Below are 72,089 nucleotides of genomic sequence, written 5' to 3'. Positions count from 1 at the left end.
GACTGTGATTTTAAGTTGGATTTATGGGTACAGTAGCTGCCCAGAAAGTGTAAAAAATAGATTGATAGACAATTTACTTTTAAACTCACAAGGATGGTTCTGGATACACATTAGTATTTTCAGAAGTAGATTTATAAAAGATTATTGTACATGTACTTGACAGAGAGCTGTTGTATCTAGAGAATGTATCTTTAATCATGATTAATTATGGGTAACATGCTCATCTTTTTTATTTGTACTGGAAACAGCCCCATGTTTCAAGGCAACTGAATAACTGCTTTGATCCATTCCAAGCTGAATTGCCATAAAAACAAAATACTCTAATATTGTCTTGCTTGCAGATTTGCTCAGTATGTATAAGATAGAACAAAAAGATGGTTCCTGTGCCAAAGATCTTTCAGTCTAAATACTCCTATCCCTTTCCTGATCCCTCAAATAATCTCTGTACGAGGGCAGAAAATCAAGACTTCTGTGTCTACTTCTAGGGGGAAGGTCAGGGTGTGTTAGGGTGGCACTTAGCTTGATGTCTGTCTGTCTTGGTAGTTACACCTCCTTCTTCACCATGCTTTATGAACACTTTTTATAACATGAGTTTTAATCACTAGGATTTTTTTCCCTCTCTTTCCCTTTTTACTTGTGGCTTCATTACTATTTTAATAGTCTCTTTTATACATGAACTCAAGGTCATAAAGTGAGGTTTATGTTTTCTTTGAAGGCAGTGAGGTTTGTGGTCCCTTCTTGGGAGTAAATTTTATAGACTTGGAGTAATAAAATCATTTACTGCTGACAGCAAGACACTGTTACTAGACAAATTGGCCTACAATCCACCCAATACCCTTGTGAACCAGGACAAAACTAGAACTTTAAGCCTTTATGCCCTAAATAGAGACACATTTTGTCAAATCTGGTTTGTTACAGTGGGCTAGATGTCAAACCTGCTCTGTCTCATCTCTTTATGAATGTTTGAGAATTCCATTGTTTTGGAGAAACATAGCTTTCATGGGAAGTTATGACCATGGAGTGTAAAATATTAGAGGCAGTAACTTGATATTATTTCATTGAAAATTAGTAATGAAAATGCGAATTTTACTAAAGTGCAATAATAAGTAACAGAAAGGAACGGAAGCAATGGGGAGATGCGCTTCAGGCCAGTGTTTCTCAACTTTTGTTAACACCAGAGACTAGCTTGCAGCATTCCTAAACTGTGCCTGGGAGATCTCCGGGATCAGCACTGGTCCACAGACCGGTCATTTAGAAATACTGCTCTAGGCTTTCTGTAGGTGGCTTCATTTTTAATTGACTGGAACTTTTAAAAAATGTCAGTATTTTTGTTCAAAGAAAGATGTAACAAGTTGTATGATGATCTCAAGTTCATGACTCAGCAAGGCCAAGTTAGAAACTGATAGGCTAGGCTATGGTCTTCTGGTCAGCAATGAGTGGAAGAGGACATTTTTCACAGCTGTGACTTATTTGAGTAATCAGGGCTAATGCAGAGCAAAAGAGAATCTCAACATCCTAGGTCAACTGGAGCAGAAGTTCTTGGTGGCTGATGATAATTTAGTATTGGCAAGTTCCTTGAAATGCCGCCTCTTACTTCAAACATCTTCTGTGTCTGGTTCATTCAGATGCTGATGTGCCCCAAGTGACATCAGTGGGATAGTTCAGAGATGGAGTTGGTTCAACTGTGGTAAAGAGACTATAGAGTTGGATGTCCTTCATACATTGTTGCATAGGCACCAAATTCTTCTGTGCCTGGGGAGTGCTCAACCACCCCCACTTTCAGTCCCAGGCCTCCCACTCCACCCCTTCTACCCTGCCCCTACACACTGCCTCTTCCCACCCTCAGCCCTGCCCCCACTTTACCCTTTTCCCCCATGTCCCACCTCAACTCTCTTGGCTGCTCTCATTCTTCCTTGCCTCTTTCCACCTCCTCTCCAGAATACATTCCTCCCTCCTCTACTCTCTCCCTCTTAGGTGAACCATGGCTGCTGGGAGGGGTGGGGGAATTAATCAGTAGGTCTATCAGTGCGCAGCAGTGGGCAGGAGGGGAAGAAAGCTTGGCTGCCAGTGGGTGCTAAGCACACACTAATTTTTTCGATGGGTGTTCCAGCCCTGGAAATCACATAGTTAGTATGCATGCATTGTTGACATTTGAGTCCATATTGCTTCTGAATGACCTAAGGGGCTGCATATATGTGTTGTAAAAGATAATGGTGATAACAGATCTGTGGTAGTTTGCAAGTGAAGGCTCCAGGGGTAAAGAACAATTAACTATCATGCTCATTTGAGTTCAAGCTGATAAGAGGTGGTGGAACCATGTCAGCACATTTACATTAGCCCCAGCTTTAGTTATGGAAAATCAGCAGCATCCCATGGTAAATTTGCTTTACAAACTTCCAAAAGACCCAGACACAGGAGGATGAATATGTGCCATTTATCCATTTCCCCCAACCTCCCACTCAAACCTGCTGGAAAACTTTTCACAGTAAGACAAAATGCTAACCACTCTTGTATAACTTTCCTTTTTCCCACAGTTGGGATAGCTGTCCTCTTTTCAGTTTACCAAAATAGCTCTGCTGAAATGGTGTGATGCTGAAAGCTCACCCAGTACACCCAGGATACAGACCTGTCCCTTATTTATAGGGTGACCATATTGCCCAAACAGAAAATTGGACACCACATGGGGCTAGATCTTCCACCTTGCCCCCTGTGGGACTAGGTCAAGACATCCAACTCCTCTCCCTTATCACATGGCCCAAGCTCCCCTCCCCTTGGGAGGCTGGTACTGGTGTCACTGCTCCTCTGTGCAGAACTGGCATCACCGCCTGCCTCTTCCATGGACTTTCTCACATCACTTTTTTGAGAAGAGTGGGCATTTGTCCCATTTGCTCCTGGCAATTGTTCAGTTGGCAAGAGCAAATAAAATAAATGCCCATTTTTGCCAAAAAAGTTGGGACAGCCAGAACAGGGCTAAGAAAAGGGACTGCCCCAACTGAAACAGAACATATGGTCAACTACTGACTTATCTTCTGTGAAGTGATAGTCTTTTGTACAAATTATGTGCAAGAGTTATTTTTGTATGTGTGTGTGTGTGTGAGAGAGAACAGATTTTCTATCAGATGTTCTATATGATGGTGCTTAATTTCATCCAGATCTTAGATGCCATGTAGGAAGAGATGTTTGAAGTATTTTAACCAGGAAGTACAGAGATGGAAAGTGGAAGAAAGAAGAAGGAAGAGTTACTCATCTTTTCCAGTCTTTATAAGTTCATTTCTAGTTTTGAACTGAGCTTTGGATCAATTCTTATTATAAGCTTCCTGATTCACCGACCCCAAGTTGTTTATTTACTGTGATCTCTGCAGTGACTTTGCCTTTATCCATTAGTTACATAATCCAGGCTTTTTCCATCTCCTCTTTCAGATAGATTAAAGCAGAAATTCTCACTAATTCATAGTATAGATATGTAACAAAATTTTAAGGACTGTATATATATTCAGTTTTAAAGGCATTTATTCTGTTCAAGAGAAAAATATACTTGAAATTAAAATACTAAAGCCCCTGGACTGATTTATAAAGAACATCCACAAATCCAGCTGATTGTCATTCAAAATTGTGGGCTTTTAGCATTACTAAAAATCTGGCTTTTCTCTAGATGCCTAAAATGGATTTGAATGCCTAACTTGGAAATGTTTGACCCATGACCATCACCCCCAAAAGAAGAAGATGGGTGGTGGTGGTTGGGGACTCCCTCCTAAGAGGGACTGAGTTATCCATCTGCCATCCAGACCTGCAATCTTAAGAAGTGTACTGCTTACTGGGAGCTCTCATTCAGGATGTGTTTGAGAGTCTTCCAAAAGTGATTAAACCTTCCAATCGCTATTCCTTCCTGTTTCGCCATGTAGGAACCAACGATAAGGCCAAACATTACCTTGAGCGGGTCACAGCAGATTATGTAGTGCTGGGAAGAAGGAACAAGGAATTTAAAGCGCAAGTGGTATTCTCGTCCATCCTTCCAGTTGAAGAAAAAGGTCCGGGTAGGGTTCCATCGAATTGAGGAAGTAAATGCGTGGCTGCACAGGTGGTGTCGCAGAGAGGGCTTTGGTTTCTTCAATCATGGGACTAGGTTCCGGGCACAAGGATTGTTAGGAAGAGATAGGATCCATCTAACCAAGAGAGGAAAGAGCATCTTCGTGGACAGGCTTGAAAACCTTGTGAGGAGGGCTTTATATTAGGTTCATTGGGGGATGGTGACCAAATCCCTGAGGTAAGTGAGGAAGTTGGATACAGGGAAGAAACACAAGGAAGAATGAGCAATAAAGAAGGATCCCTGACTCGAATGGAGAAGGTAGGGCAATCAACTGGCTATCTAAGGTGTTTGTACACAAATGCAAGAAGCCTGGGAAACAAACAGGAAGAATTAGAAGCCCTGGCCCATTCAAAGAACTATGATTTGATTGGAATAACAGAGACTTGGTGGGATGATTCGCATGACTGGAGCATTGTCATGGAAGGGTATAAATTGTTCAGGAAGAACGGGTGGGAGAGAAAAAGAGGAGCAGTTGCATTGTATGTAGGAGAGCAATATGACTGCTCAGAGCACCAGTATTTAGAGGGAGAAAAGACTGTTGAGTCTACGGGTTAAGTTTAGAGGTGGAAGCAACAGGGGTGATGATGTGGTTGGTGTCTGCTATAGACTACCAGATCAGGTGGATGAGGTAGACAAGGTTTTCTTTGGACAACTGAGAGAAGCTTTCAGATTACAGGCCCTGGTTCTCATGGGGGCCTTAATCACCCTGATATCTGTTGGGAGACCAATACAGCAGTACACAGACAATCCAGGAAGTTTTTGGAGAATGTTGGGGATAACTTCTTGGTACAAGTACTGAAGGAACCGACCAGGGGCCATGCACAGTTTGACCTGCTGCTCACAAACAGGGAGGAACTAGTAGGGGAAGTAGAGGTGGTTGACAATCTGGGAAGCAGTGATCATGAGATGGTAGATTTCAGGATCCTGATGAAAGGAAGAAAGGAAAGTAGCAAAATACACTCTCTGGACTTCAGAAAAGCTCCATCAGAGAACTGATGGGCAGGATTCCCTGGGATGCTTACCTGAAGGGAAAAGGAGTCCAAGAAAGCTAGCAGTATTTTAAAGAAGCTTTATTAAAGGCACAGGAAGAAACCATCCCAATGCGCAGCAAGAAAAGAAAATATGGTAGGTGATCGGATTGGCTTACCGGGGACATCCTTGGTGAGCTTAAACACAAAAAGGAAGCTTAAAAGAAATAGAAACTTGGATGGATGACTAGGGAGGAGTATAAATATATTGATCGAGAATGCAGGGGTTATCAGGAAGACGAAAGCGCAATTGGAATTGCAGCTGGCAAGGGATGTGAAGGATACAAGAAAGGTTTCTAGAGGCATGTTAGCAGAAAGAGGGTGATTAGAGAGCATGTGGGGCCCTTATTGTATGAGGGAGGTAACCTAGTGATGGATGATGTGGGAAAAGCTGAAGTACTCAGTGCTTTCTTTGCCTCTGTCTTCATGGACAAGGTCAGCTCCCAGACTAATGCACTAGGCAACGAAGTATGGAAAGGAGGTGGACAGTCCTTGGAGGGAAAAGAACAATTTAGGAACTATTTAGAAAAGCTAAACATACACGAATCCATAGGCCTGGATTTAATGCATCTGAGGGTACTGAGGGAGTTAGTAAATGTCATTGTGGAGCCTTTGACCATTATTTTTGAAAACTCGTGGAGAAAAAGGGAAGAAGGACAATCCAGGGAACTACAGACCAGTCAGCCTTATCTCAGTCCCCAGAAAAATCATGGAGGGGATCCTCAAGGAATCCATTTTGAAGCACTTGGAAGAGGGGAAAGTGATCAGGAATAGTCAACATGTATTCACGAAGGGCAAGTTGTGTCTTACCAATCTGATTATCTTCTATGATGAGGTAACTGGCTCTGTGGATATGGGAAAGTCAGTGGATGTGATACGTCTTGACTTTAGCAAAGCTTTTGATACGGTCTCCCACAATATTCTTGCCAGCAAGTTAAGGGAATATGGATTGGATACATGGACTGTAAGATGGACAGAAAGCTGGCTAGTAAGATACATGGACTGTAAGATGGACAGAAAGGGGTAGTGATCAGCAGCTTGATGTCAGGTTGGTGGTCGGTTTCTAGTGGAATGGCCCAAGGATCTGTTCTAGGACCGGTTTTGTTCAACATCTTTATTAATGACCTGGATGAGGGGATAGATTGCACCCTCAGCAAGTTCGCAGATGACTCTAAACTAGGTGGAGAGGTAGATACGCTGGAGGGCAGGGATAGGGTCCAGAGTTACCTGGACAGATTGGAGGATTGGGCTAAAAGAAATCTGATGCGGTTCAACAAGGCAAAGTGTAGAGTCCTGCACTTGGGACGGAAGAATCCCAAGCATTGTTACAGGCTGGGGACTGAATGGCTAAGTAGCAGTTCTGCGGAAAAGCACTTGGGGATTATAGTGGATGAGAAACTGGATATGAGTCAACAGTGTGCCCTTGTAGTCAAGAGGGCTAATGGTATATTAGGAGGAGCATTGCCAGCAGATCCAGAGAAGTGATTATTCCCCTTTATGTGGCTTTGGTAAAGCCACACCTGGAGTATTGTGTTCAGTTCTGGGCCCCCCACTACAGAAAGGATGTGGACACATTGGAGAGGGTGCAGCAGAGGGTGATCAAAATAATTAGGGGGCTTGACTGCATGACCTATGAGGAGAGACTGAGGGATTTGGGTTTGTTTAGTCTGCAGAAGAGAAGAGTGAGGGGATTGATAGCAGCCTTCAACTTCTTGAAGGGAGGTTCCAAAGAGGATGGGGAAAGGCTGTTCTCAGTAGTGATGGATGGCAGAACAAGGAGAAATGGTCTCACGTTACAGTGGGGGAAGTCTAGATTGGATATTAGGAAAAAGTATTTCGCTAGGAGGGTGGTGAAACACTGGAATGGGTTACCTGGGGAGGTGGTGGAATCTCCATCCCTAGAGGTTTTAAAGTCTTGGCTTGACAAAGCCCTGGCTGGGTTGATTTAGTTGGGATTGGTCTTGCCTTGGGCAGGGGGCTGGACTCGATAACCTGCCAAGGTCTCTTCCAGCTCCATGATTCTATGATACATAACCATTTTATTTGGTACTGTCCTTTTTAAAAAGAATCTGAGCAGGAGGGAATAAATTTACAATAAACTAATAAAGGAAGACTAAATTGGGTAACTGGTGCCATGAAGAAAATGTATATAAATCTTGGGAATAACAGATAATTGATTACTGTATGTCTTTAGCAAGATCTCACACTGAGCCTTGTTATCACAAGACAGTTTTCATAACTCTGTTCCAGAATTAACTCATGGTGAGATGTTGTGATACTATTGTTGGATTAGCTGCTGATATTTGCATCATTAGCACATTTCATGAGTGCGTTTCACTTTCTGAGTCAGCAGTAATATTTTTAAAAGGGCTTGGCCAACTTGTTTAGACAGTTGATTTATCTGGAAAGCTACTGATTTTGAGCAACCACTATGGAGAACTCAAGTAGCTACAATGGTAACCCAGTAAGGAAAAGCATTCTGTGTAGTCCTGATAGAGTTTTTGCCTAGAGCAGTGTTTCCCAAATTGTGTTCCACGGAACCCTGGGGTTCCGCAAAAAAATTCTACTCCCCCGCCCCCTGCACAACCCGTAGGCAGCTCCCATTGAGGCTTTGCTGGCAGAGGTGGGCTTCTGGGGGCATGCAGCTTTGGCCACTCCACCACCCACAGCATGGCCTCCTCCCCACCCCACAGGATGGTCTCTGTCCCACAGGACCTCTGGTGCCATGCAGCCTCCTTCTCCTCCTTCATGTGTGTAGGTGGCAGCTTTTACAGTGGCCTCTGCTGCTGGTTGGGGGAGAGGTGACTGGAACCGAGGAGCTGCTCCCAGACCTTGGCATTTTTAAACTGCCACCTGTGTGAAACCTGGGTCAGGCTCTACTTCCGTCCCTCCCCCCCCTCCCGAGGCGTGCTCTGGCTCACTTCCCCCCCTCGGCACGTGATCAGGCTCGCTGCCCCCCATGCACTGCTGCTGTCTCTCCCCTGCGCCCCTCCCCAGCTTGCTGGGGAAATGGAAGTGTTTGATCTGGCGGGGAAGGTCAGGGTTTCTACACCCTCTCCGCCCCACCCCCGCTGCCCTGCCAGCGAGAAGCCTGACCTGGTGCTGCAGCTGCACTGGGTTCCCTGCTGTATGGGCAGGCGGGGGAGGGACTGAGCTCCTTTCCTCCCTTCCCCCCAAGGAACTAGAGCATGCTGCTTGGAGGCTTCCCCTGCTGCAGCAAGGTGCCAAGCCAGGTAAATGTCCTCCCTCATGCTCGGACCCTGCACCCATATACCCCTCACTCCTCTCCCCCTACCTAGACTTTACAGCCTCAGTTTGCTCTGACACCCTGCCCCAAGATCCTCCTCTACCCTCCCTCCTGGCCAGACATCCTGCCCCAAGACCCTCCTGTACCCTCCCTCCTGGCCTGACACCCTGACCTAAGTCTTTCTCCTGGCCAGACATCCTTCCCCAAAACCCCTCCTCTACCCTTCCTCCTGGCCAGACACTCTGCCCCAAGCTTTCTCCTGTATTCTTCCTCCTGGCCAGGACATTGCAGATCATCTTTGTGATTTATACACAAATATCATGAAGTATTTTCCAATCATAAATGACAACAGTAAATGGATTTGAAATCCATTAAGTATAACAGAAATGCCAATCAGTTTTTCTATGCAAGATTATGAAAACCTAATCGAAATCACTTAAGGTGGCAGGGCAAATTAATACAAAAATGTAAAGAAGTTTCCCTGATTACATTTTGGGGTGGCTTATGTCAAGAATATTCAGTTTTATAAAGATGTGCAATTGCCAGTTGTTACCCTTCACCAGCACATACTTGTGTGAAACTGGGTTCTCGAATTATGCACCAACAAAAACGAAGTACAGAAATTGACTGAATACAGCACCAGATATGCAAATCCAAATTTTTAATATTAAACCAAATGTAAAAAGAATTTGCCAAGAAAAGAAGAAAAACTGCTCTTCTCATTGAAAACTGCCAGTATAATTCATATTAGTTTTTTAGCTTTATTTTTTTGTACACATTAAATGTGATTTTTGTTTTTAAATATGTATAATTAAACTAAATGTTGATCTCATGACCTTATTTAGCATTTGTTCATTATTATTATCCTTACTTACTTGTGGTCTACTTTTTCATCTCCATATATCAGACTGTCATCTGGGCAGGAGAGAGGGGTTGTGGCACCCAGGTCTGGCGGCTTTTTTTTTTCCTTGACAAATTTTCCCCTGGGTATCCTAGGCCCAGCTGTAGGGGTTCCTTGACATTCTTCCGAGTTTAAAAGGGTTCCATGGCCAAATAAAATAGGGAAACACTGAACCTGTTGTGGTTATGGAGACTGGGATAGAAAGTCAATGGATAGAGCAATGTAGGGATTGCCTAAGCCATGTCATTATAGCTGCAAGAGGCTGGTGGCTTTGTTTTAAGAAATGTTGGACAAAAGCTCACAGGGAAAGGGGACAGGGGAAACTCAAAATGTGCTGAACTCTGATTTTGTGTGGGAGGAAAGAACATAGAATAGACAGATGGGGAATGACAACATTTTGAGTGTTGGAAGCAGAGATATGAAGAGAGAGATAGGAATCGTAGAGACAGGGGAAGAAGTGAAGGAAACTTATATCAAATTCCATCTCCCTTTTAATAATTTTCATATGTTGGTGCTTATAAAACAACCAAAAAGTTTTTTGTCAGAAAGAACAAAATTAAAAGGAAAAGGTCATTAAGAAACAAATCACATACGGTCCACTAATAAAAATAAAACTATCAATAGCTTATTCACATCAAAATACATGTGGTTTGCTTAGAAACTTGCAACTCTTGCTGGGATAGACATAATGCTACTTTTTGGTGTGATCTTTAGTTACAGCCATTCCTTTCCTTTCTTTGAAAATAATTGAAAAGTAAATAGGGAATGTGAAACATGTATTCTATATAGAAAGGTAATTTTAAAATGTCTCCTAATTGATCTTGGATGTGGTATTTTCAATTTTTGGTTTTAGCCCCAATTATTTCAGATAATGTATACTTATTTGCATGGAAAACTGTCTTTTAACTAGTTTGAAAGGAGAATAAAAATGCAACGACACATCTTTTTTTTTTTTTTTTTTTTAAAAGCAGCCAAGACACTTGTAACTTGAAGGTGCCTTAGTAAGTAATAAAGACAAAGGTTCTTTTGAATATTCTAGATGAAAGAGATGCTGTTTCTTATGTTTAGGATTTGTGACCTTACAACAAAGAACTAATTTAAATATCTAAAGTCTAAATTAATAGCATGAAATAACTAATGAATTAAATTAATTTTCACTCACCATTTATTATATTCCAATTTCTAAATTTACTTTCTTTAATTGAAATTACATTAGAGTGCAATCAAGAGAAAAAAATGGCACTTCTAGTTCATTGATGTTACTTGGAACTTTTTGGCTGTGCTTTGGTGGTGTGAATATATAATTTAAGCATTCATGGTTTAGTGTAAATTCTTTTCTTCTTATCCTGTAATTTGGCTAGATTGCTGGTGTCCCAGTGCTATTTAGTTGCCTTCCAGTAAGGATAAAATTCTATTAGTATTAAAAATATTTTTCTCATTTAGCTTAGTTCATACAGGTCTACATGTTTTGGAGGTTTATATATATTTTGGACCCAGAGATCTTACAGTGAAAACATGGCCCACTTAAATCAATGGATGTTTTATCAATAACTTCAAAAGAGTCAAGATATCTACCCTAAGGATAAGAAGTCCTGTTTTTAGTCAGATTGTGTACCCTTCGGTAAGCTATTGCAGACCTGCTCCATGCAGGAAGAGCCCCATGAACCTCAGTGGGGATGCACATACAGAGGAACCTGTTGGATAGAGTCTCTCTTCATTCTTGTCAGATGACAGGATGAGATACCATCTTTCTGTCATTACTGAAAAATTTGGCATATTGTTATTGACATGAAGGAAGAAAAGCTTCATTCTGAGCCACACAATGTTAAGCATTTAATTGTATTTCTTAACAAACTGGATGTCCAAGTTTCAAAGGCTCTTGTCCTTGTTGAGGGCTTGGTCAAAGGTAAGACTGAAAATTAAGCCATGTTGAAATTACCTAATTGTAAAAATATTCTCTGTTTATTGATGATATTTTTGTATATAAATTAAGGCTAGATTTACCCAGCTTTCTTTTATTTTTATTTCACAATTTTTGTTGTAGGCATAGATTTGTAGTTATTTCAGTGATAGGATTTGTGCTCAGAACAAATGATCCTTCTTCTAAGGTGCTTGTTAATTTTTTGTTTACTTTCAAGAAAGGCAGCGCTAACCCTAACCCTGACCCTAAATCCATTCATTCAAACACAAATAAATACATCAAGGTTCCATTTAAGTTGTTAAACTCATTCAGCTTTCCTTTTAAGGCTGGATTCAGATATTTTACTCAGGTGGAGTTGTAACTTGCTTAGCCTGTAGTCCTCTTGGTTTCAGTACTGTGAGAAGTAAGGTTCAGAGAGGTATCAGTATTAGTCTGTATCTGCAAAAAGTGAGAAGTCCTAAACCCACTTCATCGGATGAATTGGAGTGCAAATTACAGAAGCAGGAGTATATATAACAAAGAAGTTGCTTGTGTTAAAGAAGCTAATGAAGTAAGGTTGGAAGTGTGTCATTCACAACATTGGTGTGAAGATGTGAATATTCAGAGAGGGGAAATTGCCTTTGTAATGTGTTATCAATTGAGATCCTTACTCAATCCTAAATTGATAGTTTTGAATTTGCAAATGAAAGTTAAGTTGTCTCCCTTTGTAACTGGTTTTTGAAATTCTTTTGTGAGAAGTAAGGTTCTCCTCAACATGAGCATGGCTATAAGAATCTGGCCCTTGAATATTTTCTGAAGATTTAGGCAAACAAAAACATCCAATTCTTCAGCGTAGATGTCCACATCACAATAAAACACTTTCAGATAACTGATTCTAACATTGATTATAGCAATTTCAGTAGAGAAGCCAAAGATTGAACTGATTTTCAGATCAAATGACCCTCTTGCCTTTAGTGCCTCCAAGTCCAGCATAAGTACTCTTGTGAAGTGTTGTCAGGGAGAAGCCTGTATTATAATGGAAATGCACATGCTGTACTTTGAGAACACATTAATAGTCAGACCTGTTCATTAGGAACTGGAGGACAGATTGTTAGCTAGTATAAATTGACCTTGATTCAATGACTCATATTAGTTTAAAAATGACAACATATTATATCGGAAGTTATTAACTGAAGCATCTTTGGATGGTTTGGGGGAAAATAAATGGAATGAAGCTGCTTCTTAGCACTTTCTTTAAGCATAAACTGAATATACAATATGATGTAGCTGGGCACAAAGCCTTTAACACATAAGAAACTCCAACTAGTGTATAATGCTGCAGCATGTCTCCTCTGTAGCATTGGCTACTGCAAGCACATCAAATCTGTCCTACAACTTACTTCACTGTCCTCCCATAGACTGTTGAATCAAGGTCTTGGTCCTTATCTTCAAGGTGCTTCGTGGAACGGACCCAGGATATTATACCACCTACAGCTCCAGGATGATCATTGAAGTAGAAAAACTCTCCACAATAAAGGATCAAGATCATCTGTGTGCAAGATAAAACTTTCTACAAGACCAAGACTGGTGTGAATTCCAACAGGCACAAACAATCAAGACAAAACTTTGCTCCAAATATAAGACACATTTCTTTAGCTTAAACATAACTTAACTTAATGCTCTAACTTAAATATGAGCATCTTATATATTAAAAGCAAAAATCAAAGCAAAACAATTTCTCCCTAAACAAGACTCTCTACTGTTTATCTTCCCCATGGGAGGTATATAAGTGATCAAACAGTTTGGGACAGATGTTAGTCACATTACATAACATCACATTGTTAGTCACATAACACTCTGCCATACCATGATAAGCTTAGTATAAGAACCTACATAGAGTAGAACAAAATAACAAAATTTTATTTTTAAGAACTGATCCATGTAAGAGTAATAGGAATTGCTTCATTTAAGATTGGTGATGACTCTGTTTTTTATAGAGAGAGACAGCTGTCCACATTGACTTCAATAGCATTTCGGGTCACCAAACACCTCTGAAAACCAAATCCTATCTGATTAAGCAGCAAAAACTTTTGAAAGATTTTGAAGGCTATTTTTATAATCAACTGGCCATTTCTTCCAAAAATACAGAATCAACTTATTTTTTTATTCTTGCCCTTGTCCAGCTCTGTATAAAGAACATAGATAAGAGATCTTGACACACAGCATAACAAGAATATAAAAGTGAAAAAAGGAAAACACAGCAGGCATCTTCATTATTCAGAGACTGGTCATATTTTATTGGCCTCATAACTGAGACAATGTGAAAATTTTATATATACGCTTGTTCACACACCAAATCTGAGGTGAAATTTGTATTAGAAAAGAAAAGTAGATCCCCGAGGAACATTCTGAGGTTCAAAGAAGAATGACAAAAGATCTAAGTATAATTGTAATGTGTATATAGTGCCCAGAAATAACATATGTCATGCTCTAGTGTGTCCAGCAGTAATAAAAACAATGTGATAATCATTTCTAAAACAAGATAAATAAATACCTGAGGCATTCTGTGCTACCAGAATGCAAGAACTATAAAACTAAAATGAAGTGCAAATTATAGGATGAGAATAAATCTTCTTTTGAAATGCACCCTTTTAAATAAAATTGTTTCTATTGCTGACAAGGTTTTCTGCAGTAATTTATTTTCCTGTCCTCTATGATTATGTCTACATTTTTCTTTTCTTTTAAAAATTTCCATTCTTGCCAATACAAACACAGCCAAAACAGTAGCAGCTATGGAGTGAGTGTTAATGTAGATCAGTTGCTGGCATTTCATCCACCTTGTTGTCTAAGCCTTATCAAGGCAGATTGGAAGGCATGATTAGAAACACTGTATTTAGTCTATCTACAGGTTGGACCTCCCTGGTTCAGCATCCTCGGGAACTGACCACTCCTGGATGAGGGATTTGCCAGACCTGGGGAGGTCATTTCTGGCCCCCAGACCACTGGCCTCTCTTGCTGGCAAGAGTAAGTCTCAGGTTCAACGATGGGTTCTTAAAGTATAAAAACATGCTACACAGATTTTGAATTAAAAGTGTTCTCATTCTGAATTGGGATGAAAAGTCAAAGTCTCAAATTTCATAAACAGAACATGCAAAATATATTTTGGATTGCATCAAAACAAATACTTGAGTAGTGGCACAAGAGCCACAAAACAGAGATGAAAACAGGGGAGTATGAGAGGGAGTTTATAGGGGGAGTTTGAGGAGAGTGCATGTAGTATTTGTATGAATATGGGAACCTTTATTTCCCAGATATAGATTGGAGGAAAAGAGCTACTAATAATGGTAGACTGCAAATATTCCTGGAAATCCATCCATAGCTGATGAATTTCTTCACCAAATGGTCCCTGAACCAAGAAGTAGTGATGTCATTTTACATTTAGTTTTGGTAAGTAGTGAGGACCTCATAGAAGAACTGATTGTAAAAGACAATCTTGGTTGGAATGATCGTCAGCTAATTGAATAGAAGAATAAACAAAAGTAAGACTGCAACTAGGATCTTTGATTTCTGAAAGGAAAGCTTTACAAAAAATCGAAGGGAATTAGTTTGGGAAGTAGACTGGATGGAAGACCTTGAGGATCTGCATGTGGAAGAAGTTTAGAGTTAATTTCTGAAATTTTGACTTCAAGTGTCAGAAGTCCAAAGCAAGTAGAAAAATATATCGGAACAGGTTGTACCCTAAACTGGTTGAACAAGCATCTCAGACAGATTAAGAGAAACCAGAATGTCTACAAGGAATGGAAGATGGGATGGATCAGCAAGGAACATTGTGGCCTGCAATACACAGGGAGTCAGACTAGTTGATTATGATAGTTCTTTCTGGCATTAAAGTCTATGATGATTTTGAAACATTTGATTATGACCTCTCTAAATCTTTTGGGTTTGTTTAGTATAGACACTTTGAGGGCTAACTTCACAAAGGCAGTTGGGTGTTATGATGCTCAGAACTGTCATGCTAAATGTTTAGGCACCTAGAAAATCATTGGGCTTCACAAAACCTGAGGCCCTTCTACAATGAGAAGAGCTAAGTATCTCAGGGGGAATTCCCAAAAGTCAGACTACTAAATAGTAGCTTCCTATCCAAAATAGGCAGCGGAAGAGAATCCAGCAAGGGGCATGTCTAAGCCTGCCTCCTTTCATGGAATTTTGTGCCTAAATCCAGGCATCAGGGGGATGCCACTCTCTGCTTGGGGTTCTCAGCTGAAAACTCTTGGTATTAGGTGCCTATGTTATTTTGCAAAAGGAGAGTGACCTCCCGCTTACCTTCTTCATTATGGCTACGTCTAGACTACATCCCTCTGTTGGCAGAGGGATATAAATTAAGCATTTAGAAAGTGCAAATGAAGCCGGGATTTAAATATCCCGTGCTTCATTTGCATAATCATGTAATGGCGCTCTTTTGAAAAGGTGCTATTTTGAAATTGAAACCACAGTCTAGACGCAGTTCTTTCGAAAATGGGGTGCTTTTTTCAAAAATGAAGTTTACAGGATCTTTTGAAAAAGCGCCCCATTTTTGAAAACTGCATCTAGACTGCAGTTTCAATTTCGAAATAGTGCCTTTTTGAAAGAGCGCCATTACGTGATTATGCAAATGAAGTGCAGGATATTTAAATCCTGGCTTCATTTGCACTTTCAAAGTGCTTCATTTATATCCCTCTGCCAACAGAGGGATGTAGTCTAGATACACCATATTTGTCCACAGTAGAAAGGCTTTAACAGAAGAGACCAAGGGAGACCACATCTGAATATTCTATAACTCAATGACTAAGGCATGTACCTGAAAGGCAGGTGCTGTGATGATTCCTTAAGTAGTAGGTGGGAGGGATCATTTCTGGAGCATTTTTAATCAAAAGCAAACCAATACTCAAGAAGCTGGAGTCTGCTAGCAATATATGTCCCATACTCAATCAAAAGAGTATCTACCTAGTTCTTTACAATATGCAGCTGAATCAATAAAATATTCAATTGGATCAGCAAACTGAGAAAAGTGTGCAGCTCAATCAGTAAAATATTTAAGTCCTCCAGTATGAAAAGAGGCACCTCAATCAAGAAAGCTATACTAGCTGATTAGTAAAATATGCAGCCTGTTCAGTAAATCATATAAAATAACTCAATGACTGAAATATGTAAAAAAAAAAAATTGAGAGAAAAGCCAGCAACGTCATTTGTAAACTTTACTTGATCTTTTATAAACTGAGCACAAAGGTACCAAACCTGAAAAAACTTGAGATTTGTAGCTCTCCATAATAAAAATAAAGGTGATATGTCCTGCAGTGTGGTGCTAGGAATGTATGGGCTGTAAAGGATTTCTATTATATTAACAAATGAAAAATAGTAGCCATAATGAACATAATTTTCCCCAAAATTGCTGCAATTGCATAAGGGAAGATGTGGAAGCTCCTTCACTGGAGATTTTCAAATGGAGGCTGGGTAGCTATCTGTCTTGGATGGCTTAAACTCTATATTTTCATCAGAGTCACAAGTCCTTAAAGGTGATACAGTAAATTAGTGATACATTGCTGACTAACATTACATTTTAGAGGGCCTAAGCACTGGCAATTGGTGCCCTGCTTACAATGACCCGTCAGTCAGCAAAAGCTGCAGGGTTCTGATGGTCTGCAGGTGTATAACTTGGAAATTTACAATCAGAAAAACAAGGAGCAGGATATCCAAAGGGCATTCACTGAACCAGATTTATTTTCACTGTTGGAACCTAGACCCTGCTTCCTATTATTAGAAAGTCCATTCAAGTAGGGTCAAAGGTGCATAATCAGTCTACACTATAGATAAAAGAAGTAGAAAGCCCATGTTTGTCTAAGCCTGTATTAGTTTTAATCATTTGTATTACAATTGCAGTGTCAATAATTACTTAGGGTAGGTCAAGACTACAGGCTTTTGTTGACAGAAGTTTTGTCGACAGATACTGTTGACAAAGCTTCTGTCGACAAAGAGCGTCTAGACTATATCCAGTTCTGTCGACAAAGCAAGCCTCTTTGTCGACATGACTCTGTAGACACAAAGGACAGTGTAGATGCAATAACGCCTTCTGTTAACAGAACTCTGTCAACAAAAGGCGTTATTCCTCACAGAATGAGGTTTACAGCTGTCGACCAATCTGCAGAGTTCTGTCGACATTATGTCAACAGAACTCAGCAGCAGTGTAGACGCAGATATAGTTTTGTCGACAAAAGTCCACTTTTGTTGACAAAACCCTGTAATCTGGACACACCCCAAATGCTGAAGGCGCTTGCAAGATATCTAATTTATTGTACATCTAATTCCAGCTGGTTGTGCTTAACAACAAAAACAAGAACTTCACTAAGTCCCTCACAGACACTATCTAGTAAGCTCAGCCCTTCAAGGCAAAGTGTTCAAGATCAGGTCTTTCTTCTAAGCCAAGACCTAACAATAACTTAAAATGTTGTTATAGCTCACAACTACAAATACTTACAACCAGCTTAATAATTAAATGTACTAAATGTTACATTAGTTTTTCAGGTTCCCTACACTCACTTGGACCTGCTGGGCTCCCTAAGAACATCAGAAATCTTGCTATCAGGAAGCAACAAATCCATTTGTTCTAGTTCCATTTTCTGGGAAGAGGCCACTTTAATTGTAGGGAAATTAGATAGCTTACCTGGGGTGGCAAATGTATGGGCAGCTGACTTGGGCCACTCCTCCATCATGATAAAAGCCAAATGCGAGTGGCATTGTAATTCCACATGTCTGGTCAGAACACTTCTTGCTCAACTTTGGCCCAGCTCTCTTGGTCATGATTCAACTTACACCTGTATAGAAAATATTAAACCAGATAGGTGATTTTAAAATATGTTAGATATTGGAATGGGAGGACATGGAAAATTTCAGAAGGGGTGTAGGAGCAATAAGAGGATCATAAAACTGAACTGGGGCATATTTAGTCTTGAGAAAAGAAGGCAGGGGTGATAAGTTCAGGGTTGGTCAGGGTTGTTTTAAAGAGTATGGTGGCCAGTTGTTGACTGTGTCCATTGAAAGGACGACAAGCAGTAAAGGACTTAATCTTTAGGGAGGGTTATTTAGGTTGGATATGAGGAAAAGCTTTCTAAGAATAAGAGTAGTTAAGAACTGGAATAGACTTCAATGATGGGGATTTCACAACCTCCTTGGAAGACCTTTTTAAGAATAGATCTGGGATGGTCTAGGTTTATGTGGTTCTGCTTCAGCTTAGGGAACTGACTAAGGGTATGTCTACACTAGCCACCCTAGTTCGAACTAGGGTGGTTAATATAGGCAACCGGAGTTGCAAATGAAGCCCGGGATTTGAATTTCCTGGGCTTCATTTGCATATTGCTGGGCGCCGCCATTTTTAAATGTCCGCTAGTTCGGACTCCGTGCCCGTGGCTACACGTGGCACGAACTAGGTAGTTCGGATTAGGCTTCCTATTCTGAACTACCGTTACTCCTTGTGGATTGACACACTAGACCATTTTCAGGTCACATTTTAACGATCTTCTGTTTTCCCAGGCCACCTCCTAAGGGATAGAGTAAATGGAGAAATTATAACAAAACTTAAATGTTAGTTGAATAAAAAATCCATGGAGATAAATGTTATAATTCATCTTTGTGTTCTATTCCTTTCTCTCCCAACAATATTCACTACAGGTGTAAGGCTTTAGTTCTGCACTCTTTTCTCGCACTTATACGGATTATTCCCAGTGCATTTTCTAGACAGCAGAGATCCTGTCCTTCCTCAAAGATCACTAACATATGGAAACCTGAATATTTTACAAACCATCTAGAAAACATTTGAAGTAGACTATGTTTCACAACAATTTTAAAAGAACTAGCTTTCCAGACTGTTACTGTGTATTGTACACAACATATAAATATTTCATGCTTCTCTTTGAAATTATGAATCAGGCAACTTTTTTCTAATAACATGAATCTGTTTATGGCTTTGTAATGGCACATGTATTTCTTACTAAGGGAGAGATTGATTTAGCAGTTGTCAAATTTGCTTAAATAATAGAGGCATTTTTCTAGATTGGGATGCTGACTGCCACCATGCAGAAACCTGCCTTGGCAATCTGCCATTTACACTTTCAACTCACGCTGTGGTGACACACACTTGCTTTCAAGTAAACAGGCCTCATGCAGTTAGCTTTCAATATCACTAACTCTAATTATTTGTCTTTTTAAAAATCTACTCCAATGTTAGCAACACTAAATTGCTGTCCTGGCTGTAAGCAGGAATTTATTAGATGTAACCTTTACATCTCTTCTGGTAAATAGGAAGAATGATCTAAGAATTAATCAATGTACTTTTTACAGAAGATCTATTGATAACTAGCTGAAAAAGTCTTTCTGAAAAAAAAATGCCCTTTAGATTTTTCACTACATTTTATATAGCTTAGTGTAAAAGGTTCCCATTAAATGAAAAAAACAGCAAAATATTGCCAACATTCTAAAAGAAAGGTGAAAGTTTACTTCTCCCTTCTCTTATCTCTTGCTTCTGTTATAATGGGTAGTTTAAACCTAGGCCTGTGGAGCTGCCAAGCAGGAGTTTTATTCTCTATACCAATATGGTGCAAGAGTTGATGACAGATCTGCTGCTAATAGTCCATCACCAGCAGCTGTTTCCCCACTGACACAGCAGGATCAAATGTCTAACAGAAACTGGCCACCACTGGATATAAAATGTCCTCTTCTTAGCCTATCCCTTCTAGTTCCTAGGGTTGTTACTGATACAATAACACCACTGTGATCACGTTCCTGCCTCTCTGTCTGATCCCTGCTTTTATTCCTACTACTTATCACATCTCATCCCTATTCCTGGTATCTACCATGCCTTGCCCCTACTCTTGTTACCATGTTTTATTCCTGCTTCCTTGACCTGACCTCTATTTGTGACTCTGGCTTTGATCCTAGTGTTACTTATGCCTCTGTCTTGACCTTTTATGTGACCATAACCCTATCTCTTTTACTGGCTTCAACCATGAGGTCAGACAACCCATGTTACAAACTCCAACTGTGATCAACCTTGGTCTTCTCTGGGACTCTTAGTTTGCTGCCTGGACTCAACATGGACACTGCCAGAACTCTTGCCCCACCATTGCCACAGGGCAGATTGCTCCAAGTGAAAGATCACCAATTATTGGACCAAGTAGAACAGCTGCTAATAGGAAATCATTCCCTTTAGGAGAAAGCTGCAGCGGGTAACCACTCTGCACTGATATATCACTGATTTGGGTGTCCAGTCCCAGTGTTCCTTTGCCAGAGTTATGTGGGTACCTGAGTAACTTGTGTGTGGGTTCATTACCCAATCCAGACTCTTCTTTATGCTCCAGCCTCAGGAGTATGTTATATGTCAAGTTAAGGTGGGACTAGCACTGAGCTTGCTTATTGGGGAGATTCTGGTATGGAGCCTCTCCCTTTCTTGCACAGAATCACTGAGTATTGACCAACTGCTGCTCATTTGTACAACCATTTGCCAGTACGTTCAAAGACCTTTCCAAAGGCTGCTTGGCAGAGACTGCCTTATGAAAGCTGCATACCTTTCCATGACACCCAGTTCAGAAGTTCGGTCATAAGCACTGCCTGGAATGATGCTTCACTCCTCCATTAGATTTGGCTCAACTTTCATGAAGAATGAAAAGATAAGCTGTCCCAGTGCCTATAACTTCTCCACAAACCTGCAAAGTTTCACTGGCCCCTGGAGGCCCACTGACCTTTGAACATCTGAAGATAGCTTTCATTTCTTTCCTGGTGCAGATCCAATCCAATTCTTCCCACTCCTTTGTCCCTGACCCTGAAGCCTCCAATATAGCCATTTGGTTTGCACTGTCCCAAGAAATGAGGATCCAGCATGAGATGTATTTGTGAGCATATTTATTATGGAAACTTATCCCAATTATAAAATAGCACACAATCCTTGCCATCAAGTCTGGATTGGAGACTAGGCAACACTTCCTTGAGGGGGGGGGGGGGGGGGGCAAACTCCCATCTCATGTGTAACTGATCATAAGAATCTAAAATACTTATGATCTGCCAAGATGCTTATTGCACCTTTTTATTTCTTTTTTTTTTTTTTGAGATTTCAATTTCAGAATCATGTATTGGCCAGGCAATAAGAATTGCAAAGTTGATGCCATTCAAAAAAGAGAAAGCTATATAGAACCACCTCATTGCACATTAAAAGCACAAGTTGTGTTTGTGGGTCTATATCTGGGGTCTTTCTTATGTGCTTTGAGCAACTCTACCTAATTATCCTTTCTTTAAACTCATAATCTCAACCAATACTGCCGTATACCTTACTCCTGGGTCAACAGACTCCTTTATGTCATTGGCTACCTATGGGAATGTCTACACTACCATCCTAGTTCAAACTAGGGTGGTAATGTAGGCAACCAGAGTTGCAAATGAAGCCCGGGATTTGAATTTCCCGGGCTTCATTTGCATATTGCCGGGCGCCGCCATTTTTAAATGTCTGCTAGTGCGGACTCCGTGCCCCGCGGCTACACGCGGCACGGACTAGGTAGTTCGGATTAGGCTTCCTATTCCGAACTACCGTTACTCCTCGTTCCATGTTCCACGTAGCCTAATAGGAAGCCTAATCCGAACTACCTAATCCATGCCGCATGTAGCCGCGGGGCACTAGCGGACTAGCGGACATTTAAAAATGGCGGTGCCCGGCAATATGCAAATGAAGCCCGGGAATTCAAATCCTGGGCTTCATTTGCAACTCCGGTTGCCTACATTACCACCCTAGTTCGAACTAGGGTGGTAGTGTAGACATACCCTATGTGTCCCCAGCAGTTCCCCAAAGCTAAAAGTCCTGCACACAGATCGCGATGCACCCCAGACAGGTCATTTTGGGCAATCTTAAACATTACATTGTAGCCCGCTCATTCTGGTGGCCAAATGTGCAGGCCAGTGATTGGTACTAACCCAGTACTATGATATCAGTTCTCAAAGAAATCTACCCCAGAGTAGGCAATACAGACTCCTGATGCCATCCAAAAATCCTTCCCAACCACATTCATGCTTAACACTTGATTTCTATAGTGGAACTATCCAAATTTGAAGGCCACAACACCGTACTGACTATCGTGAACCAGATTATCAAAAGGGCCTATTTTGTTCCATTCTTGTATATCCTGATAATCTGTATGTCTTCTGGTTATATCCTAGGGCAGTGTTTCTCAACCTTTTTTTTATAAAGTACCCCTTAAAAATTATAAGTACCTCCAGTACTTACAGTTTTCAGACATGCAATTTTTTTCTACCATTGCAACACATTTGTTTAAACAATTTAATTGTAGCCAGGCAGGCGATGACATTTTTGGGTGTAAAAAGTACAGAAATAATAAAGCGCTGTAAAATTTAAAACAAAAATTCAGTTTTCTCCAAATTTCAGTTGTGTTGACGTACCCCCCAGACTTCTCTCGTGTACCCCTAAGGGTATTCGTACCACTGGTTGAGAAACACTGTCTTGGGGGCATGCTATGGTCTCAGGTCCACAGGTTTCAAACAAAGACCTATGGGATCGTCAGGCAGGAACTTTATTCTCTTCATCACTGAGCTGTACATGCTGATGCTGGAACTGCTACTAATTCTTCCCCACCCTGCTATCAGAAGGTATACCCCTTCACACAGCAGAGTCAAATGATAACACCAGACTGCTGATTGGACACCACAGAGTATAAAGATTCCTAATCCTAGTCTATCCCTTTTCTGAGAAACTAGTTGCTAGGCTTGTTGCTGTTCTTACTTCTAGGGCCAAGCCTTGATTCCTTGCCTTGCTCCTATTCCTTGTTCCTGACAGCTACTATGCCTTGTCAAAGCCAGTGATTATGACCCTGCTCCTGGCTCCAGCCAGGTAAAACAGCTCACTTTACAGGCACTGACAATATGTTGATTCCCTGTTTTTGTTGTTTAATTACATTTTAAATACCTGTTCCTTGAGCATTCGCTGATCAGGAAAAGAACATGAAGAAAATTTTAGAATCCCAGACAGATCCTCATCTGTTGTAAATTGATGGAACCATGGTTCATTTGTGCCATCTGAGGATGCAGCCCCATAGTGGGTTATTTCCCCACAGATGATAAATAAATGGGGCATAAGCAAAGGATGATATATTCTTAGTCTAATTTAATAACAATAGATACACTCTGAATGGAGCCATTTGACAGAAGAAACAAGCTACATTTTGAAGTATAACTTACAGATGTGTTATGTAGGCACTTTGAGAAGTTCAGAAAAACAGCTCCTTCAAGATCCAGCCTATTGGCATCTCTACGTCGGCAGTTTCTTCTGAGGCTGTTTTTTTCACCCTGTGCGTAATGCTAGTATTGTTTATAGCAAACCAATTTGCTGTGTTACCCACCAATTGGACAACTTTGATTTCACTTGAAATTTACTACAATTCCATGCCAAATATGTTTCCAAATTTTAATTCTATCAGGTGGATTACCAGTACATTGAGAAAAGCTAACCCTCACATTTGTCTTTCATAGTGCAGTGTTAGAATAGACTACAAGTCCCAGCATAGAAGGGTAAGGAAGAAGGGTAGAGAAGATAGACAAGAACTTTCTGTTCTCCATGACTCTGAACATACAAAGATGAGGACATTTGATTAAATTAAAAGGCAGAAATTCAAAGCTGATACAGTATAAGTAAATACTTTTTCATATAACACATACTTTCATTGTGAATTCATTGCCATAGGAAGTTGTTGAGGCTAAGAGCTTAAAAAGCTCAAAAAGTGGACAGTTTTACTTTAATGGAGAATGTAGAAGGTATGGTCTCTAATGGCAATAGGCTAATTGTAAGAACAAACTGCTTTCCATTTCCTGAGGAACTGAGAACTAAATAAACAAATGCTACAGACATAAATGATCCATATAAATTTTGCTGTAACTGGTATGATTTTATTGTATATATAAGTAAATTGCCCAATGATGCCAACAGCCTCTGTGAGAGATATTGATTTTTGTTGATTTCCAAAATAAAATTAATTTAGCTGTTCTCCAAAAAGGTTCTCCTCCTTAAGCCTTAAAAGGATTTTTGGTGTTCTGTATATAGGCTCCTTTCACACTGAAGAATTTTAATATAGCCTTAAAATATGGCCATATGAAAGAGAACACAGTAATACTTAAGAAATGTGTGACTGCTAGTTGTAGTCTTACCCCGCTATAAAATAATAAAGCTTGTGATCAATTGCAATAGAGGTCATACTGGAGGATCATAATGAGTCCTAATGATCTAATTATCAAGATTCTGCAAGACTTCATTTTCTGCTCCATGATATGTGATTATCTGTGTCACATACTGAAAATAATAAAACTACAATTGCCATTCGAAAGAGATTCCAATGTCATTTTCCACTTCATTTCCTCTTAAAAATAATAATAATAAAAATTTGTTCACCCTTTTCTTTCAGGGACCCAGTAGAATAAATGGAGTAGTAATTTTTAAAATCACAGTTTCATTGTCAGCTTATATTCTATTTCTCTTGCCAAAATACGGTGTAATAAAAGGTTGAGATTCAAATTAATTAATGTGATGTGGTAATTAATTGTAAAGAAAACATATTACTTCAGAGGTATAGCTTGGCTAAATCCACTTTCTCCTTTAGGACAGATGCAGCATTCAAGATGTAAAAATGTTTTTGAACAGTTAAACAAAAGTTTTATGCTACACAAATATAGTCCTCCATGTCAAAGCCTTCTGGAACTAGTGGCTACTCAAAAATAAAATAAAGGACAGATGGCAGTTTTTATCTGGGGGCTCATATTCCTTAATAGACTGCTCAAACAAAACTTGGAAATGCCCCAAGCCTTTATTGCTCAGTTATAAAAAAGAAATAACTTTAAAAGGGAAAAAATTGCTTCAAAATGACCATGGTAGTTTGTTACAAATCCTATCAACATTTACCACTACACATACACACTCTCATTCTAACTAAATCAGGAGAGGAAAGAAATATGTAGACATACACATTCAAATTTGTAAATAAGAGAAAAAACTATAGGTACAGTAGTGTTAATCATCATCCCTTGCCCTTGGTCCTCCCGCCCTCTTCCCCCGCCCCAGGAAGTATTTTTCCTACAAATTACTTACCTGTGGACTGATTCCTTTAGCATAAGTGGAAAAAGTCTATAGCTGCAAAACAAGCTCTGTTTCTCGAGAAACACAGGTTTCCTGACCCCACTACAATGTGTATCTATTAACAAGAACACAGGATTGGAAGAAATCTCTCGAGTCATCAAATCCAATCCATAATATCACATAAAAGTCCATTATATAATCATATCTATATGTTATCAAACTGCACTTGAAAACTTGTGAGGTTGTTTGCCTTTATTTATCCTATTGGAAAGTTCTTCCAGAACCTCATTATTCTGGTGATTAGGAACCTTTTTCTAATTTCTAGCCTAAACTTATTCATGGCCTGTTTATACCCCTTGTTCTTATGCCAACATTATCCTTGATATAAATGTCTCTTTTTTCTCCCTGCTGTTTACCCTGCTGCTATATTTATGGAGTCCAATTGCATCCCCTCTCAATCTTAATTTTTCTGGAGGCAGCAGCAAGTCTTCAGCCAAAAGTTGCCTGAGATGTGGAGCTTGCATTACCACTCTTGGCCAGCTTCTCCATCTGGTTTACCTTTTGTGGTTTGGTAGCTTTTACAACATAATTAACCCTATTTAATTGGTCAGACTTCCATGTGCCCCAAAGGGAATGCATATGATCATGTAGGTGGGAGGTAGGGGCTCCCAAAGGTTATAGTCAGTAGACTACACATCAGTATTAGGGAAACTGCACAGGCTAAGGTGTGGTGATGTGATGTGGATCTCCTAACTACCATTCCTTCCCCAATTACATTGTCTGACCAGTTTCTGATCATCAGCTTGCATAGCTTCTATGATCTCTACATCATTATCCACAGAATGTAATGTTGATTAGTTTGAGGAGAATGTGGAGGGAATCTGAAAAGGGACAATGGAACTAGACAGAAAGACAAAAGACCTGGATTAAGCCCCATAGCTAGAGTGGTGGACAGACCAAGAGACTAGAGAAAATAAAGAGGTAGAAGGGAGTCCTGTTGATCAGCATTACTCCCAGGTCCTGGTGCTCATAACTTGAGCCTCCTACATACACTTGTGAGGTTGTTTGCCACTGGCAGGTTTACCAACATCAGTGAATTGATTCAGTTCATCACAATCATAGCTAAACACATAACCTTAATTCTGACTTCATGCTGTGCTGAACAAATAGTATTTTGCAGACTGCTATGGGGCATGTACCATAATTTGGTTGAAATCAGAGATAAAGTTGTAAGTTTAAGTGTAACTATGGCTATGTCTAGACTGCAGGCTTCTTTCGAAAGAGGCTCTTTCGAAAGCATCTTTCGAAAGAGCCTCTTTCGAAAGATCGCGTCTAGACTGCAGGCGGATCTTTCGAAAGAGAAATCCGCTTTTTCGAAAGAGAGCACCCAGCGAGTCTGGATGCTCTCTTTCGAAGACGGCCTCTTTACATTGAAGAACGCCTTCTTTCGAAAGAGGAACTTTCGAAAGAAGGCGTTCTTCCTCGTGAAATGAGGTTTACCGCCATCGAAAGAAAAGCCGTGTTCTTTCGAAATAATTTCGAAAGAACGCGGCTTGAGTCTGGACGCAGGGGAAGTTTTTTCGGGAAAAGGCTACTTTTCCCGAAAAAAACCCCGAGTCTGGACACGGCCTATGAGAAATTGGGGTTCTGCTTTAGGAATTACACTGGTGTAAAAGTGAACTAATGTAAAGGTCATGATGGTGAATCATGACTTAGGTATGTGTACAGTATGGATGGTTTTACATTGGAATTGAAACTGAGCTTATTGGTGGAATTCTTCACTCTGATTTTCTGTTATGCTAGAATTAGCAACACGCTAGGGCTATGTCTAAACAGCAACGCTATTTCAGGATACCGTAAATGCCCTGAAATAGCAATTCTGCATCTTTAAAGATATTTAGAAATCATGGGCATGCTATTCTGATATCCATGTAATCTTTGTTCCACAAGGGTTAAGGAACTTGTTGAAATAGCGCTTTATTTATGTATACAGCACACAATTTTAAAATAAGCTATTTTGAAATTACCTTGAAATAAGGTATGCAATTTTCATAGTGCAAAGCATCCCTAAATGACAGTGGATCTAGGTAACGAACAATTATCTCTGCATATGGAATCCTAAGGTGGCGCAGACCTGGCATCACCATTCTTAGTCCACTGTGCACTCTGGCTGCTGGTATAGGGTCTGGGCATGAGGAAAAGGGAATGTCTGGTGCTCCCTTGTATCTTTTTGAAATGTTGTCCAATCTGACTACTGTAATCTGTGCAGGGCACGACCCACCTTCCTTTGTAGCACCAGAACTGGGGTACATAAAGGGAACTGAAAGTTACTATTTACACCCACCCTCTCAGATTTGTGATGAGAACTCTTCAGCTGCATTGGTAAAATAGTGCCGAGATGTAGTTGGGTGCATTGGTGTTTTATGGTTTATTTGGAAACAAGTGACATGAATTGATGTGTATGTTAACATTTGCTTTATTGGTAATTTCCTTTATATTTGACTATGCCGGTAGGAAATTAACATTTTTGGTACAGGAAAGTCATTTAAAACAGTGTTTGAGAGAAAGGATATTCCTAATTCCAGTATGAATATTGTACAATATGTAATTTAAAAACATATATAATGTCTATAAATACAGCTGATTTTAAAATACAGTTCTTGTTATTCTGACAATAGCCTCTTAATTTATTTAATGAAATAAATGACAATGGAGGAGAAATAAACCTATGTACTATGGATAAACAATACATTTTCTAAGCTTTATTGTGTAATTTGCAAGTTCATCTGTAGGAAAGTATAAAACACTAAGCCTAGATAAAGAATAGAGCGTAATATGCAAAATGTATGAAATCATTTATATTGTTTTAATTAAAACTCATTATGTTTCAATGCTAATTGTCAATTCCAATATTTCTAAGTCAAATGGTTTAGCTCTTTTAATTTTCATTTTTCTGTCAGCATGTGTGGGAAAGATGGTGAGTAATCTGTTCCTTGGCAAAGCTTAATGTACCTATGTTTGCAAAAGTAGCTCATAGAAAGAAGATATCATTCAAGTAAAAAATGTAATTTTCAACCAACCAAAATATGTTAATTATGATGAAATGCATAATTATTTTCCTTAACTAATTCATTTTTAATTATATCTGTCAAATACTTGTAATAAAAAAGTTAAAGGTGACATGACGACTTGATTAATATTCAGCTAGGACTTGGATTTGACAATATATTTGAAAATCTGAATTTCTTCTCGTGTGAGGCAGCTGATTATATCTACTATCATATCCATTGGAACTGGAGTTGGCGGGCCCATGTTCCCTGGAGGATCTGTTATGACAGGAACAAGCAGAGTTAGGGTTGAAGCAACGCAGTCACATGGACAGAGCAATATATAGGGTTTAGCAAAATTCCACTTGTTTAACTTACCTTGTATTCAGCTTTACTTTCTGCTAATGAACAGTGTCTTGGAGATTATGTTGCCGATCTCTTGGGAAAAGGTACAACCTGCAATATCATGCTCTTTTGATACATATCCTATTAAACATGGAAACATGTTATTTTGACAGTCATGTAAAAGGAAGGCATGGTTTGAGGACTGTGAAAGAAGACAAAAGCTTCTGTCATGAATATTACATTACAAACATTTCAAAGAATTTTCTGAAGATTGTCATTTTAGGTTTCACCGCCCTACAATTACTTTTGTTAGACTTATAAAAAGTACATGGGATCTTTTTTAGGGGAAAAGGCAATACACTATGTTTATGCATTTATTCACACATACACCTACACACTCCACGCCTGTTTTGCCGACATTATTATAATTACAAGTTTGTGGCTTGAGCAAATGTAATGGCCAGTTAGGCTATGTGTAGACAGCAGGCTTCTTTCGGAAGAAGCTTTTCCGGAACAGATCTTCTGAAAAAACTTTTTTCAAAAGAGTATGTCCACACTGCCAAAGCGCATCGAAAAAGCGATCTGGTTTTTAAAAAGATAGCATACACATGGAATGGGCGTTATCTCACATTTAAACTGTGATTATTTTGGACGGAGTGGCCACCAGGGTACCTGTGCTTTTTCCTCTTTCCTCTTCTTCCGAAAGAACTCCCTCTTCCCAATCCACCCTTTTCTGAAAGAGCTCTTTTGGAAAAAGGCTTTTTCCTTGTAGAAAGAGGACTACCAATGCCAGAAAAACCCATCTGTTCTTTCAATTTTCTTTTGAAAGAATATGATTGCAGTGTGGACGTAAGTGAAGCTTTTTTCAGAAAAAAAGGCTATTTTTCTGAAAAAAAAATCCATAGTATAGACATACTCTTAGATTGGGCCCATGAGGGAGAGTCAATTTTTGTTGATTGCGATTTTGATGCTTTGAGTCTGTTTTCAGAATGAGACCAAAGCACCATGTAAGACACCCCATTTTTATAGGAAATACTTTTTTATGCAACTTTATGGATTTTGCTGCATTATGTTATAATTAGTTACTTTACAAAATATGTTTATTTGGATATTGTTTTTATTGCCATTTAATATTAGTTTGCTGACACTTATTAGGCTTATTTTAAATATTTTTATTCCAGGTTTTACTTGGGTCCCAAAGGCTTTTTCATCTGGGGATGTTATTTTTTGTTTTAAATGCTTACTGAGTGTTTCGTAGTGGATATGATCTGCTGAGGCCTTTTTTTTAATTAGGTTTACAATTTTTACAGCACCTAATTTTTTGTTGCTAATTTTTGCCTGTTTTTGTAAAATTCAGAATTGGGTTTTTAAATTTTTTATATTCTTTCTTAACAGTATTCTATTGTGTTTGAGCACTGACAGACATATGTTTTTATTCATTAATTTCCCCATTGGATGCTTTTTTTGGAAAGTTCAAATTTTTATTTCTTCACTAGCTAATTTTTTAAATGCCTCATTACAGGGTCTCCATAAGAGCCAGATACAGCAGTATCTCTTTTTATCCAGGTTGAAGGTTTGTAAATTAGTAAATATTTAACTAATTTATCCTTTAGGTCTGCAGTGCTATAAACATCAGCTAAGGCATTGTCAGACCATGAACTATGCCCAATTTTTTTCCAATTTTATGCAATGTTATGCTGCAAAAGATATGAGGGCTCTTTCAAAGACCAATATATTATTAATAGCTTGTTCCCATCTAAATTTTTATTACAATGGCAATAATTAATATAGTTTTCATTATTATATCATCTGAAAGGTGTGTAAGTTAATTGTATTTTCAGAAAGGCATTTATTCTTTCTGTTATTGTATTGTAATAATATTTGTACTGCTTATAGCACCATCATCATACCATTGTCGTAGTGATGTGCAACAAAACTCTCTTCTCTTAGAGCTGCTTTTCCTTTCATTAGAATGCAGCTCTATTAATCATAACTCTGGCAGTTTAATGCTTGGATTGCAGCATGAAATGTAATTTATTAATATCTGTTCCAGGCAGTCTGAGTCAGGCACTAAAATATTTATTACTGCTTTCTGCATTTTTTGTCTTAAAGAAAACTGTTTAAAATAAATAAAGAGGCAAAGTTGAAATATCTCAATGACCAGTAGACTGGAAAAAATTTAGAGGCGTATCCCTCATATGATATATGCCTTGACAAGTAAGTTCTGTTCACGGCTCTTGTATTATACCACTAAGATTTTGCGTGTCCCTTACTAGAATCACCGAATCGTAGAGGGTACTTGTTTTTCTCTCCCTCCAAGAAAATGAATAATATATTGAGGTCTTGAATTATGACACCAATACAGATTGGAATTGTTTATCACATCACTGCTGAATCATGATGTTAAAATGTAACCTTTTTTTAAAAAGTGTGCTTGTGTATTCTATGTGGTATGTATATGGCGTATACATCTTATGCCCACTGGAGTAGAATTCATATGGGCCCTAAAAGCCTACTTCAGGTGAGCATTTTTATTTATTAATTATTTGACCATGACATGAACCAGTGTCCACAAATTACCATAGATTATCAAACTTCTGGCACAAATCAGGACAACCCCAAACCTTTTAACATGATTTTCCTTAATTCAAATATTTGGATATAGGGCTACATCTAATTCTACCATAACTTTCAAAAATTGTTCCTTTGGGCTTAATACTACTACTCGTACATAGGGTAAACAAACATGATTAAGGAAAGTAAAACAAGGTCATCAGAGGGGGAAGGAAGTAAGAAGAATGAATATCATGCTATGTCCAGTGATGGGCCTGGACTATAAGAACAGATTTAAACCCCCCTTTCTTACCGAAGTGTGGGGAAACTTGTATTTGGCTTCAGTTTCTAACCTTAGAATTGAAAGCCATCTTCAATGTAAACTTCCTAAAGTAAAAGAAATGTATATTAAACAGATTGCCTAAAGCTCCTTGTTACTGTGAGGTTATTACTTCTTGAACAGAAGTATAGTAAATATAAAAGCTGTGAACATTCTTGCATATAAACAAGATATGCTCAGCAGAGTTGGAGCATTACCTCCTTCAGGAATACAACATGAATAGTGCTGCTTGACCTCCTGTGCCATCTGCCTGCCAATTGACTACACCTCCTTCCTCAGTTATGTCTCACTGCTATGTGAAGACAGAGCTACTCAGAAAACAATAGGCCTGAAAATAATTAGAAATAGATGTGCTTTAAAAAAGAAAAAAGAAAGCCAACAATAGCATCTAATCTTGCACTTAAGACAAACTGAATCAGCAATAGGATGTACTTCCTTTTCTTATCAAACATACACAACCTACATAATCTGTATGCAGTACTAGTATTAAATACAGCCACTTTATTTCCACAACTCCCTCTGAATGAAACATCATAAATACACAACCATTATCATATTATGACAATATTGCATATATGCAGTCCAGAGAATTTTTCCAGTCCTATAATTGCTCGTAGTAGTTACTCTTTCTTATTAACTGTAAATTTCATGGCTTGCAGGAATGCTTTGAAAAGATGGCCACTATCACTTGTGTCTTATTGAGAGTACCGAAATGTATATAAAATAATGAAGGCAGGATGGTGCCCTTAGAGATCAATAGTCGTTTTGACTTTGGGGGCCAATTCTCCTCCCATTTATTGACTTGAATGGAAGCAAAATTGGTCTTAATGTCTTTAGTCTAAAGTGGAGCAAATGGATAAAAGAGTTATAAACAGAGCAAGTATAGCATGAAACTGTGTCTCAGTTTGCATTAATGTGAGTTTTGCCAATGACTTCAACAGGTTCAGAATTTCAGCTATAAATTTTGGAGCCTTTTAGAACAACTTCCCCATGTTTCTAGAAGTTCTGAAAACAGCATACGAATACTACAGAGACTAACACATAGCCAGGATGTGAAAGAATATGGTGTGTGTAAGAGGGTCTCATAAATAAATTGATATAGGCTATTTCATCCTCTGCATCTTTCCCCCCTGTTTGGTATAGTATAGCCCATAAAAATGAAAATTTCATTAAATATTAAGAGTGCACAACACGTAGGTGAAGCAATAACATCCCCAATGCCAGCAGCAGCAAAAACTGCTGGTGCAATTGAGCCCATTTCCAGCTGTTATACAGATAAGGAGCATATGGCTAGATAAAGCCTTTTCTCATTCCCTATAGTGGAGCAGAGCTATTGAAATCAAGCTGTGTCTATACTAGTGAGATTTTTTTTTTTTTTTTGGCAAGAGAAAGTGGACAAATATGGGAAGCTTTCTTTCATGCAAACAGTATTCTAAAGTTATATTAAACAATGGCCTGACTATGTTATGTGCTGAGCACCTACTCTGAGGTACAGCGCAATCTCAATTTTTACTGAAGTTAATGCCAGTTAAATCTCAGCATTTTGCATGATCCAATGTCAAAGTGATGTTATGTTAGTTTAGCAACTTTAATAATCCTTACTTGCTGATATCACTGCAAATCATTGGCCTAGAAAGCCGTTCTGCAGCCTCCTCCCTGAAAAACTTGCTGAATTCCAGTAAGCATGAGCTGTATACACTTTGCAGAACAAATGTCCTTTGGATCTTGTGGCTGAAATCTACTCTTCATCTCTGAATAATCTGTATAGTTTAGGGAGGCAGAAGTTTCCTCATTTTGACCCTAAGATGACTGGCTTAAAATATATACTTTTGGCCTAAACAATTTTTCTTTAAGGCATATTAATAGGCTGAGAGTAGTTCATAAATATTCTGTTATATGTTATCAGTTAAAATTCTTGTATAGAAAGCCAGTTCATGGCAAAGGTAAATAGAACAAACTTCCTGACATCCTCACTTTTGTGTCTGTATGTACACTCTCAGGCCGTGTCCAGACTCAGGGGTTTTTTCGGGAAAAGTAGCCTTTTCCCGAAAAAACTTCCCCTGCGTCCAGACTCAAGCCGCGTTCTTTCGAAATTATTTCGAAAGAACGCGGCTTTTCTTTCGATGGCGGTAAACCTCGTTTCACGAGGAAGAACGCCTTCTTTCGAAAGTTCCTCTTTCAAAAGAAGGCGTTCTTCAATGTAAAGAGGCCGTCTTCGAAAGAGAGCATCCAGACTCGCTGGGTGCTCTCTTTCGAAAAAGCGGATTTCTCTTTCGAAAGATCCGCCTGCAGTCTAGACGCGATCTTTTGAAAGAGGCTCTTTCGAAAGATGTTTTCGAAAGAGCCTCTTTCGAAAGAAGCCTGCAGTCTAGACATAGCCTCAGAGATTTTATTTGCAAATTGCAGTAGCATTTTTCTAAGAATTATTGGTTTTGTTATACAGAACAAAAGACATTATCTTGGGGTCTAGTACTATTTCTAAACTAATGGCAATTTAATATTTATGGGATGGACTCAGTTCTCACAGCAATGTAAATCAGGAGTATTTCCTTGAAGGTATAATTGAGATCAGAAGGCCCATTCCATCTCTCTATGGGCCACATCATCAGCTCTTGAAATTCACAAGGTTGAACTCAATGAAACTCTATTGAACTGCATCAGCTAAGCTCTTGACCCATTGCATGAGACACCAGCCCTATTGAAGTCATAAGGAGTTTCATCATTGGTTTCCATGGAGCCAGGATTTGACTCACAGGCTTCATCTACACTGCAAGGTTTTTGCGCAGTAAGCCTTTTGCAGAAGAGATCTTCTGCAAAAACTTCTTGCTCAAAAGTGTGTCCAGACCTCAAAGCACATTTCAAAAGGGATGTGATTTTGTGCAAGAGAGCATCCACACTGCATGGACACTTTTGTGAAGAAAACTGTGGTGGCCATTTACAGAATGACCATCAGAGCACCTGTGCTTTTGCCGATAGGGGTTTCTTGTGCAAAAACCCCTCTGAAGCATCCACACCTGCCTTTTTGCTGTAGCACAAAAGAGTTATTCCTCATGGGGAGAGGAATAACTCTACCAGCAAAAACCCTCTGTTCTGACGATTTACTTGCGCAAAAATGCACTTGAAGTGTGGATGCTCCTTGGGTTTTTGCACAAAAACAGCTGTTTTTGTGCAAAAGCCTTGTAGTGTAGATGTAGCCATAGAGTTTAATAATGAGATGTAATCAAGGTTTGCAGGCCAGAGAGAGAAATTCATCTTTCCCTAGCCTGTTGAAAATGACCATTTAAAAGACATGCCTACATTAAAAATACTGAGCTATTTCAGTTGAGAATTTGACCCACTACATTCATGTAAATGCTTACGCTGGCATACATGAAAATATTTAGGCACCTAATTCCCAGGTCCAGTTCCACTGAATCCAGAACATTCTTGCAGATTGCCATGGGCAGCTAAACTCGTGTTTTTCAGAGCTCAATTTCCCTTGACACCTGTATTTTTTTCCTTAGAACATGCACCCTGCTGTCTTCCGATAGGTGTCCAAATACCTATGTCCTGCCAGAGCACCATATTGATCCAATAACTAGGGGAGGACCTATGCACAGCCACTTAATTTACCTGTATGTCCTGATCCAGAAGGTGACCTTTGAGCACACCTACCAGACGTGGTCACATTCAGAAGGGAGAAGTAGGTGGTGGCGGTGGCCCAGAGGTTAGAAGATCACTCTTCAGGTTAATTTCAATACCTGGAAAAATAATGGAACAAATAAGTAAGCAATACATTTTCGAACACCTGGAAGATAATAAGGTAATATGTAAGTGCCAGCATAGTTTTGTCTAGAACAAATAATGTAAAATTAACCTAGAAGAGTTTTTTGATGGTGCAACAAATTTTGTGGTTGGGGGAAATGGTAGAGGTGCTATATCTTGACATTAAGGTTTTGATGCTGTCTTGCATTGCCTTCTCATAAACAAACTAGGGAAATACAACCTCGATGAAGCTACCGTAAGGTGGGTGCATAACTGGTGAGAAAACTATTCACAGAGAGTGATTCATGGTCAAGCTGGGGCGAGCATATTGAGTGAGGCTTGTAGGGATCAGTCCTGGGTCTGGTTCTGTTTACTGTCTTCATTAATTATTTAGATAATGACATAGAAGGTACATTTATAAAGTTTACAAATGATACCAAGATGGGAGAGGTTGCAAGTGCTTTGGAGGGTAGGTTTAAAAATCAACATGATTTGTACAACCTGGAGAAATGGTCTGAGGTAAATAGCATGAAATTCAATAGGGAGAAATGCAAAGAATACCACTTAGGAAGGAGCAATCAGTAGTGTACATACATGTGAAATGAATGCCTAGGAAGGAGTACTTCAGAAAGGGATCTGGGGATCATACTGGATCACATGCTAAATATGAGTCAATGGTGTCACACTGTTGCAAAACAACCCATTATTCTGGGATGTGTTAGCAGGAGGGTTGTAAGCAGGACAGGAGAAATAGTTCTTCTGCTCTACTCCACACTGATTAAGCCTTAACTGAAGTACTGTGTCCAGTTTGAGGTGCACATATGAGGATAGATATGGACAAATTGGAGAAAGGTCAGGGAAGAGCAACAAAAATGATTAAAGGTCTAGAAAATGTTGCCTATGAAAGAAGATTGAAAGACAGATTGTGTTTGTTTAGTCTGGAGAAGAGAAGGAGGTAAAGCAAAGATAACATTTCATGTACATAAAAGGTTGTTTCAAGCAGAAGGGAGAAAAAATATTCTTAACATCTGAGGAAAGTGCTAGAAGCAATGGGGTTAAATTGTAGCAACAGCAGTTTAGATTGGACTCTATGAAAGTCTTCCAAGCTGTTGAGGTGGTTAAGCACTGGAATAAATTGCCTGTGGAGTTTGTGGAATCTCCATCTAGAGATTTTTAAGAGTATGTTAAACAAACACTTGTCAGGAATGATCTAGATTGGGGTGGGCAATAAGCAGCCTGCAGACTAGATGCAGTTTGCCGGCATGAGCCCCTAGAGGACTGTGGTTAGCCATTCTCAAAAGATGGGAGCTGTGGGAAGTGGAGGCCTGGCCTGTGGTGCTTCCTGCAGCTAATCATATGGCAGACTGTATCCGACCCATGGGCCACTTATTTCCTGCCCCGGTCTAGATAATATTTAAGTTCTGCCATAAGTGCAGGGGACTGGACTAGATGACCTCTGTGATTCTATCATATGAGAGATCCAGGCTTAGTTCCCCTCTCTCTGTAAGAGGGGAAAAAGGATTTGATAACAACGATCTCCCACTTCTCAGGAAAGTTCTCTAAACTCTAAGTTATGGACTATTCCAAAGCATCTAATATTGGCTGGCAAATGTGAGATGGACAAGCTGTCTGATCCAATCTGGGAATTTCTGTATCACTAGATATAATATAATATAAAATAAAATAAACTGTTTTTCATTTGTGTGCTCTTTTTTTCTTGGCAATCACCCAGTTCTTCTGTCAAGTTGAAATATTCTACTCAGCTTGGAAGTTTATGCTCTCCAGAACTAGATCATTGCCTTGAAAAACAGGGAGCTAGTCCTATTATCCCTTAAACATATTATTTTTGGGTGTGTGTGTGGATTTTTATAGGCCACTAAAACATCAACTCTAGTGATTTGTTAAAAATATGCCACCATGGAGAGGTCTCTGGGTGGGGCAGAGGAGCTCAGATTCAGCTTTTTTGCATGGATTGACTCTCGTGCAGTAAAGCATCATTTACAGTTCAAAATAATAAATCAGCATGCTATTCTTGGTAGACATCCTTCTCGTTCAAAATGAATGATGCTGTGTTACTTTGGTGGAAGAACACCCATTGAGGTATACTGACTGGTGGCACATAATTCATGCTGTTTAGATATTGGAATGAAATACCTGACAGTTTGGAGGGGTTAAAAAAAAGAATGTATATAGTGCATAAAATTAAATCTATCTAATGCTCACAGACGAGCTAGCTACTTATATCATATATTAACTTAATAATGGTATTATGATTCAGGGTTGTAGAAATCAAATAATTATTTATATGAATGCATTTTGTACTCCTCTGGGTAAGATACAGAACTACAACTAAGGAAAGGTGAGCCTAAACCACCAAATGAGTTCTGCCCAGTCCTCTAAACTTCAAAAAGATGTTCAGATTCAAATCTAAATGGGCATCTCCACTTTTCACCTCTGTCCTGTTGAATATGTATATAGATAATTTATTTCTCTTTGGTAATAAGAATAAACCCAGTGTCAAATGCCACCACCTTTACAGTATTACCATCCTTCTCAACATGCAGTGGACTGAAATTTGCATTTACTGTCAAATACACCATTATCCCCTTATATCCATGGGTCCAGATCCTCATAGCACCTAACTCCCATTACAGTCAATGGAAGTTAGGTTTTTAAATACCTTTGTGGCTTGAAGCCCTGGTCCTGCAGACTTTCTTAGCCAAAGTGACAATTAGTCCTAAGAAAAACGGCTGCTGCTGCGTGTGGTAGTGGGCCAAAAAAGTTCTATATGTGGTATTTAATATCTCCTCGGAGTTTTTTAAATTTATTCTGGGAACTGCATATTTCATAAATTAAGTGACTGGGGTAATGTATTAATCCTTTGTTCATTCTGTTTCTCATGCAAAAAGGAACAGTCCACTCCTTGAGATCAAAGCTTTCTGGCTGATCAGAAGCTGCGACAGTCCCCACAGAACTAAATGAGTGAGGCTTCCATTCATTCCACTGGAGAGATTGATCAGAGGAAGTTATATGCCTTATTATCTGAGCAGAATGGCGTACTTAATGGACTTACTTTTATGAGCCATTAAAATAACAGTGATTATAAATCTGTGTATGATTAGGCAAATAGGACTAAATCAAATAAGAACAGTTCTGAGCAGCCATCCCACGCTGAATCTGAATCCAATAGTGTTGAAGGCATTCAAAAGAACTTCACATGTTTGCACTTCCAGGTTTGGGTCAGAACCAAATTTGGAAATACTGAAATGTCAGAAAAAGTATTGGCATTTATTTGTATTGTGCATCTAAAGTTCCAAACTGTTGATCAGGCTCCAATTGTGCTAGTTGCTATGCAAACATTTAACAAAAAGACAATTCCTGACCCAGAAAGCTCATGGTCTTAATAAAGAATCTTTTTACATGATGTTTCTAGACTATAGGAAATGTAAGAATGTATGTGTCATGGAAATTTCCCAGCAGATATGCATTTTGTATGGCTACGTCTACACTGCAGGCTTCTTGTGCAAGAAGCTTTTTGTGGAAGAGTTCTTCCGCAAATCTTCTTGCACAAGAGAGCATCCAGACTGCATGGACGCTCTCTTGAAAGAAAGGTCTGATTACTATTCAGAGAATACCCACCAGAGCACCTGTGCTTTTTTTGATTGGTTCTTTTTGTGCAACCTCCCTCCCCTCCTTGCCTGTCCACACACCTTTTTGCACAAGAACTCCTGTGCAAAAAGGAATTATTCCTTGTAGAAAGAAGAATACCTACACTGCAAAAAATCCTCTGTTCTTTTGGTTTACTGTAAATTTTCTTACACAAAAAATGAACTTGAGGTGTGGATACTCCCCGTTTTTTTGTTTGAAAACGGCCATTTTTATGTGAAAACCCTGTAGTGTAGACGTAGCCATTATGAGTTTTGGTAAATTCAGTTTAACTTTGTAAACAGGCAAACCTTTGGATCCTTACTGACATCATGATTCTAATTTTACAGGTTAACACATTGCTTGTCCTTCTGACAGTTGCTTATCAAGGAAGCAGTATAGCATAGTGGATAGGGCACACAATTAGGAGATCTGGATTCTTTTCCTAGCTCAGCCATAGACCTCAGTGGCCAAGTAACTTGACCACTTTGTGCCTTCATTTCTCCACCTGTAAAACGTCGAAAATAATAATGACCTCCTTTGTAAATTTGAGTTCTTCTGACAAAAAGGCTATATAATGTATTAAATAATATGTTTATCTCTTCTGTTACATATTCACTTTTTCTTTGAAATACCAGAAGGCATCCTTGCAGAGCACAAACTGCATGCCACATGTAGAGAATAATTAAGAGGAAGCCTGTCAAAGGAGTTGAATAAATGTTGATGGTTTGCAAAAATGGGCACTCTCAAATTGCTTTGATAGGATAGACCTTGTAGTGAGCCAATTATAAACTGGAACATTTTAATAGAAGTCCAGATACAGCATTAACTATAACAGAATCATAAAGTTGGAAGAGATCTCTGGACATCATCGACTCCAACCACTTGCTAAAAGCAAGAGCAATCCCAGCTACATCATCCCAGCCATGGACTTAAAAACCTCTATGGATGGAGATTCCACCACCTACCTAGGTAACCCATTCCAGTGCTTTACCACTCTCCTAGGCTGCGTCTAGACTGGCATGATTTTCCGCAAATGCTTTTAACGGAAAAGTTTTCCGTTAAAAGCATTTGCGGAAAAGAGCGTCTAGATAGGCACAGACGCTTTTCCGCAAACGCATATTTTGCGGAAAAGCGTCCGTGCCAATCTAGATGCGCTTTTGCGCAAAAAAACACCCAATCGCTATTTTCGCAATTGCGGCTTTTTAGCGCAAAACATATCTGAGCTGTCTACACTGGCCCTTTTGCGCAAAAGCTTTGCGCAAAAGGACTTTTTCCCAAACGGGAGCAGCATAGCATTTCTGCAAGAAGCACTGATTTCAGACAGTAAGAAGTCAGTGTTCTTGTGGAAATTCAAGCGGCCAGTGTAGACAGCTGGCAAGTTTTTCCAGGAAAACTTGCCAGTCTAGACACAGCCTTAGTGAAATAGTTTTTCCTAATATCCAATCACGACTGTGATACCACAACATGAAAAATGCTGAGGGTAAGGTATGTACTTTCAAAGGAAAATTTAAAGGTAGGCAATATTTGCTTTAATATAATGTAAGACAAGGTGAATATGTTAGATAATATGGCAGCTACAGTTATGTGAGGTACTTCTAAAAGCTTCCTGTTTTAAATTTAGAAGAGCCTTTTGAATGTAGGACTTTTAGATCCTAGGCTTCCTTCATTCTCTACACACTTTTGGTCTTCTGGGGCCGGTGTTTGTTGACTCTCAAGACATGCTGCAAAGACAGTCAGTTCTTCCAGGTTATTTTCTGGTGTGGGGGGTTGAAAATGATATTGGTGAGTGGAGGAGAGGATATTAATTTTTGCAGAGTGGATTTTTTTTAATGTAGAAATGGATCTGTTTGGATTTTTGTAAATGTTTTTATAAAATTCTAATTAATCAAGATTCAGTATGTGCTTGATAAAGTCCAATAAATTACAGAAATTACTGCACTGGAGCCCATGCACATATCTCAGTTCAGTGCATTTTCAAACAGTCACATAATATAATGTGTTATACGTATCTACCAGGCGTAATGGGAGAGTTGGACCAGTAACCACTGGTTACTGCCCTCCTGGCTCAAATCAGATTGTAGAAGAAGGAAAATGAGGAGATGCATTCAGACTAATACTGCACAACTGAAGAAGAAAAGGAAGTTTTACTGTTGACTTCACTGACAAGAGGATAGGGTCCAATCCATCCTGAGCACAATGCTGCAGTTTGAAAAAGAACCAGGCTGTACTAATGTGAGCAAAGAAAGTTTGAATTGTAGTAGCAATTGCTATTCCCTACTCCACATCTTGGATATAATAATCAACTACATACTTAAGCAATTTGGTGGTTTCAGATAGTCTGTGGGTAGAATTGTATGAGAAGTAAAAATGCGCACTCTCTTTCTCTCTCTGCATGTGGCACGTTTTTTATTAGAAACTATCTGTGTATGTGGAAACAGAGAACTTGACTATAGATAAAGTGTTGTGAAATGCCACTAAAGGTGTGGTATGTGTGAGTAATAAAATATTCTAATGTCTTTAGTATAAGTGTATCCAACACATCTACGCTACAGCTGCACTGCAACACAATTTTGGGATTCCCGAGTGTCCCAGAATAGCTATTCTGCATCTTAACAGCAAGTCTGTTATTTTGGGCTCACTATTCCAATGTCCCTGTAAACATCATGCCCCGAGGAGTAAGGGACATTTCAGAATAGTGAATTATTTTGAAATTTGGTGCTGTGTAGACAGCACCAAATTACAAATAAGCTATTTGGAAATGAGATTGAAATAAGATACACAATTCATGTAGCTCAAATTGCATATCTTATTCAACCCATGGTGCAGTGTAGATGCACCCTCAGTCTGGTTCACTGTCCCAAGTAGTGGCACTTAGACCACTTACAGCAAGTGATAAGAACAAGTGAGCCCTACAGCCTAAACTGAAAGCCAGATGGCTGTTAGCTCACGTGGAAGAGGCTTCCACTTGAAGCTCCAGAAGTACCAGATTCAAATCTGCCTACTGGTAGTTACATAAGTATTCTTAGGCATTACTTGTAACAATAGTAAGTTAAAATATCACACTTCTGCAATTGTTTTTAATTCCAAAATCTCTCTTTCATATTCTAATCTATCTATATATTTCAGAAATGTGCATCTGTTTGTCTGTCTGTCCATCCCTCTATGAATCTGTTTATTCAAGAACCCCTCCTAAAGGGTAAATTTGGTGTGAAGGTTCCTCTTATCCTAACTTAAAGCAAGGTATGGGGTTGGTTGTGCTAGGAAAACAGGATGTACCTGGAATGGGTTTATTTTCTATAATTCAGAATGAGAGGGGACTAGTAGGATGGACAGTCATACTGCAGAATGACCGTGTGTGTGTGTGTGTGTGTGGCCACATTACTGAGCTCCCCCACCCCACTACAGGGAGACCTTAAGCTAGGGCCCCACCATCAGTTCCAGTGGTGGAAAAGGAGGTGGGCAGTATAGCCCTTGTCTCCATGGGTGCTCCAGGAGCCTCCACCTCTTGTAGCCCAGCGTGGCAGCAGGCACCCCAGGAAGGCACTACCGCCGGACCAGTACAGCCCCGTGAACTACTGCTACTGCATCAGTGTGGCTCCAAGCACCCTGGTAGCCGCTGTAACAGCAGCAGGACCCCAGGCATTGTAGCAGCTGCTGCCATAGCAATGCCACCCCGGCATCCGCCGCTACTGCCGGACCAGCACTGCCCTTGCCACCATAGGCAGCCCTAGTGAGCCCCAAGACTTCCCAGTCCCTGCCCCAAGTCACCCCTGCCCTAAATCCTACACTTACTCCCTACCATCAGTCCCCCCACATCTCCAAACCCCCTACCCTGCCTTCTACACCCCCACTAAACTTCCCAAGCTTCCCAAGCCCTAAGCTTCCCAAGCCCTACCCTGATTCCTGCACCCCACTCCCTGCCCTGAGCCCTGACTCCTCCCCTGTCCACACTATATGGTGATTCCTCCCCTCACCCCAAACCCAAAAAAGCTAAGAACCTGAGCAATGTTGAGCACATCTGCTAGTTTAAGATATGGGAGAGGCCAGCAGCCACTTTTGGTTAAAAAGAAAGCTTCATAAAGAACTTGTTTCTGATATACAATGGAGGTTTACTTTTTGTTAGAGGAACATCTCTTTAAATTGCAATCTTAGGCCCTGCAAACACTTCTGCATGTGACTAATTTGAAACATGTGAAACAAATCAGAAATTAAGGGTATGTCTACATTGGGTAGTTAAGTTTTTTATGAGCTTCAGGTACACAAGTTGCAGCCATAGCATTCACAGAGAATGCAATGTCTTTTCCTGAGCTACTTGAATACTTTGCCCCAAATGGTGGTGAGTTCCAATTCTTAGTATGGCTTAAAACAGCTGTATAAGGCATAGTGGGGGTGTCTGGAGTGGTATTGAGTTACATCAGAAAAATCCAGGAACAAATGGATGACACCATCTTGTGTGCCAGGTTTTAAAAGGGGATAAGATTTTCCTGAGAACTTGACACCAGGAAAGGGGAAGTCAATTAATGGCATTATTCATATGAATGGATAAATCACAATGTCTGATCTGCAAAGTAGCGTGGGATAGTCATTAGAGCCATGCAAAAAGTGGTGCACAGCAGTTGCACCCTCATGAACAAGAGGCTGAATGAATTCAATTCTATGTGCATCACAAGAGCAGTACATATACCAATTCAAAGCAAACACTTTGTAAGTAGACTTCAGAGCTTGTAATAAATGCTGGGCTAGAGTGCAGTGATGGATTATGCTGTTTGTATGCAAGTGTTTTCAAGACAGAGTATCTCAGTTTGATCTGGTTTAAACTCCTCAACCACAAAAAGTAGAACAGATGCATTTAGATGTGTCTGGGGTCTTTGAAGTATGAAATAATTGAATAATTTGCTTACCTCTAACTTAACATAACTTTTATGACCATATATCACCACATATTTGTGTATAAAAAGGAATTGCATAGTATAACTGATCTGATGAGAATATACAGAAAAATTCTGGAGTCAATTAATATTATTAGTCATGCTTAAAAGTAGACCCATACTTAAATAACTTTTGTGATCCGGATTCTTCATAAAGATTCAGGTATTAAAAAATATACTACTATACTGTGTAATCTAACAAATTTCTTACTGTGGAAAATCATTGCCTTTCATTTCTTAAATGTATGTAAAATTACCATTATTAAAGTTAAACAATGCTGTCATTATCTTGTATCAAGAAGGTTATGTATCAAAATATTTCCTTTGCAAGGTGGAGAGCTTCAGCAACATATCAGATTTGAGATTATTCAACCAGTTTACACCATTTATTGTGCTTACTGATTTTGCTGCTGTTTCAGAAAATAATCATGTCTTTGTACTCCCAGTATATCATAGTCATATTTCTCATAACTTTAAAGACAAGTAACAAACAATGCTGTATATCCTCCCTTTCCAGTGCCCACAATATTTAGCTGTCTTTTCCCATTATATTCTTAGAGGCATAGCGACCTGTAACACAATGCAATAGTTTTTCTAGCTTTGTGAACTGAACTATATTATTCTATAACCAAAAATAGAGGATAAAATAGATTTTGCTTAATTATACAGCTCTGTAGTAGTGCTTTTTGTATATTTAAGTCTCTATATTATTTCTAAAGGCTTTGGATGATTATTAGTGGATCAGCAGATGGATAGTAATTTACATAATTCAAATTCAGTTTTTCCAGGAAAATAAAAAAGGAAGTGGGATTAGCTAAACTATTGAAAATATAATACTGACTTCTGCAAGGGACTCAGTACATTAAAGAGCTACTTAAGATTTCATGTGGAGGCACCTATATTGTCTTTTCCTTCAGGAGTTTCAATTTGAAAAAAAAAATATGATTTTGCTCTTTTGCTATAGCTAAATAGGTCAGTTTTAGCTCAGTATCTCATCCTATAGCTCTCGGCACAAGTGAGCACATGCATGGCATATATTATTTCTGTAGAAGATAAGCTATTATTTTATTAATTCTGTTATTTGTATGTTGGCAAGTAAAACATTCTGATGTGGTCTTTTATGTACAGAGAGAACTTTCAGTCATTTTCTCTTAAGATTTTTATTCTTTATTTCCAAAGAGAGCAGGTGAATAGAAAAAAAATTCTCTGAAAATGAGTCCAGATCACCAGTGTGTATTTTTTTAAACAATATGTGTGTTTGTGTGCATGTTTGTGTGTGTATTTTTTTAATAATTGGATAATTTATTCCATACAGTGAAGCTGAAACTGATTCACGATATTTGTCAGTGTCTTAAATAAAATAGAAGTGTGCTGGACGTGAATAGACCACAGCATACATGAGAGAGATTAAAACATATGTGCTAGCTTTACTTAAATGTGAAGGGGAACACATTAAGGCCATTAAGAGGATAAAAGATTAGGCACTAGGGTTGCTATCTAGTCACACAAACCCAAATACCTTTGCTCTGTCCTGACCCGTCTCTACCCCGAGATCCCACCCCAGCACTGCCCATTCTCCAAAGCCTCAACCCCATTTGCTTCATCTCTTCTTGCTCTATGTCTTGCTTTCTCCCTCTAAGCTATGCAGCAGCATGACCTCACAGCTGCTTAATGAGCCAGGCCCAGACACTTAAGGCTGCTGTGCATGGACCTGCCTGGCCAAGGGATGGGCACATCTCTCTCATCTAGAGTGGCAACAGAGGACAGTGAGTCTCTCCCAGATGGTAGCAGGGGTTCTGGGTTCAGGGAAAAATGTGAGCATCCTGCCTGCCCTGGCCTCATGCTGCTCTCAAAGTGGCCAGCATGTCCCTGCCTGCAGGCACTTCCTCTTCTGCTCCCATTGGCTATGGTTCCTGGCCAATGGGAACTGCAAAATTGTCATTTGCAGGGGGGCAATACACAGGACCCCCAGGGCCTGTGGAGCAGAGAGTGTCATGTCAGCCACTTCCAGGAGTGTCTGGGGATAGGCTGTTAGTAGGTGAGACTATAGTCCTACCTCTCCTGCGCTAGTCATGGAGCTGAGTGGCCACCCCATACCTGCCTAAAGGAAATAACATAGCCAAAAATATGCTTCTGTAACATCCAGAGTGTGTAGCATTTGAACTCTGGTGAGTTTAAAACCAGATTTACTCATATATGTATATACCATTCTACTGGATACCTATATAAGCAAGATGCTGATATTGTAAACCCATATGCATTTGAATATGCTTATGCATGTGAGACAGTAAGTAAGCATGGATACGTCTACACTACAGTGCTAATTCGATCAGGGCCTAAATGTAAAGCATCGTGGCAGCTTGCACAGGAGCAGGCAATTCAGAATAATAGTAGCTTCTGTGGTAAACATGATCGATTTAATTCATGGTCCTAATTCATGGGTGTACACAGCTGTGTCATGAGATAAATAAAATCAAACATTTTGAAAAATTAGGCAATTGGTGAAGTAAAAGGACTTAATTCCACAGAGCGTTTTCAGTAATACTGTCAGTTAATGGTTTCCATTAATAGGGTGAATGTGAGAGCATTCCAATACAAATATACCAACTTTAGAGCAAAAAATGAACTCCTTAGTGCACATTAATGAGTTAGGAATGTCTTTTACCACATGTTCTTCCTCACATACCATGATCACCAATGCTGTAGTTCCAGCACTCAGATTACAGGGTACCTAATAATGTACACAATTAAAATAATCAATAATGTCTTGACTAATAAAATTGGCAATCATTTAGACCTAATGTCAGCTTCATATGTGCAGTCATGTTCCCCCAACTGAAACTTTCCACTTGAAGATAGTGTAAGTATATGAAAGATTTTCCCTTCTTGGCTCTCACGAATGAAATTTGCACAAAGTCTCAAATTATCACTCTTTAGATCCACTCTCAATATAGCACTACCTTCTGAACTAGAAAGGTCTCCCTTGGTTCCCCCAAAAAGTCTCAATGGGTGACTCTCATCCATTATGTAACACTGATGCATTGCCTGCAGAGTTTTACAGAAAATATGATTCACACAGGAAAATCCTGGGTCCACTGAAGTAAACAGGAATTTTGCTAGTGGTTGCAGTAGGGTCAGGATTTCATATGTCTTCACAAGCGGCGAGGAGTCCTGTGGCACCTTCTAGACTAACTGAAGTGTTGGAGCATAAGTTTTCGTGGGCAAAGACCCATTTTGCAGATGCATGGGACCCTCTTTGACATCTGACGAAGTGGGTCTTTGCCCACGAAAGCTTATGCTCCAACACTTCAGTTAGTCTATAAGATGCCACAGGAAAAGAGCGTCTAGATTGGCACAGATGCTTTTCCGCAAAGGCACTTTTTTCGGAAAAGTGTCCATGGCCAATCTAGACATGCTTTTGCGCAAAAAAGACCCAATCGCCATTTTCGCGATCGGGGCTTTTTTGCGCAAAACAAATCTGAGCTGTCTACACTGGCCCTTTTGTGCAAAAGTTTTGCGCAAAAGGGACTTTTGCCCGAACGGGAGCAGCATAGTATTTCCGCAAAAAGCACTGATTTCTTACAGTAGAAAGTCAGTGCTTTTGCGGAAATTCAAGCGGCCAGTGTAGACAGCTGGCAAGTTTTTCCGGAAAAGTGGCTGATTTTCCGGAAAAACTGCCCAGTCTAGACACAGCCGCACTTTTTATAAGTTATGCATTATTTTAAAATTACAATGAAAAGTATCCCAACATTTTGTCTGAGGAGAAAACACATCCCTTACATCAAAATATAAAAGCTACAGGATCATTCACCTAGCTAAGGCCTTTTTCCACTCAGAGTTTATAAGCCTGGGTAGTCTCCAACTCTTGGTTTTGGAGTAACTGATTTTCTTGCCCCTCATGGCCCTGAAGTGTTTTGAAAGTCTGAATATGAAGTTCTGTCTCTTCACCCTTTTTTAACAGAGGAAGATACCTGGAAAAAAGATGTCACATTCCATTTTTTGACATCAACAGAAGTTCAGTGATATAATAAGATTTGCTGTTTTGTCTTTTGACCCAAGCACTCACATTTCTTCAGCATAGCTGTGCAAGTTATTTCAGAGACCTAGCAGTAGTTTCATAGCTCAGTGTAGAATTTGGTCCCGTAATAAAATAGAAATGTATATATTGCAGTATTCTGTAAAATATATAGTTAACCCTATTGTAATTGATCAGGCTTGCCTCCATCTTATCACATTTGTGCAGTTATATAGTTCTTAGGAGTGGGCATGATCAAGACTATTACAGAGGACCATACTTGTCTCAGGAGTAATTCAGCCAAATGATGAAAAGATTTCTTTTAATACAGTCCAAATCATAGCAAATCGCTGCATGCAATAGTGATGATAATTATCTATGAGATAGTCTTGCTGATCATATTTTCAATGAAACCTTTTTGTATGGAATATTGTTGTTTTGTCAAACATCAGTTTTGACTAATGTCAGGGAAGTTGTTATAGGAGGACACTTTTTTGGGGGGCGGGGGGAGGTTGAATCAATTCCAAAAGAGCCAATGCCAGTAGTCCAGTGATTATGGGGCAGCCTGGCAGTTCCATGTTCAAATTCATAGCAATACTTAGAGCTTATACAGCTAATTGATATGATATAGTATCTAAGTAAAACTGACTTCTAGAGTCGGCATTTCCTGGCTGATAATGACTCCCCAAAGCAGTGGGCTTTTCAGCTGTAAGGCCATTAACTTAAGGAAATGTTCATCCCAGAAACCATTATTGCTTTTAGAAACCATGCAAAACTAAGAATAAATAAAGAACCAGTTTTCCTTTATGCTGTATCTCATGCTCTCAGTGCTGTATTGATAAATGTTCTTGCAGTCATTGACTGATGTAGTGACAACAGGAAAGTAGAGCTTCATTCTCAACATTCCATTAGTCTTCAATTTCCCTTCCCTCACTATCCTTTTAACAAACCTTTGCCAATTCCTGATTGGGGATGGGGGGGGGAGGAGGGGAGCTGGTTGCCTTTTTAAAGTGCTAGCTCCAATTTGCTGCATTTTTGTTGTGATTGTTGAAGTTACAAACGGGTGAATAGGCAAGGTTCAACATTGATTTTCCTCTTTAAGGTACAGGTGAAATGAAAATGGTGGGTTTTTACATAGCATACGATAGTGTGAAATTATGGGGCACAGAAGATATTCACATTCATCATTCACTTTGAAATGCCCATTTCGCAAAATGTCTGCTCAAATGTGGCACACCCCTTATGTTCCAATGAAGTTTTTTTTGAGAATTTCAGCAGAACACAGGCTTTGTGTTGACCCACTACAAGTGGATGAATTTGCTAAAGGAAACTCGAGCAAAATCTATCATTGCTGTTAGGGAAAACTAGTGCTTGCTATATTACCTATCCTGTCACTGCTGGAATACTGACCACAAGCTGAACTACAGCATTCTGGGTATTCTAGGCCTGGCCATTTCTTGGCTGTATTCTTATTTCTGCATTGTGAAGCTCTTGTTCTGCAGACACACTAGGGCAGGGCTACTCAACACATGACCCGTGGGCCACATGCTGCCTGCAGCCCCTTTGTTTGCTGCCCATGTGGGGTTTGGTTTTACACAGGGCTCAATATGTGATCCGTAGGTGGGAGCCAAAACAAAAAAGTATTCAGTATAATGGTTTTCTGTTGATATGTGTTTTAGTAGTTAAATTCCTGGACTGTCATTGCTCATTAAAAGTGCTGTCATATCAGTGGAAATCAGATAAATATTGCATTTTATTAATATCAGCAGAACTGACTTAAATGGGGCTTGTGTGTTGTTTAGTCTTGCCTTAATCTTTGTATTCATGCCTGTCAGTGTGAAAGAAGATATTTGCCTATATATTTGCATGCATATGCAACCACATTTAAGTTGCGGCCCTCAGCATGTGCTGAGTATCATTGTGGCCCCCGGGGCTTCCAAAGTTGAGTAGCCCTGCACTAGGGACTGAGATTTTGGGAACTACTAGAAGCCATCTCATTCACTTAGGATTTAATAGCATGTTTCTAAAACGGAGCCTTATGGGCTGAAGATGAGGATACAGGTGGTACGTCCCTTAACTGGGGCTCCCGGGTCTGGCAACATTTGTGGTCCGGCACAGACTGTGGATGTTCCTGGACCACAGAGCCCAGGAACAGGGAGGTCTGGCAGAAGAGCAGGAGCGTCGTAGGAGGCATTGGCAACTCAGGTAGGAGCCCAGTGTGTGGGTGGGGAGAAAGAGACGGGCAAGCATGGCAGGGAGTTCTGGCCCCAGTGGAGCTTCCTGGCCCTAGTGGTTGGGGAGCGTCAGCCCAGCGGTATTCATAGAGCTCTGGCTGTGGTCAGAGAGCTTTGACCCAAGCAGCAGCCAGAGAGCTCTGGCTCTGCCTGTAGAGCTCCAGCCCCAGCCACAGTAGTAGCCAGGGAACTCTGGCCCTGGCCCTCTGCCCCAGCCTATGCTGTGGCCATGGAGCCAGTGGAGCTTCATTCGTGGCACTCTGGCCCCAGCAGCACTAGGGCCAGTGGCATCTAGAGAGCCCCAGGAGACTGGGGCAGCAGTGGGAGCAGGCTGAAGCCCTAGCCAGTGGCTACACAGGCCATGAGGGGAGGGACCTCTCCTGGTCTGGCAAACCCCTTCATTCAGAACCAGTGAGGTCCCGAGGTTGCTGGACCAGTGAGGTCCAACCTGTATTTGCTATTCTGTGCAGGGCTTTGAAGTTGGAAACCTATGCAAAATCTCAGAAAAGTCTCACCACTTTATGCAGTTATTTTTTTTAAATTGCCGCCAGTCTCCTGCTTGCTATTACTCAAATATGTAGTAAAACTAATACATGTTTGGCCAGTTGCACTGGAGTAGCTAACATACTTCATTATAAAACAACAAATGATCCTGTAGCACCTTAGAAACTAACAAAAAATATGTGTTACAGGACCATTCATTGTTTTTTTTTTAGTTACATACTAACACAGCTACTCCTCTGTTACTTCATTATACTTCTTTTAATAGGTTTGTTCCATTTTCTATATTCTTATTCAATGATTTATTTGATATGTATGTTTATAAGCTATTACTGCCCAGAAAAAAAAAACTACAGATAGTTAAAAATAATCCATTGCATAGTGACAAGAAGATGGATTTTAATCATTCTGTACTTTATTGCAGACATCTCCTTTTATTCTCTGGGAAAATGTGCTCGTTTATGGCAATCTAAGCCATTCTGAAAATGAGATATTAATATTTCCTGAAAGGAAAATTAGAATTGCTAGCATTGCAACATCCGTGTTAATTAAAAACAAAAGGATAGCTCACTTTTCCACATCTGACCTATTTATTACCTATCAGAAATAACTACTGCTCGATAATAATTTAAAATGAAAGGAGATGTTTGGAGCTGAATTTCTAACTCTTGGGTAAAATTAGATTCTGCAGTATAATGTTAATTAAAGTATTTGAATATAAGATGTAAGTTAAGTGTAAGTAGGTATGCCATTGTTTTTAATTTGTAGAACACCTATATTGTAAAGAAAATATCAGAAATTATCAATTGAATCATAGAATACTAGAACTGGAAGGGACCTTGAGAGAGGGACCTCACGGCAGGACCAAGAACCATCTTTCCTGATAGATGTCTATCCAACCTGCTCTTAAATATCTCCAGTGATGGAGATTCTACAACCTCCCTAGCCAATTTATTCCAGTGTTTAACCATCCTGACAGTTAGGAAGTTTTTGTAATGTCCAACCTAAACCTCTCTTGCTGCAATTTAACCCATTGCTTCTTGTCCTATCAACAGAGGCCAAGGAGAACTATTTTTCTCCCTCCTCCTTGTGACACCCTTTTATATACTTGAAAACTGCTATCAGTCTTCTCTTTTCTAAACTAAACAAATCCAGTTTTTTCTGTATTCCCTCATAGGTCGTGCTTTCTAGACCTTTACTCATTCTTGTTGCTCTTCTCTGGACCTTCTCCAAATCTTTCTTGAAATGTGGTGCACAGAACTGGATGCAATAGTCCAATTCAGGCTTAAACAGCACAGAGTAAAGCAGAAGAATCACTTCTCATGTTTTGCTCACAACACTCCTGTTAATGCATCTCAGAATCATGTTTCCTTTTTTTGCAACAGTATCACACTGCTGCTGACTCATATTTAGCTTGTGGTCCATTATAACCCCTCGGTCCCTTTCTTCAGTACTCCTTCCTAGATAGTTGCTTCCCATTCTGTATGTGTAAAACTGATTATTTTTTCCTAAATGGAGTACTTTGCATTTGTCCTTATTAAACTTCATCCTATTTACCTCAGACCATTTCTCCAGTTTGTTCAGATCATTTTGAATTACGACCCTATACTCCAAAGCAGTTTCAACCCCTCCCAGCTTGGTATCATCTGCAAACTTAGGGTATGTCTAGACTACATGCCTCTGTCGCCAGAGACATGTAGATTAGGCTACCAGACATAGGAAAATGAAGCAGCGATTTAAATAATCGCCGCTTCATTTAAATTTACATGGCTGCCGCGCTGAGCCGACAAACAACTGATCAGCTGTTTGTCGGCTCAGCGCAATAGTCTGGACACGCGGGTGTCGACATCAAAGGTATTTGTCGACCACCAGGAGGTATGCCTCCTGATCAGCTGTTTGTCGGCTCAGCACGATAGTCTGGACGCGCGGGTGTCGACATCAAAGGTATTTGTCGACCACCCAGAAAGTATGCCTCCTGATCAGCTGTTTGTCGGCTCAGCGCGGCAGCCGTGTAAATTTAAATGAAGCGACGATTATTTAAATCGCCGCTTAATTTTCCTATGTCTGGTAGCCTAATCTACATGCCTCTGGCGACAGAGGCATGTAGTCTAGACGTACCCTTAGTGTGTTCTCTATGCCAATATCTAAATTGTTGTTGAAGATATTGATCAGAATTGTTCCCAAACTGATCCCTGAAAACCCCCACTTTTTATGCTCTTCCAGAATGACTGTGAAACATTGAGAACTACTCCCTGAGAATGGTTATCTATCCAGTTATGCCTTATAGTAGCCCCATCTGTATTTCTCTAGTTTATTGATAAGAAGTTTATTGATATGCAAGACCATATGAAATGTTTTAATAAAGTCTAGGTATGCCACATCCATCATGTCCCCATTATTCACAAGACTTGTTATCCTATCAAAGAAAGCTATCAGATTGGTTCGACATGATTTGTACTTTATAAATCCATGCTGGCTGTTACCTATCATCTTCCAGATGTTTGCAGATGATTTCCTTAATTTATTATTTCCCCATTATCTTTTTTGGCACAGAAATCAAGCTGAGTGGTCTGTAGTTTCCTGGGTTGTTCTTATTTTCGTTTTTTTATAAATGGGCACTATATTTGCCCTTTTCCAGTCTTCTGGAATCTCTCCCAACTTCCATGACTTTCAAAGATTATGGCTAATGGATAAGATATCTCCTCTATCATCTCCTTGAGTATTCTAGGATGAATTTCATCAGGCCCTAGTGACTTCAAGACATCTAACTTTTCCAAGTAATTTTTAACTTGTCTTTTTATTTTAACTTCTAAATGTACCACTTTCCCACTATATATATATATATATATATATATATATATATATATATATAGACATAATTTGAGACCTGGTTCAAAGGATTAGAGATGAAAAATGGCCATGCGTTTATACATTCAATAGATTAAATCTCTATATATTTTAGAATAGTGATAGAAATGTAGCCGTGTTAGTCTGGTGTAGCTGAAACAAAATACAGGACTACGTAGCACTTTAAAGACTAACAAGATGGTTTATTAGATGATGAGCTTTCGTGGGCCAGACCCACTTCCTCAGATCAAATAGTGGAAGAAAATAGTCACAACCATATATACCAAAGGATACAATTAAAAAAAAATGAACACATATGAAAAGGACAAATCACATTTCAGAACAGAAGGGGAATGCGGGGGGTGGGGGGGAAGGAAGGTAAATGTCTGTGAGTTAATGATATTAGAGGTGGGGAAAGATCACCTTTCCCCACCTCTAATATCATTAACTCACAGACATTTACCTTCCTTCCCGCCCCCCCCCCCCCCCCCCCCCACATTCCCCTTCTGTTCTGAAATGTGATTTGTCCTTTTCATATGTGTTCATTTTTTTTTAATTGTATCCTTTGGTATATATGGTTGTGACTATTTTCTTCCACTATTTGATCTGAGGAAGTGGGTCTGGCCCACGAAAGCTCATCATCTAATAAACCATCTTGTTAGTCTTTAAAGTGCTACATAGTCCTGTACTTTATATATTTTAGAGTGTGTCTGTCTTTCTGTGAGTCTATTTGTTTAAGAATTCTTCCTAAACAGTAAGAGCTAGGGCCACCAAATTTGGTATGCAACTTCCTCATCTCCTAGCTTAAAGTAAGGTCATGCATTGATTGTGCCATGACAGCTGGAAGCCCCAGGAAAGGGACTGTTTTCCATAATATGCAAAGGGTGGGACTGCTGTTCAGAGAGGTGTGAAACTGAGAGTGGTCACTGGGGTCAGCGAGCCCACAAGGGAGAGCTATCTTGCAGCGTGTCCACTGGGGGCAGCCCTACCAGCTAGGGAGTGGCCAGCAGGGCTAGGGCTCCAACATCTTGCTTGTCCGTACACCAGTAAGTAGTCCCCTACCCCAAATCCGTTCCCCCCAGCACTTGTTTGCAGAATGGGGGGAAAAGGCCCCCAGTAGCGGGAAGAGGGTTGAGGGGGGAGAGAAAATGCTCCTGGTGAGTGAGGGCCTCTTGGGGAAGAGAAAATACCCTGTGCATAGGTAAGTGAATTATGCTGACCCAGTGAAGGAGGTGAAGTTATCCCACCTAGTTATAAACAGTATGAGAAGATCTCATGTAAGAGAAGATGATGAGTGTGGGCTGATTTGCCTTAAAAGAAGAACTGTACAATTGGCCAAACCTGGGAAGAAGTTTGATGTTAATTTTAATGTTAATAAAACTAAATGTGGAAGTGGAGAGTTTGAATTTTACTCTGTGGATTCTATTTGCAAAGCATGTTGGGTAAAGGACATGATTACAAGGTAGTTCAAAGCAGATGCAGAATAAAATCAACTCTTGAATCTGAAAATTGGAAAAAAATAGGCACTTAATGTAGTAAACACTATCAAACTTGCAATGTATACTAGATGGCTAACACATGTTGTTAGAACTAAGGAAAGCCCAGATGCACAAGAATGTACTTTGTCTTACTGATGTTCCATTTTCTTTTTCATGTGCATCAAGTTTGATATGAGCAGAAGCATCCATCTAATAATCATGTTAAATTGAAATGCTTCTCTCTCTCTCTCTCTCTCTCTCAGCAACTGGTTAATTCAATCAGAGCACATAAATTTTTCATCAGTCTTTAATTTGCTTAATTTTGGTGAGCTGTTGTCTTAGAAAATGTTCTATCTTTCAGCCCTGTTTATGACGATAGGGTTGATGCCTTGTGCTATTCTTTTTCTGTCATTTCCATTTCAATATAGATTTTATAGTTCATTACCTGTCAATCAGTTTTAAATGGCACTGTATTCATTTTATCATGTTCTGTAAAACAATTGTATGCTTCTTTCAATGTCTTACATTTATTTCAGTCTGAGCTCTATTTATTTCTCTAAGCACTGAAGCCATCTGTAGCTATGTTCATTTTAATGTGTATTTATTTTAGCAAATGCAATATTTTGTTTTATACAGCATTCATTTGGGATGTCTATTGAAGCAAGTGAATTCCGAGAGCAGCACTGAACATTCTTTAGCTTTGACAACTTTTTCCCCCACAATATTTTTTATTTGTCATAAAAGCTCTGGGGACTATGTTTTCAAACAGGACTTTCCAAGGTCTACCTAAAATGGAACAATGTACCAAACAAATGAACAAAAATATGTATTCATAGGAATAATTTCAGGTTTTGTTTTAGCTGGATGTTTGGGGACATATATTGGTCTATGACTTGGGTTCTGCTTTATTCTGACAGTGCAGAGGATCCATGAGGATCCATAAGTTTACCCTCACTGTACAGGAAGCATTCCTTTGGTGCATGTAACCTTTTAGTTGGCAAAACATTTTTACCACCTAGCCTCCTTTAGTCGTCTTTGAAGGTCAGTTTGTCCTGGTCTATACTAGGGAGATTTTTCAAAATAACTCCCCTTATTTCAAAATAACAAGCAGAGTGTCCACACTACCAAACCCATTATTTTGAAATAATGGTCTGGTTATTTCAAAATAGTAACCTTTTGGAATATATGGTTATTTCAAAATAATTATTTCGAAATAGCAGTAGTATGGATGCTCCATTACTGCTATTTTGAAATAACTACTTCCCGGAGTCATTCAAAGTAATTACTCCTAGTGCTTCCTGGGCTCTAACTCAAAGTAGCATGTCCACATTGAGGGAGCCTGCCTCGGACTAATTTTGAGGCTTCCCTATAATGTGGATGCACAATTTTGAAATAGTTATTTTGGAAGTTACTATTTTGAAATAAGTTATTTTGAAATCATTTCCTAGTGTAGACATTGTAGAGGTAAACTGAGGCAGTCCATGGTATCTTGATGAGAATTGAGAACTCAAATCCTAAATCATTAGACAAGCCTAGGAATACAGCACAGCAGTTAACTTGACCCTGGTCGACCTGGCAACCACATTCCAAAAGGGCCTCACTTTGGTAAGGCTGGTACCAAACAACCATGCGGGATTTGTTTTTCATTGTCTGCTTTATTCCTAGAAAATAAGCTTTGATCACAAATATCGCGCCAAGGCAATACCGCCCCCACAATAGATGCATTATATTTCCAGCCAACAAAATGACCATCAACATGGCTTTTTTTATGTTGGCTTATTTAGCTTGTTAGGAATAATTATTTGTATTAGTGATAATATGTTTAATTAGCGATGGGCGGGGATCCTATGTAACCTTTATATTTCATTGGCTTATGTGCTTATCTCATTTCTGCCACTAGACCTATCAAATCACTTCCCCTCCACCCATCTGCTGCCTATATAACCTAATGTATGTTTTGGTTAAGTCACTGCTCACCAGGTTAACCCCTGATGGGTTCTCCACCAGCTATGTGAACCGATAAATCCTCTGCTTGTTTTCACCTGCACCCAGTGTGTCCGGAATTATTCCCTACAGTTATGCCCTTAGTTGTGGAGTGTTACAAGAGCGCTATAAAAAAAAGAGCACCTTTTGTGATCACATACGAAAAAGTAGCATTTTTGTTGATAAGTTGGTAGCCTCAACCAAATTGTTTTTGCACATTAAATGACTCTCTCATTTTAAGTTCTTCAAGGGAATTTCTAAAGCAGGGTGCCTGTGCATATGAGTCTAGATTCAGAGGAGTAGGGGAGGAAGTTGGTCTAAAGATGATGTGTGTGCCTTCTCTTCTTTCCATCCCTCCGCAGTCATCCGGTAACAGGAAATGGGGGCTTCTTGGCATTCAAATAAGCATTCCAAACACAGAGCTGATTTTAGAATAGAAAAAGCACTCGTGCACCTGTCTCTAGTGCCACATTGTAGCTCTAGTGCCCACATTTGCATTGTGGAATTCACTTCATTTCTCTTCTCCCAAACAAGATGGGTTTATGTTCCTGTGTTGGTAGCAAGCAAGATTGTATATGCACAAAGTCTTCATGCTGAGACTAAAATGTTTAATTACTGTAAAATTTTAAGATTTTTTTTCTCTCCAACCCTACTTTCCAACCATTTCTGAACTACATTCTTTTTCAAGTGTGTTGGATATAGCTTAAGTATGGGTTATGAAATGTGCCTGGAGCATATGGCAGCAGTAAAAATCTAAATAAATATACCTCAATCACTGCAGCATTTTCCAAACTGCACTACTTGCTCCAGAGGAAGAGCTTTAGGAAAATTAATCTGTTGCCAGAAGGCATGTCTGTACAATGAGTTAGTGGGGGCAAGTCAGGGTATGAATCTATAGAACAGTAGCTTACTACCCATTCACTGACAGTGTGGTCTCTGTTACCATGCACTACAAGTTCTGTAGTGCAGTTTGATATATTGCAGTTTGAAATGACTGTATTATATCCCTTTAGTTTTACTACAGAGCAATGGTTTATCTCTTCATCCATAACTGGAAGCTGACTCTTGTTAATCATATCGACATAAACCCTGATCCATCCGAGCGTGTGACCTTGCTTAACTTCAAGCATGAGTAGGCTCCTGGGCTATAGTAAGGCTACTCAGTATGCTTCAAGTTAAGAGTGTGCATCAATAGTGTGTGGGATTAGGCCCTTAATTCTGACCATCTTTTAGGACAACAACTAGATAGTTTGTAATTCCAGAAGAGCATATAAAGGCAGTGCTCTAGTCACTGTGTGCCCTCAGTCTCTGAGAGCTGATGGTCTGTGTTGCTAGGGCCCTTCTCCTCCCGAATCATACATGTAAAAGAAATAAGTACCTTCAAATTCATCTTTCCCTCCTAGGGAGAGGAAAGAACCCCTTGGATTCCTTTGGCTGATAATTAAATTTTGTGGCCCCTCTAAAGCTCCAGGGTGAAGCCAAAATGAGGATATCAGAGTGTGGGAGAAGGCTGTGGGTTTAAGCAGGGGATTTGGTGTGCGAGCAGGCTCAGGGCCTCAGGAGTTGGCGGTGGGGGTGCAAGGTCTCAGTGGGATTTAGGGTGGAGGAGAGGGTTCAGGGCTAGCGTAGAGAGTGGGCTAAGTGGTCTGGGAAGTGGTAAAGGTACAGGAGGGCTCAGAGCTGGGGCAGAGGGTTGAGGTGTGGAGCTAGTACTCAGGACAACTCCTTTTTGGTGGTGAAAGCCCCATGGAGGAGAGGGGGCAGATGGTTCTGAGCACTGCCCCCTGCTCACCTGCAGGCACTGCTCCCCACAGCAATCACTGGCTACGACTCCTGGGCAATGGAAGCTGTGGAGGCAGATACTGCAGGCAAGCAAAGTACGCAGGCATAGCCACTTCCCCTCCCCCACTCATCAGGTAGAGCCAGAAAGCAGGAGCTTTAACTACTGCGGCTCAGCCCAGCAAACAGATTTACACTTTTGGCTGTTGGGAGATCTTTTTTGCAGAGCTCCCTATAGCCAGGAGCCCTCAGTTACAGCCCCTAAAGCCCCTTTCTTAATCCATCCCTGCCTGATGAATTGGAGAGGGAAGATTTCCCTATTCCTGGACTCCTTTGCCGCTACAGAGACTGCTTCCTCAGAGAGAATAGTGATAGAAATGTAGCCGTGTTAGTCTGGTGTAGCTGAAGCAACATACAGGACTATGTGGCACTTTAAAGACTAACAAGATGGTTTATTAGATGATGAGCTTTCTGAGGAAGTGGGTCTGGCCCATGAAAGCTCATCATCTAATAAACCATCTTGTTAGTCTTTAAAGTGCTACATAGTCCTGTATTTTTCCTCAGAGAGAGAATGACCTGCTTCTGCTGATTAATCTGAGGGAATGAAGAGAAAGACCTGAATAAGAAAGACACGTGGTGCTTGATAAGGTTTAGGCCTGCTCACATCCCAATGGGTTGAGAATGAGAGTACAAGTGTGATTTATTAATCCTTATTCATAACCTGTGAGAGCATCTGCTGAAAACACGGGAAGATATAAGCTATGAACCAGGTCATAATTCATTTGCAGAACACTTAGAAGCAGATCATACACCAGAACCATACCCAACGACATTCAAGGAGTCCCCTTTGGGGGAAATTCATTAACCAAAGTAAAATGGCTACATAATCAACTGGGGAGAATAAAGAAGTACAATTCTGAGAGATGCTGACTTGCTTAGTACAGGTGTCAGAGCAGTGCAGCACAGCTGGCCAGAGTATCATTACATAAAAAATGGTGGTTGTCAATATTTTAAGAAAATTCTCTCCCATGGTACAGCAAGGTGGCTCGACCTTGGTGGCTTGAAGTCTCAGTGGTTTGCTCTCAGGATCAGCCCAGACTGATCTCAGCTGCTCCCTTTTGAATATTCACTCCTCTGGGAGCCCAGCAGGAATGAGGTGGAGCATGGTTTGTTTGGCCATGAACTGTTCTTTAACCCTTGCTTTGCCAGTGTGGGATTGGTGTACCTTATCACACTTCCTGAGAGCGCTAACTTTAACAAGTAGGTCTTAAATTCCATTTAACAAAACACTATTCTAAACTGTTTATTCCAAAGTGTTTATTCCTAAAATATATATTTCGGTCCCATTTGGTGTTAAGTGATACTTTTTAAAGCAAGCTACTAAGCCAAGTTCTATAAAAAAAACTGAGACTTGATCCTGCTCAAATCTAAATTCCCGTATCTCTGCTAAACTCTCTCAAGGACACTGCCTTAATGAATACATTGAAATTGCTCAGCCTTCTTCAGAATATTAGACTGCTTTGGGACATATTGATTTGTTAACACTATTATTTCTACATTAGAGATAAGAAAACAGATTGGACGTCCCTGATTGGGCACCCTCAGGACTTGAGGTAGTTTGCTGCACCAGGGAAGGTGCTGGCTTGCTGGCCGCTGGCCTGCTGGCTCCCTTGTTGGCCATGGTGGCTGGTCCTGCTCCTGGGGTCCCCTCCAGACTCTTGGCCTGCTCGTGGCCACCAGCCTTGGCCACTGGGCTCTGCTCCTGGTCTGGCAGGGCACCCCACCCTGGTCCCCTTGCCTCTGGGGTTGTGGTTTCTCAGACACTTCTGGCTCCTCTGCTGCCAGCCAGACCCAGGGCTTCCTAGCTTCCAGCCAGGCCTGGGGTTTCCCAGTTGCTGCTGGCCCAGCCCAGGGCTCCCACCCACTGCCATCCCCTCTGCCCCCAGTCCGGCCCAGGGCTTCCTAGCCTCTGGCCTGGTCTGGGGGTTTTCAGATGCCACTGGCCCCCCTGCCACCAACCCTCGCTTCAGCTGCCCAGCCCCAGGTTGGGGCTCCCAGCCACTGGACTCCCAGCTGGTCTCCACTCTCACCTGCCAGGGCTCTCTGGTCCAGCAACATTCAAGATCCGGCTGGACCACAGATGTTGCTGGACCAAAGAGTCCCAACTTTGAGATGTTCTATTTTGCAGATGATTTTTAATATTATATAGCATCATTGATGTGAAGGGCAGACCAGAGCATATTTATTTATAGGGATCCCTACTGCAATGATAGAAGAGCGAGAGTAAAGTGAAAAATGACAAACATTGGTAAGTGGGAAGTGAAGCATGTGTGAGACAATAGAACAGAAAAACTGTTTTAGGAAAGCATTAGTTTAACTTGTTCATGCAGAACTGATTTTATAAGCTCTTCTGTTTCCTATTTTTCTTGTTTTCTTTATTGTTCATGTACCCAAGTGGGAGAAGATAAAATAAAACTGATGATCAGAGGTAGATGAAAGTGTCTGCTCGTTAAGATGAGTTTTACAAAGTGATTTGCAAGATCACTGGTACTGCTTGTAGCAGAAACTTGAAGAGCAATTCCAAAGGGCTTTAAAAAAATAAAACAAACAATTGTAAATGGAGACGATAGAAAAAGTACTAAGGAGAGAGGACTGAGTAGAGAGCAGTCTGAAAGATGAAGGGGAGGGTAGTTGGCAAGCCGACAAGCTTTAGACAGAACTGGCATGTTATGGCTGGAGTGATGCTGGGTTTGAAATAACCAAGCAACACAGTGCTGAATTTTTCATTAAATAGCCCTGAGATGTTCATGGCAAGTATTAGACACTTTGCCAGAAAAATAATAATGATTTTGAGACCAAAGAAATGGAACTACTCCATGAGAGTAAGGTTGGAGCTGGGTGAACTATTTGCAGCAAACAAGATATTTGACCAGTTTAGACCCCTTTTCCATTTGCTAATTATACACAACTTCTACAATTTTATTTCTACAAATGTGTTTGTTTTGAACACTGAAATATTATTAAACAAATGGTCTGATCAAATATGTTAGCTGTGATTTACTCATGATCTATTTACCATGATTATTGCTTTGAATATTCAAAATTCATGATTTACTATTTGTGCTAGTCCGAGAGCTAGTTGTTTTTCCACATTTAAAGTGTTGGACCAATTCTGGTCACTTGATATTTCTATTCTAGTAGTGGATTACTTCCAAATGCAAAGAATCTTTAAGAATGCTAACTGAATACTCATGGCAAATCTACATTTGTCTGAGTATTCAGGACACTTTTACCATGAACAACTATGTAGCCAAGAATTTGCTTATCTGAATGTTCATGCAAGCCAGAAACACGAACACTGATGAAATCCATGGCTTGTTTATTACGGTAACCGTACTTCCCTATGCTCAATACAGGACACCAGGAGGGGGCTTTAGCTCAAAGAGGGGGCTGCTAGCTCAAAGAGGGGGAAAATGGAATTGGGATGGGGGTTAAGCTTCAGTCCTGCAGCAAGAGGTGCCTGGGAACAGACCTGAGCCTCGAGGCAGCAAAAGGTTTCAGCCTTGTGGCCAGGGCCACCTGGGAACGGGACTGCAGCCAGGGATGGGGGCTCTTGAGAAAAGGGCTTTAGTCTGGGGGTGGGGCACCACCTGTCAGGGCTTCAGCCCCATAGTCCTGAAAGGCTGGCAGACTTCCTCCCTTCTTTATGTTGCATAAGGAGGGAAGCTACTATCTGGTTTCTCCTTTGGCTCCCTACCTGACTCCTCATACCATGTGTTGGTGCCTGCTTTACCGCCAGCCACAAATAGGAGATTGCTGTGGCTGCGCCAACTGGATAACTCAAGGACATGCAGAGGGTATGCAAATAGGGGACATTGAGCCCCTTTTTTAAATGCCTGGAAGACATCTTAAATACACGCCAGTACTGATAAAGGTGGGATGGATAGTCACTCTATTATTTATGCAAGTGAATATATTTTTGCACCACTCATCCACCTCTACAAAAATTTGTCTTCTAATCATGTAGTCTGCTGCCACAGTCTTCAGGTGAAAACACAGAAGCTCCAGTTCAGGAATGCATCCATATTAAGGAGTACAGTTAAGCATTGAAATCCAGTGGGATTTTAAGAAAACACATATAATTAAGCATTATAGTTAAGCATATAGTTAATCAAGCACTGTCTTGAATTATCATCCAAAAGGGATGATCAGGAAAAGAAGAGGAAACTTTTTAGCTATTTTACCTGCTAAAGCTTCCTGTTAAAGAGAATATAAAGAACATAGTTGTGTTGTCGTCCTCAAACTCTTCTGAATTATTTTGCTCTTTCATCCTAATAACCCCAATAATTAACTACTATTTATGAGTATTTCCAGCTTTTAAGAAATTGTTTTAATAAATGACCCCTTTACCACCAGCATATGTGTACTACTGCAAAGCAGGAAAGCACAAATCTACGTTATGAATAATCTCACATTGTAGCACAATCATAAATTAAAATTAACTGAAGCATGATGTGATTTTTTTTTTTAACAAACATTGTATCTGTTGCTCATTTTGCAATTTTTATGTGGTTACAAATGCCCTAGCAAAATCTAATCTTGATTCCCAGTCAGGGTAAATGCATGAAGCTTGGACCAAAAGTTGCCTGCAAAGAATCTTGCTATGCTCACACATTCTCAGGAGAAAAATAAAACAATACGATCAGGAATGTTTACAAAACCAAAAACATTGCATTAGTGGCACTGCACTATCATTCCTTGAATTACTGCTGGAAATGGCTTAGTAGAAATGGCAATTGATATTTATCGTGGCATCCCAGTTACTTCCAAGTGCTAGTTTCTGTGATGTCTCATTGCTTTGTCAAATGCTTAACACAAGATAAAACTAATAAAAAATGTGGCTGGGTTCTGACTTTCTATGGTCTTTGTATAACTGGGGGTTAACATATATTAGTTGGGCTTTTTAATGTTTCAATTTTTGTTAGTTATTCAGAGGAGAAAAAGGAATGGGATACCCCAGGAGATGTTATGTTTTGCCATGGGGACTCCAGATAACCAACTCAAAGCAATAGCTAGGTGTTTCCATGCCTGGGACAGAACTTATTTCACAAAATATGTTGATGTTTCTAAAACACTACTGCTGAGTATACCTTAAAGCTTTTATAATTGTAACAGCAACAGGTCACCCAAAGAGTTCAAACAAACAGCTTGACCAGGAACAAAAGAAATCTAACATTTTTTAACTCCTTAACTGTTTGTTATGCTTGCAGGATTTCTATACCCCATTTTGCTACTCATTGGCCAATATCTAGAATATCAGTTATGCTCTGGTACTGTATATCTTTAAAGCATTTTTTAGCTATATGGAAAAAATATGCATCAACCTGAACTTGATGACAACACATCTGCCATGACACAAGCACTTCCACTTACTTATAGGGGAAGGGGAGGATGGGAGAAAGACACTGAGTGTCAGGTAGTCTAAAGGACAATTCCTTGAGCTAGGAAAGAAAAGAGAGGAGTTCAGGTATCACCTCCTCTATCTGCTGTTTATATTTCTAGGCAATGCATTATGTGACAAAACTCTTACTTAATCTTGGTAGGCTCAGCACTTTCAGGCAGGTGACTTGCCTCAGAGGTTCACAGCAGCCTTCAATTTAGATACCAGCTTGCTGTTTGTGGAGATACAATAATCATTGGCCAGCATGGGGAAAAGAGGGGAAACCAAACTTTATAGTATTTGGCTATGGCTACACTGCCATTTTTTTGTGGAAAAGGATATGCAAACCATGCTTGCATTTGCATATCTTCTTCTGATTCTTTTTGCAGAAGAGGTTTTGCCAATAAAAAGCCCCATGTAGATGGGGCCATTGTGGCCCAACCCAATGGAACAGAGCAGAAGAAACCCTTGTACCGATACCAGTCTCTCTAGTACTGAAATGGAGAGTTGGTTGCTGGGTAGGGGTGGATCAGGGTCCAACCTAAACTCCAGGTTCCAGCCCAAGGACCTTGTAATAGCAGCTGTCTGTAATATTTCTAGTAATAGCTGCATGATAACTATAAATCCCTGGGCCTCTTCCTCACAGCCTTCCTCAGCAGCTCTTCCTCCTGGTACCTGCTTGTACTTTCTTCTCCCAGATATTCCACCACACTTTCTCTCAGCAGCTTCTTCCTCACAAACTTAAAAAAAATCCAGAAGGGAAGCTTTTTTTAACCATCCTCAACTGGTTTTTAACTGACCTCCAAGTGTTCTGACCCCCTTGAGTCTGGAAGGCTCCTAACTGGTTTCAGGTATTATAACTGGCCTGATTGTTCTGACTGATTTTAGCAGGTTCCTGTTTGTTCTGAATTAGCCTCTGTTAGTCTACACTGGGAATAGAGATTTATTGAATCTAGAACTAATATATTTTCCCTCTAACATTCTCCTATTGCCCTCAAGCCTGACTCTGTCACAATTACTATTATTATTCACCAAAACTATGAATTCCTTCTTATCAACAGCATTGTAAGCAATATGAAGGGAGACAGCCATGCATATGTGTTTCTCTCTATTTCCATGGCTGTACAATATTGAGTATCAAGATGCAATGTTAATTGTCGTAAGTTTTGGCTTGTGAGTGTGTGTGTGTGCATGTGATTATGCACTTATACATATGCCTTCCTCCTGTCTATAACACAGGAACTACTAACTCATGTGAACTGAAGTAAAAAACAAATTTGTCAAAACTTCCATTTACTGCATCTGAGTTTTGCATGGACTGTCATTTCCACTTTTTCTTACTACACATGGAAAAAACAAATGTGAAATATCAGTATTATGATTCAGTGATCTGACACATTGCATTTCTAAACTGTATGCCCTTCACAATAGATGGGTGCTTATAGAAGAAAAATAGTCATCCCTTGAGCATGCACTTTGTTTGCAATATTACTGCTATCATCCCCATAAATGAGGTGACAAAAAGGTATCTGGACTCTTCTCACAGTACTCAATGATTCAGTTTCAGGCATTGCCTCCAGATAACAGATGGCTCAATAGTGATTCATGATGCTAATTAGACTGTTGCAATTTCCTGCTAACCTTAGATAGACACAGGCCTTTGAGAGATGATTATAACTATGCCATTTTGAAATGCTAGCAGATACCTACTAAAATCCTTTTGCAATGATCCCTTTATAAACATGTTTTTATTGTTTAACACTGGTAAAATGAAACACATGATACCAGCAAGACAGTAATTAAATGCACCATGGCATTTTAAAAGACTGATTTACATGTCATAGCAGTTAGAGAACTAGTAGGGGTCCTTCACATAAAACGTGAAAATGTTTTCAAGAGATTCACTGGAGGCTCCATAATATGTTGGGGAAGAGGTAAGTCCTTCTATAGGGATATGTTCCTCACGAGGTGGGGGGAGGTGAAACAAAATATGGAGCCCATCTGCTTGAATAAAGCAGAACTCGTTGGAAGTAAAGAAGGAAGATATGCAGCAACTCAAAATCTGATTTGCATCCAGCTCTTATAAAATAAACTTCTGTCTGAATCATGTAAAAAATACTGAAACTTAGTAAAACATCAATCTATATAAAATTCATACATATTTGTTGAGAAATGTAAGCTAGTGTAGATACTGAATATAGACCAGATTTAAAAAGATACATTAAAAATGTATTCCGCTACTGAAATTCCCTCATTGTGTGAATTACACAATTAGGGGCCTTACATTAATGACCTGGATACAATCTCTGTGATACCTCTGACACTCCTGAATAATGAAATGACAGAAGAAGTACTGAAGTGAGTACAAACTTCACAATAGCTCATCCAAATGCATACTAACCTGTATAAATGATTCAGTTATACTTTGTAGTGAATAATCCTTTGTGGTTTTGGCTTTGTGATAGCAGAGGCAAAGGTATTGTTGTGTTCTTAGCCATGCTCTGTGACAACGAGCATGTTCTGTACTCAGGATCTACCAAAAATAGTAATGGATTTAAAAAAATGTATAGCTGAATTCATTTGTCACTTTTTTAAACTGAGGCGCCATCTACCCTGCAGGCTTCTTGTGCAAGAAGCTTTTTGCGGAAGAGATCTTCCACAAAAACGCCTTGCAAAGAGTGTGTCCACACTGCAAAAGCGGACTGGAAAAGTGATGCACTTTTGAGCAAGAGAGCATCCAGACTGCATGGACACTCACTTACAAGAAAGCTCTGATTGCCATTAACAGAATGGCCACCAGGGCACCTGTGCTTCTTTTGATAGGCTGTTTTTTACACACACAAAAACCCTGCTGCCCATTCACATACACCCTTTTGCACAATAGCTCTTGTGCAAAAAGGAGTTATTCCTTGTAGAAAAAGGACTACCTATACCGCAAAAGCCCCTCTATTCAGTCAATTTACCATAAATTTTCTTGCTCAAAAACATGCTTGAGATGTGGATGCGCCATGAGTTTTTGTACAAAAACTCTGCAGTGTAGATGTAGCTTGAGGGTTAAAATGAATACTTAAGCTTTTTCAAGGTTTTTTTTTTTTTAGTCCTTTACTTGCCTGTTTTCTGCTCAGCAGAAGATTTTGCTTCTCTGAAAAGAGCAGATTCTCCCTTAGTTGGCCCTAATTGTTTCAGGGACTAGTTAAGAATTTCATAGATGCTAAAGCTGCTTTTTTGTTACAAACCCCCGTCTGTTTAAAGCCTACATCAATTCTCGTAGGGATGATAGATGGGTCACTTCTGTTGACAGGGCCAGTGATGCAGGAAACAAAACTCTTTAAAGGCAATACTTAATGGTCATCCAGATATGCTGCAGTTCAAAATGATTCTTGGCCTCACATATCTTGAATACTGGGGGAATTTTGTGTCATTGCGTTTGTGCAGAATTCATGGCCCCTGCAGATTTCTTTGCTTCCCCACAGAAAAATGACTTCTGATGAGGAAGAAAAAGGAAGCCACAACAGCAGTCATGCTCCCCCTCCCTGATAGTACAGGAAGGCAAGTTTGGACACCCAAAGCAATTGGTGGAGATATAAATCACCGCTGGAGTTGGGGGAGGGGAGTGAGTCTGGGCAGTCATGCATATGAGACAGAGAGAAGGACACTGTCTTTCTTTCTCACTATTGCAGCACACTCAGTGTGGAAGGGTGGATATTTGGTGTGTTTCTGAAGAGTTATGTGTGGAGCAGGCTCTATTCCCTTAAGCAGAACAGAAAGTAGCAGCCTGTCTCCTTAGTGAATTGTTCCCATTGTAGAGAGAGAGGGAGGGAGGGAGAGAGAGAGAAAAAGAAAAAAAATATATCATTGCCCTTCATGCCCACTGGCCTATAGGCAGCAACAAAGGTCCTCCACTTCTGTCTGTCTCTGGCCAGCCTCTCAATAGTGCCCCAAGTGTAATTCATGCTCTTCATTTCTACTTCAGTGATCTAGCGCCATGTTGTCTTGGGTCATCCTCATTTCTGCTTCCCTTCAGGGGTCCAGTGCACAGCAATCTTTGTGTTGGAGCTTCCATCTTTCCTGAGCACGTGTCCAATCATCTCCAGCATCTTTTCATAATGATAGTAAGTAACCACGTCATCTTGTTTGCACCATGCAAGCAGGTCCTGATTTGATATTATTCTTGGCCAAAAAATACAGAGGCTTCTCTGAAGACTTCTGGTGTGAAAAGTCAACAATTTATCGAAGTCATATTCTGTCATCCTCCAGCATTCTGGCCATATAATAGTTTTGATAAAACTCAGCTCTGATAAAACTTCAGTTTGGTATTGATGCTGTACTGTGATGACTTCCATACAGCATTCAGACTCATGAAGACATTTCTGGCTTTACTAAGTCTGCTCTGGATATCACTTCTAATGCCTCCGTCGTGCCTGATAATACTACCCAAGTATGTAAAGCTCTCTGTGCCATGTAGGTCATGGCCATAGATCTTAACTGATGCCGTTGCCTCAATATTTAGGGTCATGACTTCTGTCTTCTTCTGGCTAACTCTTAATCTGACCTGCTTTCTGAAGGTGCAGAGTCTATTTGTCTTCTCTTGCATATGACGATGCATATGGAGAGCAGCACAAGGTTATCAGCAAATTCAAGGTCCTCTAATCCAGGAGTATAAAGCAGGTTTAAAAGTTTTAAGGCTCCGTTACATTTCCAGAGTAGTGTAAAGGAGCTTTATTATAAAGGACAGTGTAGCCTTATCAATGCTTATGGTGCTTTAGTGATTAGGCAGATTCTCTTTTTTTGCAAATTACTGGCTCCACATACCCTTGTCAGCAGCCTCTACAAATCCAGCAGTCTCTAACTAGATCCAATAAATTCATCAAATTGAGAGAGAGCTTAAAGGCCATGTTGAAGATGCGGAAAAGGGCTAAGGACCATCAACACCAGGATGGTCTATCCATCACTGTGCGCCAAAGTATTCAACTTGCAGCAAAACACCTCCATACAAATGGTCCATCCCACAAGGCAGAGCACCAGACCATCACTCTCATCAGCACATCAACTCTATCACCTTCAGACTGAAGCTCCCTCAATCCCTTAGTGTGCATTCTGTTTCCATTTATTCCTCCTGAATCTTACAGAGCTGGCTTCTTTCCTGATAGGTCCCAACAGCTGTCCCTGTCAGCCTGGGTCCAAGGGCATGAAGAATATCCAGTCCATGCTTTTCTCAACTCCAAATTACAAAGGGGAAACTATACTGCCTCATTGATTGGGAGAGCTATAATTTTGAAGAGAATTCCTGCAAAACTGCTATCCATGTCAATGATCCTGTTTTGGTAAAAAAAGTTTCATCAAGACAAACCAGGCCTGGCATCAGAGGAAAAGCTCTAAAGCCTCCATTTGTTGAGACTGGGACAGCTTACATTTCCACATTACTACTGGGAAAGCACACACAGTCACATCTAACAAGAATAATAGAGATTAGGCATGTTGGGGGGTACCACCTCAAGAGTCCAGAGTGTAACGGGGTCCCCGCCTTCTCATCAATATGCATGAGCAGTGACACTGAATATGTAATAACTGTCATGAATATCTGCTTAGATGGTTCTAGTGTCTGTTGCACACGTCACCATGTGCTGCTGCACACAGCACGCAGGTAGCTGCACATGTCACCACGTGCTGCTGCACACAGTACACTCATCCCAGACAGTTAGGAGCTGTTTATTCAGGCATCGAATCAGAGACCTTTGGTTACCCAAACAAGGTCCAATGAGTTTAAAGCTACAGCTCATAAATATTCATGAGGATAGACTACTTAAGTTCTGGTTAACCTTTCCCGCTTGTTTGTTGTTTGCTGTTCGCTTCTTCTGCAGCGTTCCACCCTATCCCCTGTCCATGTCTATAGGTAGCTAGGTTAGTTAGAGGTTCGTCATCGAGTCTGTCCATTAGTATAGTGCGTCAGTTCTACGCTCAAGCGGCCGGGGTATTATATCGTGACGGGAGGCGTCGTGTTAGTTTAGCTAGGGATTTTGTGTATCCAGTCTGGGAACAGGAGTAGCTCGTCTATCACCAGTTCCAGCTGAAGAGCGGAATCAACCCGAAGGCCAGCGCCAGGCAACTTACCAGCAGTGAATCCTGCGTCCAGGAACGGAAGGCCCCGGAGGAGGACTTCACCACCTGCCTGCATTCCACCCGTCCCCAGGGTCTACGAGGGACCGCCTCTCTGTTCCTCGCCAAGGGCTTGGAAGGAGCCTAACGCTTGAGGTCGAGAGCACCGCAGAGGACATCGCTGCGAGGGATCGCCTCCTAGTCTCTCGCTAGAGGCTTTAATTAGCCAAAGGCTTGAGAGACAGGTGCATCACCGTCCATCGTCGACGACAGGAATTGTAATTATTGTCTGTGTAATACCTTGTGTTTGTGGGGTACTTTTCTATCCTCCTATTGCTTCTTGGGTTGGGATATTAAGAGTGTTCACCTATTTTCTTGTTGTACCTTTTAAATTTTTACAATATATGGTTTGGCCCCTTTAAATTGCATAACGTGTTTATTTCTCTGCGGCATGTTAATCAACAAACACCTATGATAGATGAGGTTTGGTGGTATCTGCAACTTCCACTGAGGTTTTAATTAATTAATTAGTAGTAATCAGATTGCAAATCTAGGCTTAAGCATCCTCAGTGTAACAAGAGAGACAGCACTCTGAAGCCCTTTTATTGGTCAAGTGCACTATTTAATCCTGGAAGGTACCTCAGGAAATTGTTTGGGTAACCACACAGCATTCTGGTGACAGCAATTCCAAACCTCACCTGGATTCGCAGTAGAACCTCTCGGTTATGAATGGAGGTTGTTCATACCACAGACCAAAATGTTATGGTTGTTCTTTCAAAAGTTTACAACTGAACATTGACTTAATATAGTTTTGAAATTTTATTATGTAGAAGAAAAATGTTGAATTAACCATCTAAATTCAAATTAAACAAGCACATAGATTCCTTTCCTTGTCAAGTATTTTTTAAAACTCCACCCCTTTTAGTAGTTTACAGTTAACAAGGAACTGGCTGATCCTCACCTACAGACAACCCGCTAACCCCAAACAAATTCTTTCCAGCAACCATGCCAGTACATCTCTATCATATTCATCCAGGAACCCACTCCTGAAATCCACTCAGATGCCAACTCTTTCCACACATCTATACCAGCGATATCATCACAGGACTTAACCACATAAGCCACCACATCAGAGGCTGATATAATTGCACATCCACCAATGTGATCTATGCCATCAAATGCCAGCAATACCCCACTGCCATGCTGGAGAGTCTCTATGACAAAGGATTAATGGACACAAATCAAATATTCAAACTGTTAACACACAGAAACCTGTTGGGGAACATTTCAAGTTGCTCGGGAACTCACTAATGGATCTCAAAGTATCTGTATTACTTCAAAGCAATTTCAAAAGTCACCTGGTGAGAAAAACTGCAGAACTTGGTTTCATTTACAAGTTTGATGGCTTGAATAGAGGTTTAAACAAAGACCTGACCTGGATGGGTCACTACTTTCCATATCCTAATGACATAAAAAGCTAAGCACCAGGTACCTAGAATACCGAACTACCGGTACACTTCGTTCCATGAGGAGTAATGGTAGTTCGGAATAGGAAGCCTAATCTGAACTACCTACTCCATGCCGCGTGTAGCCGCGGGCACAGAGTCCGAACTAGCGGGGCTTTAAAAATGGCGGCGCCCGGAAAGATGCAAATGAAGCCCGGGAAATTCAAATCCCGGGCTTCATTTGCAACTTCGGTTGCCTACATTAACCACCCTAGTTCGAACTAGGGTGGTAGTGTAGAAATACCCTCAGGTCCTACAGGACTATTGACTGTTTTTTTTTGTTTTTTTTTTCAA

The 72,089-nt window shown here is 40.1% G+C and overlaps 1 long non-coding RNA gene across 1 annotated transcript; it reads right to left on the bottom strand.

The window, feature by feature from the left end:
• Positions 1 to 27,973: 27,973 nt before the first annotated feature.
• On the bottom strand, positions 27,974 to 35,341 carry LOC142826574 (uncharacterized). The gene is made up of 5 exons (XR_012900791.1): positions 35,210 to 35,341; positions 31,795 to 31,925; positions 31,571 to 31,644; positions 28,738 to 28,845; positions 27,974 to 28,638 (listed from the first exon to the last, which is right to left on the bottom strand). It is a non-coding gene; the product is annotated as an uncharacterized LOC142826574 (long non-coding RNA).
• Positions 35,342 to 72,089: the final 36,748 nt, after the last annotated feature.

This window comes from Pelodiscus sinensis, chromosome 1, assembly GCF_049634645.1.
Source record: "Pelodiscus sinensis isolate JC-2024 chromosome 1, ASM4963464v1, whole genome shotgun sequence".
In the NCBI taxonomy this organism is placed as follows: domain Eukaryota; kingdom Metazoa; phylum Chordata; order Testudines; family Trionychidae; genus Pelodiscus; species Pelodiscus sinensis.
The sequence above is the reverse complement of the archived record's forward strand: the minus strand, read 5'-3'. Positions and strand labels throughout refer to the sequence as shown.